The 72,089-nt window shown below is 37.2% G+C and overlaps 1 protein-coding gene and 2 long non-coding RNA genes across 4 annotated transcripts; 1 reads left to right on the top strand and 2 right to left on the bottom strand.

The window, feature by feature from the left end:
• Window positions 1-13,592: 13,592 nt before the first annotated feature.
• LOC113322787 lies at window positions 13,593-18,079 on the top strand. The gene is made up of 2 exons (XR_003347283.1): window positions 13,593-14,010; window positions 15,363-18,079. It is a non-coding gene; the product is annotated as an uncharacterized LOC113322787 (long non-coding RNA).
• A 24,613-nt stretch (window positions 18,080-42,692) lies between these two features.
• Window positions 42,693-45,221, bottom strand: LOC113321163. 2 transcript variants are annotated; one of them, XR_003346525.1, is made up of 4 exons: window positions 44,698-45,221; window positions 44,303-44,386; window positions 43,803-43,866; window positions 42,693-42,771 (listed from the first exon to the last, which is right to left on the bottom strand). It is a non-coding gene; the product is annotated as an uncharacterized LOC113321163 (long non-coding RNA). The 2 variants fall into 2 exon arrangements; XR_003346524.1 differs by having other exon boundaries at window positions 42,726-43,442; window positions 44,698-45,220.
• A 19,079-nt stretch (window positions 45,222-64,300) lies between these two features.
• Window positions 64,301-64,879, bottom strand: LOC113324405 (ribosomal L1 domain-containing protein CG13096-like). Its single transcript, XM_026572724.1, has 2 exons — window positions 64,791-64,879; window positions 64,301-64,703 (listed from the first exon to the last, which is right to left on the bottom strand). Exons 1-2 carry the CDS (start codon window positions 64,877-64,879, stop codon window positions 64,301-64,303), a joined length of 492 nt encoding a protein of 163 aa, XP_026428509.1.
• Window positions 64,880-72,089: the final 7,210 nt, after the last annotated feature.

Below are 72,089 nucleotides of genomic sequence, written 5' to 3'. Positions count from 1 at the left end.
TTACAAAATCAAAAAGGAAACAAACCATTCCATGATCCCAAATTAAGCAAACAAGCCAGGAAAGTGATAAATGTGTAATCTCTTTGGGCAGAGCAAGTTTCATAATTATTATAGACAGCCAAACAAGTTACTCTTTTACCGCTTTCATGATGATAACGAGACAGTACGTCACTGTCGATATCTTGTTTTTTCTTTACTGAGCTAGGACTGGCATGTAAAATTTCATTCTTATGCTGCTAATAATGGCTAACACTATCATGTAGGATGGACAAGGTTAGTTAGGTCTTTAAGAAAAATCATGGCCGGGATGTCTTCAACTGTGTTTAGAAAAAAGGAGAAAGTACCCAAAGGTCCAAACTTGGCAAAAAGAAAAATAAAGAGTCGAAGAGAGTGGAGGAGGGTCACTGAAAGCAGAAAGATGTGCATAGTGGTCATCTCTCTCTCTCTCTCTTACCAATCAACGCGTGAAACAAAAACAAAATATGATATTCTGCTTTAAAACAAACGACAGCCGTACGGATCCACGTTGCAAATCCCAAAGATGATACTAAAAGTATATCTATTTGATGCCTCAAGGGTGTATACAAAAGTATGATACTACCTTGCCAAAGTCTTACACGTGGTCATGTAATTTCCATTAGCTAGCATATCAAAATTTCCAGGCTCATTAGTCATTACTGATAAAGAGAAAAAATGTGATTAAGGTAAATATAATAAGAGCTGATTACTCATGGGCATAGAAAATATTATATAATTAACATTTATCTAGTCAGTTTTTAAATTTTTTCAAAAGGGTTAGCAGCGTCAGTTGGATCATGAGGGGCAGAATCCTAGTTGTCATTATCATATTTAGCAGATTCATAAACTTATAATTAAAATACTGGGATTTGATAATTTAGTTCATAGATCTCACTAGCAGGCCTTAATTTGGGTTTAAGTTATTGAGAATTTGCTGAAATACTAGTTGTCTATGTTTGTCCATATGTGTTTATCTCTTCCTCTGGAGTCTGGTCTCCTTATATCCTAAGCCAATCTTAATTAGCATACTATAAGGTACTTTCTAATTTGAAGCTCTAAACCATTGTAATTGCCGTTTTTTTTCTAGAAGTTACTAACAGAGCTTTCCAATTCAAACAACCACAAAAAAATAAAAAACACTTCCTAGTAACTCTTTTCAGGCCAGGTTTATACTTCTAGTCCAGCATTAAGGACGACTGGATGTTGAAAAATGAGGAGTAAAAGATAATGGGCAGTAGCTCATATTGCAACTGTTTACAAATCGAAACTTCCGAACTTTTTGCATATTAATGATATAATACTTGCCAAAGAAACTGCGTGGAAATCCTAAACTTCTTCTTGGATATGGCTTACAGAAGTAGCTCATGTAATGTGCATGTCTCAATCTCTTTAATAACATAGTAAACTAAACTTTTTTTATTTATTTTAATTATTTTTGATAGCGGATGTCAAACGGGGCAGACTAAGTTTTTCCTTCTACTCGTCTACATAATTGAAAAGGCGAAATAGCCAAAACCTTATACAGTCGTATACAAGGAAAATAAAAGATTTCTAATATACACGTAGGGCATGACAATAACTTTTACTAAGAAAATGTTCTTATCCCAATTTCAGCACAACTGGAACTGGGTGAGATAAGATTCATTCATTTTTTGTTCATGGCCGACTGGGCTAGCCTGGATGAATGAAACCCCTAGATGAAATTTGTCTTTGGTAAAAGATATAGATATAGCGTGGGTCCAATGAAGATATGTTTCATGTATCAGCATTTGATTTCCCTTGCACGTGGTGTACACGTAGTTGGGATTCATTTTCACACATGATCATCTGACCCTCGAGCACATCCACACTCAAAAATCAACCGCACTCAACTCTTGATTTTTTTGCCGGTACTTTTTAAAAACCCTAGGTTTTTCCTTTTTCCATGCACGAGAGTTGTGCCGGCTATATCGCCAGCTAATACACTGACGCTTTTCCTTCCTCGTCGCTCCACGTGTTGTATAATGATCTTCTGATATCAGGAGTTGGTCCCACTATATCATCCGTCTTCTTCGTCTTCTTAGCGGGAACCAACCAACTATCCACTCTCTTTCTCTTCTTTTCTTACATTTCTCTCTCTTGAGATTCTGTGGGCGTCTGTGTGACCTGTTCAGCTCATGCACAAAACACCCAGCATGTTCATGCCATGGCATGCCCCCGTGTTGAGAAGCACTCGTGAGGCGTACGGATTCCCCGCCCGTCAGTGTACCTTGCTAAGCACCTGGAGTGAACCAATACCAACAGACACGGTCTACATGAGTTGATAAAGATTCAGTTCGCGATGCACTATCAGAGGCACGATGGTGCTGCTAGGGCAACTGATGAAATTTTCCAGATTGATATTGAATTCAACTACAAGTAGTATTGGCTGCATCTTTTTTCTTAAGGTTGTTGGTAACTTGTCTTGGCATAAGTCAGTGAACTTAAAATTGAATATTTCTAGAAGGTAGGGCACATTTGGAATTTAAAACGAAACTGAAGTTTAATTTGGAGTCTCTATTGACAATTTAGTTTACAATCGTAAACTAAAGTAGATTTGGTGGTCAGGTAATATTAAAAATTCTAACGAGTCGAGATGATTCGGGTATCAAAAACGACTTGCATGGTCCTACCTGCAACATAATTAAAATTAAAAATACACTTATTGCGGAGAATAAATATAGTAGTAGGCTTCGTCATCTTTGATGCAGTAAAACATGATCAAACATTTTTATCATTCTTACGGTGTAACAATTTTAGGAGATGTTCTGTTCCAGTATTTATAATTTACCCAAATGTACGGATTCAAACTTTAAGTGCGGGTCTTTTATCCGCACAATACACAAGTGTTTTTTTTTTGTTTGTCAAACTTTTTTTTCCCATAAGAGAGGCAAGCCTGGTACATTCATTAAACACACCAATTCAAGGTCAGAATCATTACAGGAATCACTACAGTAAATATCATTATAAGAGCCATTACAATTCCTATCAATTAACAAAGCATCAGAGATCAAAGTACCAACATTATCACAAGAATTGCTCCACAAATACTGATCATAAGAATCAACCTTTACTACCAACTCTACCATTCCAAGAACCCAAGAGCAAAATAACATGTTAAATGACCTTATTTGTTTTGTCTGAAATAAAATTCAACTATACAAAGCTGCAAATCGTAGAAGCGTAGGGATCATCAAATGATCCAATAATTTCTCAAGGTTTTTAATCCAAATGTAAATAACTAAACTAATTAATCTAAAGTAACAGAGGCTTGCTGGATCGGCTGGAATCGGTGTGAAAAGGCTTGGATCGGTCTGAATCAGCATTTGTATCGGAGTCTTTGTGGCTGATGTTGGTGTTGATGTCTCGGTGTCTATTGTTGCTCTTAGTGTCTTGATGTATGTAGTTGTTTCTTCCATTGTTGTTAGGCTTTTAGTTACTGCCAGAGATGTTGATTTTGTAGTTAGTGTTGGTGATGTTATCATTGAAGATGAAGTTCTATTTTTATAGAGAATCAAAATCCAGCTCTTGAGATTCATCACCATGTTTCAAAACAACAAAAATCAGAGAGATGCCTCCAAAAAAATTAACCCAAAATAACAAAATGGATATAGAATCAGTTGAATCAAAGAAACTTAACCCTAAGAACCAAAATAAAAGGAAACCCAGACAAGATCTAGAAAGGGAAATCAATAAAACTAAATCTAGAAATTTCTCTAACAAAGGATAGGAAGTGTTGAGAGAGGATAAAATCTAAGGAAATCTGCTCCTATCCGTTCCCATGGGAACATATCGGAGCAGCGACGCTCTGGGGTTTAAGAGTTTCTGTTATGGTAGAGAAAGAGAGGAAAAGTTTGTCAAACTTTTCTAAAACAAATATAAAAGTCAATCCACAAAAATAAATAAAAGAAACTAGTTTTACTGATCGATTAAAAAAAAATTATTGATCGATTAAGGGGTACAAAAGCATGTAAATATTATTCAGGACATACCAAGCCTGTTGCATATTCTGTTATGTTGTGTCTGAATTAAGTGTGTTGTATTGTTTTTTCCCCCAAAAAACTTGGCACGACAAAACACGTGGTACAATATAGATTGAAATTTAATAGAACTATCAAGATGAGTTATTTTAGGGATCTATCAACATGAGTTATCCACATAAGATAAACTTTGGCTTGAGAGAGATTTCACAGAAGAGGAGGTTTGGGGAGTTATCAAGAAAATGGGGTGCAATAAGGCCCTGAGACTAATGGTTTTACTTCTGAATTCGTCAAAAGATGTTGGAAAATTCCAAAAAATGATCTTATGAACCTCTTTAAAGATTTCCACAGATATGAGTCCATTGATTGGAGACTCAATTGGTTTTTCCTTACTCTCATTCCTAAAAATGAGGATTCATGCATTCCTAAGGATTTTATACCCTTAAGTATGATTGGTAGTGTGCACAAGATTCTTTCTAAGTTGATTGATGATAGGTTGAAGAAGGTGATGCCAGACCTTATATCAGACTCTCAAGGTGCTTTCTTTCATGGAAAATAGATTCTTGATGGAGTTCTTATTTCCAATGAATGTGTGGACAACAGACTAACGGATAAGAAGCATCTAATTCTTTTTAAGATTGATATGGAGAAAGCCTTTGGCAATGTTAATTGAAAACCTCTTTTTACAATCATGCAAAAACGTGAGTTTGGTGCAAAATGGATTTCTTGGATCAGATGGTGTGTTTCTTCTTCTCACATGTTTGTTCTTGCGAATGGCAGCTTTACGGAGAAATTCAAACCTAGCAAGGGATCAAGGCAAGGTGATTCTTTGTCCCCTTATCTCTTCTTATTGGTGGTGGAAATTCTTTCTAAGTTGATCAATGTTGTTGTCTCAAGAGGGCAATTACATTGATTGGGTTTCAAGTGGATGAACATGGTACTATGATTTCTCACCTTCAGTTTGCATATGACATTCTTATTTGCATTAGTGAGAATGTTGAACAAGTTAGAAGGTTACTTGTTATTCTAGCTGTTTTTGAAACTCTAACAGGTTTGAAACTGAACCTGGAGAAAAGCACAATGATTAGTTTACAACCTAAGAGTTGCTTCAACTCAATTGAATATTTTAAACCAATCTGCCTCCCACAGATAAGCCTATATGTGATTTCCGTTCTGATCAAAAGATCAAGGTGAGATAGGAAATCGTTTGCAATATATAAAGCCTAGCAAACCTCAGAATCCGGTACTTACGACTCCCGAAAAGAAGCCTAGATTATCATTCACCTCACAAGGTAAACCTACTATGATTTCAATAAAAAATCGTTACAGAGGAATATACTTGTGGAACCACAAAGTCTGATATGAAGAAACTTTGCGATTTATATCTATCTTGTCTGATCGGAGTGAGACTCAACAATCAGTAGCAAGATCAGGATACACGAACTATCAAGATAAAAATAGTTGGACATGGATTCATGAATCCCTAAGCGAAGTATTTTTAGTCGCTAAGCCTAAAAAGGTTTAAAGGAGATGACGACTCTAGCTAGCAACTAGGACACACAAGAATAATGTCAGGGATTCAAAGATCCTAGTTGCTTGAGGTTCTCCTTATATATACTTTCAAGATTAAGGTTGCTTTAGGTTAAGCTAAGATAGATTTGGAATCAAGCAATCAGTATCCACCGTTAGATGAATAACTTGACTTGAGACTAACATAACAAAATATACACTTTGGTTCGGATGAACCGTAACCGAACCGTGTACAATGACTTGTTCATGAAAGGTTAGACGAAACTAGCCAGACGAACTGTAAGTTTAACCATTTTCATATAACACTTTAAGATTTTAATCTTGAATCACAACCATAAGTTATAATGCGATCAAATATGTCTAGATAGTGTTTTTAGAGAATTGTTCAAATGTCGATTATCTCATGGAACTAATTCTGATGCATCTGAAAATATTCGACATGGTAAGTATGTGTACTTGGTACGTGTACTGTACCTTTTTGTGAGCATTGTTATCATACTACGTGTACCGGGTTTGTATACCCTTAAGACAAAAATGGGTTTAGGAGTCAACATATCTTTTCCGGTTTGCATACCGGGTATGTGTACCATCCTGGTTCAGGAATCAACAGATCTTTTCTGGTTTGCATACTAAGTATGTGTACCATCCTGATTCACAAGTCAACGGACTTTTTAAGGTGTGCATACAGGGTATGCGTACCAAAAGTCGTTGCCGAACTATAAATACATTGGTACGTGTACTGGGTACATGTACTTCGGCTTCAGACCTATAGTATGTGAACTGGTATGCATCCTGTTCTATATCCATATTTACAGTAGTTCTATATCTCTCTAATAATCAATTTGAAACATTCCCGAATAACATCAATGACACATATCACTGTTCCAGGCTATTTTCAAATGATTAAATCTTGAATCATAATTTAGGACATAAACAATAAATTGTTCTTAACCAAATTCATCAAGTATGAACAAATATTTTTAAGCTTAGTCAACATATTTCGAGAATGATTAACAAGACAAACTTGACTCGAAATTTCTGTTATGCATGTAATGTCCTATTTAGTCATGCGATATTGTCTCATAGATAGGAAGGTGAAAACTTGAGTAATATGTAGTTCAGTTTTCACTTACCTTTTGTTGATGAAGTTCTCCAAAAGCTTCGGTTGATCTTCACCTTCAAACGGTAGAACGCAGTGATATTTGGTACTCAACTACATACTTCTATCCTAATCCGAGACTTGACTAAATGTATACTAGAAATCGAGATATAGTTTTGATCAACTAAGTTTGAAAACAATCTTGAGATAGCAACACTTGTGAGTTCGACCGAGCAATGCTCTAACAAAAACAAAATAACTCACCCCAGCTGGGAAAGTAGTGATGATAAAAACTCTCACTTCCACAATGGATACCTACCCCATGAGCAATTTTCCAAATATTCGAAACTATTTGTGAGGAACTGAATAAAATCCAAAGGGATTTTTATGGGGGGGGGGGGGATATTGAATCCTCACAAAAGTGTCTACCTTAGGACCTGGAGATTTGTGTCTCCTATGAACGAAGCCGGTCTGGGTTTTATGAAAACTGAGCAATTCAGTGAGGCCAATATAGCTAAAACGAGGTGGAGAAGGCTCCAAGAACCAAGTAATCCACAATCTGGAATCATGATAGCTACATATTTCGAGGAAAAATACATAATACATACACCTGTTAACCAAACTGATTTCTGGATGTGGAAAGGAATCTTAGCAGACATTCCCAATATCCAAAGAATATCCACTTGGATAGTAGGAGATTGGAATTCCATTAACATTTGATCGGATAACTGGATTCCGAGAATAAAACCACCAATCATCAAACCTATAGGTGTCCTGGTTGCATTGAAAAGGTTGTTGACCTTATCTCTTGCCATTATTAGAATTTACACCTATTTGATCCAGAAAATACATGAAAGATCAAACAACTTGAAATAAAACCAAATACTAATAACAAAGTCCCCTGGAATCTAACCAAAAAAAGAAATTTCTCAGTGAAATCTCCCTCAAAGTTAACTCTAGGGATGTCATAGAAAAATAGGGAATGCTATATGGAGATTGGATGTATCCCCTTCTATCTAAATATTTGTTTGGAAATCAATTTACACTATCTAACCAACCGTAAATAGAGCGTGAAAAACTTAAATTATATCGATGGAACATGTACAATTTGTAATTGTCAAAAGGAATCGCAGATACATCTATTTATGCACTTCCCTTTTGTTCTCCATGATTGGTTGACCGAATTATAACAGTGACTTGGCACATATTAAAGCATCACTGCTACTGGATATTTAACAAAGTGAAAGTCTCTGCAGTAATCACAAATAAGGAGATCATTAATTAGCTAAAAACATACTCCCTCCATCCTAGTTTACTTGCCAAAATTGAGTTTTTTTTAACAAAAGTGTACCAAAAATTTACTATATTTGCCATTAAAATTATCTAATTATCAGGAAAGAAATAAAACTAGGATACAAAAGCTTGTATATTAAACAAGTGATTTGAAAGATCGATGGTGTATGTGGAAGTAATTTGAATTTGTTTCAATTTTTTGTAAAATCCTATTTTGACAAATAAACTACGACAGAGGGAGTATGTTATCGTCGAAAAGTAAAGACAAACCAAATCTTTCCCATATAGGTTACAATGTAGATAAGGCCATAAGAAAACCAACTGAATTCATAATATATTGGAATCCTCCGATCTTCCTGACTCTCAAAATTAATACATCTATATTTCTTGACAACACTACTGGTAATATGGGATTGGGTCTGATCCTTTCTGATCACACGGACTGTTGCATAGGGGAAAAAGGAGTGGGAATCCTCCAACCGGAGCACATAATGAACGAAAGCATTGCTGCTCAGGAGGCTTACAGTGGGGCTTAAGAATGGAAGATAAAGACTCATCGAATATTCTACAATCTCTAGTCTCTATTCTTAGGCCAAGCACTATGGTGTCCCTTTTTCCTTCCTTATCCTTCATATGTAGGGAAAATCTGATTTTCCAACTACTATGGTCTCTCATATCCCTACTTGTGTGAGGATATCTCTTCCCCTACTATTCAAACTGGATCAAATCTGATCCGGGTAGTAGGGAAGAGAAATGACACGGAAACTTTGTTTCCTTGTAAAATCTTGCTTTACAAATACTAAGTTTCCGTTTTTTAGTGACTTTTTGCACGGAAACAAAGTATTGAGTTTTTGGTTTTACCCTAAAACTTTCTTTTTACTCTTTTTTGACCTATTGTATTCCTTTTTACCTGTTATATCTTCTTTTTTTACTCTAAATTATCTTTCTTTACCTATACAGATATATTCCAACGGAAAAAAATTTTGGGAAAAAAACGGAAACTCATTTTCTTTTTGACACTATTTACACGGAAATTGAGTTTCCGTGTCATGTAGGGAAGGGATAAAACAGACCATAGTGAAGTTTCCTTGTGACTCATATCCCTTCCCTACATATGAGGGATAGGGAAGGGCAGGGCCGTTCCTGAAAAAATTTGCCCCGAAGCAAAAATAAATTGTATTCCCCTCACCCTTTTTTTTATGCAACTCTAATAACAAAAGATAACTATTTTGTTATATTGATATTTAAGATTCAATTTTTTTTACTCTCAATTGATGATTTAAGATTCAAGGAGTACAACATATTCACCTTTTCTCCTTCAATTAGAGGGACCAAAAGAAAAAGACATAAAGAAAAAGAACATTTGTTTACTGAAAACTCCAAAAGAAATTCCGGAGTTTAATGAAGATTCATCATGTAGTCCCTAAGTATTTATACCATATAAATTTCTGCCCAAATAATTATGTAGTTTCTTTATTAAGTCCCCAAAAATACTTCATTTTTAGGATTACCCCCAAGTGAAACTAGGCTTTTGATTCCCCTGTGCCTTGCTGCTCCAAAGTGGGCCATTCCCTGATTTCCCTACGGGGCCAGGCCCTGGGGAAGGTATGCCCTTTATCATAGTACTTGGCCTTAGTACTATTACTAGAACTAAAAGCTATTAGCTTCAAATATAAATCTTGCTGTAATCTCCCTAGGGGATTTCAATCACTCTAGAAACTAATTTGAAGATCTACTACTAATACCAACCATTCCAATCCTACGGGTTTCCTCACCCAACCTTGACCCAATGTATAATGGGTCTATATCTCTTACTCTTTTATCAATAAAAAAGAAACTTACCAGTTATCAATTTGAATAGAGGATTCACCGAGTTTCACAAATTACATTCAAGGATTATCTGAGAATCTGAGGGCCTCTCTTACTCAAAAACTCGCTCTCTCTCTCTCTCTCCTCTCTCCAACAGTACTCTCAAACAGTAACTTTTTCCTATGAGCATCTCCAACAGAGGGTGAAAGTTTTATTTTCTTTTGACAAATAGGATTTTAGACTCTCATTTAGATTAAATCCATCTCCAATAGTAGGTCCTTTAAAGTAGGAAGGGTCTCAAAATAAATTGAAGGTCTTAGAGAAAGTCTTATTTAGATCTTGGGAATGACCTCCATGTCATCTTTTTGACTATATTTTTTAATTATTCTTTTTAAATTATTTTTTCTAAACCAATAGGAAAAAGCGAATCACTTTTATCTTTATCCAAAAAAAAACAAATCATGTAACTAACACCCCACACTAATGGAGACGATTCATGTGAAAAAAAATTATTCTTTGTGTTATATATATATAACCCAACAAATAAGGATCTAAATAAAAATTCCACATAGGATTTGTAGCACCCATTGTTGGAGATGCTATAATGGATTAATCTCCTCAACTGGGTTCCCTTGAATAAGTAGGAAGGGGTAAATAAAAATGTAAATCAATCATAAATAAGTGGGGGAAGGGATGGAATCAGGGAGGGATATAGATCTATGTCTAATAAATTTCTTCTCTTTTATTTTTTCTTTCCATTCTTAATTTTTAATTTTCTGCGACTGTGTTTTGTTGCTTGTTTCATCTCTAAGGAGGAAATGAATCAACAATCATCTCAAACCTTGGGACCCTGAAGTTTAATGGGTGGTAAGGTGATAGACGCATTTATGTGTCTATTTTGATCCCAATTGTATATATTGTTAGTGCTCGATTTTGTGCTTATTTGGTTATTTTATGTCTTTGTAGGTGTTTTTGGAGAAATAAGCTTTTGCGGCGAAATTGGCTCGAAAAGTTGCTCGAGGCACCCCGGAGGAAAATTGCTAAACGGACCCCAGAATTGGCTAAGGAGCACCCAAGGTTATGTGTAACCCAAATTTGTCCACAACACCCAGATTTGTCCTCAGCACCCGATTCCAATAAAAATATCTCTGGCAGTTTTGGAAATCGTGATTTGGAGGAGTTTGAGGTCGATTAAACCTCTGATTTTCATAGGATAAACTCCTTATGGGTCTAGGAATCTGATATGGGTGTTGAAATCGATTAGACTGGGCTCAATCGACGAATTTTTATCACAACAGAAATATATGGAAAGTCACGTGTGTGACCTGTTTTAGGGAATTTTAGAGAGATTAAAGTGCTATGAACCTTCCCAAAGATTTGTATCTATCTAAGGAAGAGTTTAGAATAAAAAGGAAAGCTCAGAAACGCGTAGAAATTCTAAAACAAGAAATTGCCGCAACTTTGCCGTGAAGAGAGGGGAAGAGATTTTGGAAGATTTGGGAGAGACTTAATCGGTATTTTTGATATAAATAGATTGTTTGGGTCATATATAAGGGGTGTCTGGAGTTTGGGGACCTGAGGAGGGCCAGAGAAGAAGAAATCAGAGTTTTATCAAACTATGTTTCTGTTGTTGCTGCTGCTGCACAGTTCAAGAACACGAAGAACATTGACGCACGAAAAACAGTCGCAGAACAGTATCGTTGTTCAACAGCAGAAGAGCAGTAACGTTTATATACAACAGTTAATCATTGTTCCTCTTTGTACCAGAGATCTGTAACACTTTTACGCTGTTGCAAATCAGCTGCTTTACACCTTTCACTCTTTTAATCAACTTTTGAGCAACAAACATGTATTTTGAGCAAGTGATTAATATGAGGAGCTGAACCCCAACACTGGGATGACGGAGAAAGCCATATTTCATGCGTGTGGTAATTATGTTTAATTATTTTTATGACTTTTTGCATTAATTTAATCGTTTTATGATTTTTCTTAATTAGTTGTGAAGTCGTATGATGATGTATGCTTGGTCTAAGTGCTTTTGATGCATCATGCTAGTGATTTACAGTTAATCTTTTTAAAATCTATCCTGGCAAAGAATTAAAGTCAATAAACAAGAGCTATAATTGTGTAAGAATTGATTTTTGAACTACATGATATGAGGTTTGGTGGAATCCTGAGTCTCAGTAATCTCTCGACATTGTGACAAACCTTGTATATATATTTTCTTTATTTTTATTGTTTTTTATTTTTAAAACTGAAATCAGTCTCAACACGTCCGAGAAACGAACACTTTACTTACCACTACAAAATTACATCATAAGGTGTTGAGCCTTTCCTTGATTTCGAGAAAGAACAAAACAATAGTGTTTTTTTTTCTTGTTGTGTTTATTGATAAAACTAACCCACACTGAAAATGAGGCAATCATCTTAACCTCTATGTTCTCTTGACTCTTCATTTATTTTATAGTATAGTGAAATTGAGATATTGTTTTGCTCTTCTCTAAGGTTGAAATCAATCGACTGTCAATACAGACCTTGAGAACCTGATGTTTAATGGGTGAAAAGGTGTCGATATTTCTTCGAGTTTGAGAAATAACATAGTAAGAAATTAACATGATATCCGGGAATATTACTTCATGTTATCGATTATTTGTATCCCTGGCTTCACATTGAAGGAAGGATAGGAGAGGTTTTCTTTAGATTAATTTAGATCGAGCTGATGTGTGGTGGTGTGGGGTTCGAATAATTAGAAAAGATCTAGTAATTGAGATTCATAGTTGAGGTGGTAAATTGGGATTAAATCAAGCATAGGATGTCCTAGTGTTCGTTTTGTTTTAGGAGTTTCTTGAGAATTCTAAATTTATTTTCTGTTAGTTTGTTCTAATTTGGGTGATTTCGCTGTTGGATGTTCCTCACTGAGTGGTTATTCCGGTTCAATTTAGGTCCTGGTTTAGTTCGGATATCTTTAGTTCGGATATCTCTCTTATTTAGGGAGTAATACTTGCTGGTGCTTGTTTTCAAAAATGAAAAGTGAATATTTCGGGTTGGTAAATCCTGTGTGCTTGGTCTTGGGGTCCGATTCATCCATATCTTTTGACGATGTTAGAGCATCCACGGTGGGCGAGTATAACCAAAAATTTGGGATGAGATCGTAACACAGTGGGACGGAGTAAAGATCAAATCTCAACCAAAGATCAAATTCCAGACCAAATATGGTCGCGACCAAATCCCAAATTCTAATATAGTCGGGCGTAAATTTAAAGTACGCTTGTTTCTGGGCGTATACCAAAGTTACGCTTATCATGGGGCGTACACCCAACCATCCGCCCGTTCACTTACTCAATGGGGCGTACACCCAACCATCCGCCCCATTCAAAATGAATCTCATCAGGCGTACACCCAACCATCAACCCGTTCACTTACTCAATGGGGCGTACACCAAACCATCCGCCCCATTCAAATTTCGGGCGTAAACCAATTTTACGCCCCATTCAAGCGTACACCAAATTTACGCCCGTTTTCGTGCGGTGATTAATTTTACGCTCGACCAAATTTAATCTTCTACCCCTAACGTCACAGTACAGAGTAAACTCAAATTTGATCATTTTTTTTGGTCTTTGATCTTTGGTTATACTCGCACCACTGCAGTTGCTCTTACATCATGATGGCGTTTAAAAAATTATCAAACCGAGTGTTGTGTGCGCTTTCAAAAAATAAATAAAGAAAGAAAAAATGGTTTTAGTAGGTCGTTGTCACGTGGTAGGACAAAACGTGGTAGGAACATGTGTTTCTCTTTAAGAAACATTTTAATATCTTTTGGTAAAATTTTAAGTACACCTCTTGAATTTCTATGATAAAATTCTTCTTCGTCTGATTAATTTTCCCTTTCTTTTTCCTCTTCACTTAAATTAGTAATTTATTTCAATAGGGTTCAGTGAATATCATTTGTACTGATCTGTTTCAATTGGTGTCTGTCTTATGCTGGGTTAGTTTTTAAATACGGTAATCTGGATCCTTCTAATGAGTTTTTCACATGAGCAGCAAAATTTTGTTCTTCGGTGTACTTAATAGTAGTGGAAATTCATAATTCTCTGATTAGGTGGTTGATTTATGAGTTTGGAAGATTTGATGAAATAGGTTAATTGATCTCTGCTAATTTTAGCATATTACATGGGGTCTGGTTCCATATCCTCCCCTCCAAAACTCAATTGGTCGATTTGCTTATTTATGATTGTTCCGACTGAAAAAATCAAAGAAATCCTGGTACGCAAATTCTGAAAATCTCTCATCCTTCTATGTGTTGTTTTTTATTTGATTGCCTAACTCATTTGTCTTCTTTGGTTGATTGCTTGCTTTCAATTATCCTATTTCATTTTAGACTACAATTTTCTTGGTTACATTTTAGAAAATTGCTCATGCTGAGGTTTCAATAGACTCAGGATTACAATCTAGACTGCAATCTTCTTGCTTTTTTAAAGAAATTTGCTCATAAGCTGAGGTTTCACTAGACTCAAAATCTAAGTGTTTTTTACTTTTTTTTTTCTTTTACTTCTCTTTTGGTGCATTATGAAAATTCTGACATGGAACACACAAGGGTGTGGCCAGAAGAAAACTCAATAACATCTTCACAATTTGTTAAATCTTGAAAAATCAGATGTTTTATTTTTATCTGAAACCAAGTCACAAAGGGACTTAATGAGAAACATCCTAAATTATTTTCCGAACACCCACATTGTAGACCCAGATGGAATAGATGGGGGGTGGGGGGGGGGTAGCAATTGTTTGGGTGGATGGGTTTCATTTTGAAGTAGTTCAATGGAACCTTAACATGATTAACATCATTGTTAAAAACAATTTCCAATTAAAGGAATGTTTATTAACTTGTTTCTATGGCTCTCAAAAACATGAATTGAAATTATAAATAATGTGTTACTTAGAGAATATTGCACAAAGAGTTAACATGAACTCAATGCGTTGGTTAGTACTAGGTGACTTAAACATTATTTTTAATAGTGAGGAAAAAGAAGGTAGTCTTCCTTTCGATAGGAAAAAAATTTGAGCCAGTTATGAATTTAATTCAAAGAACCGGATTAGAAAACCTAGGTTTTAAAGGCAACGTTTTCACTTGGAGTAACAAAAGAGAGGCTTTGGATAATATAAAGCAGAGGCTTGACAGAGCCTTAGCCAATGCACAGTGGAATCTAGAATTTGAGGAAGCATCCTTTGAAAATCTAGTGGTAGTTGGCTCAGACCACGAGCCAATTTTCCTATCTCTGAAATCTTCTTCTTCTTTTTTTTTCCTCCAACTTTAAAGTTTTACAACACCTGGCTTAAAGAACCTACTTGCATAGAGGTTATAAAAAAATTCCAGATTGTTAATGCAAGGAATCATGTCTTAGATCTTATTGAAAACATCTCTACTTTAGGCGACAATCTTAGTACCTGGAAAATAAATGTGTATGGAAAACCAAATAAAAAGATCAAGATAATCTTAAAGAACATATAGAGATTAATGATAGGTGTTGTAAAGCACCTAATTGTATATCTAGTATTTATGCTTTCTTTGCTATAATCTTTGTGAATTGCATTTCTTATGCTCAGCTTTGAGTTATTAGGTGCAATGAAGTCCTTGGGAGCAAAAGAAGGAGGAAACGTCCATTTAGAGCGCAAAGGAAAGAAAGGCCAATTCACAGGTCAGCGATGGAGCGGCTAAAATTGCACAAGAAAGAGGTGATGCCTAAAACAGACAATTAAGCAAGAAAGAATGAAATGTCAGTTGCATGGAACTGACAGGCCAAATGATAGTGGATAACCCTTATCCAACTTCTGGGCACATGTAGTAATTTTATCTATTACAACCCAGAAATATCTTCTCTTCTCATTATTGTGTCGGTCTGAAAGTTAGAAACGAGAGAAGCCATGGCGGCTGTTTTGAGAAGATGATGGTGAAGACTGATCTGAAATTGAGAGATTGCCAGAGAGAAAAGGTTGCTGCTGAGGGTGGAATTTATACTGCTATTAACAGAGACGAGTTGGTCCCAATTTGATAAGAATCAGAGATGGTTTTATGTGGCTGAGTCTCTGGTCGAGTTGTGAGAAGGGAATGGAGATAACAAGGTGATTATGGTGTTAACAGAAGGAATTGGATTTGGGTTTGTGCTGAAGCTGAAATTGCAGCAGATACGAACAGATATTGAGAGCTAAATGAGTTTGAAATCTAGAATTTTAGAAACTAGGGTCTGTTGATTGAGAACCTAATGAAGAAATTGATGGGTTCGACCTATTAGAGATGGAGATATTTTTGTTGTTGGTGGTGGTCAAGATTGAAGATGTACTGCAGTATGGTTTTGATTGTTACTGCTTGTGTTGAGAATGTTTGCAGTTCAGGTTAATATGTTGAAGTTGTGGCTGATGTTTGATGGATCTCCGCAAGAACAAGAATCAGTGGTGTTAATGAAATGAATGTCTTGAAGCAGTTCTGGATGTTGATATGGCAGGGAGTGCCTTGTGTTGCTTCTAAAAGGGTTTGGATGGTGTTACATATGAGCAGATCCTAATGAATGTTAAGACATTGAAGGTTGAGATGGAATCAACGCAGTCGAGGGCACTGGTGATGGAGCTAATGCTGCTGATAGTTGAACTGAATCTGTGTAGATGAATGTATAGGGTTCAGGTGGTGATGCTATGGGTTTGGTTCATCATGAAGTTGCAGGTGAACTGCAGTTGTCATGGGAAGAGAAGCTGGTGCTATTGATTTTGCCGCAGATGAAGGTGGAATGTAAGTTTGAATGGGATTGTGGTGTTGATTGGCTTGGAGCAAAGTTGCTGCTAATGGTAGTACAGCTGCAGGATTGAAATGTTGTCTAGATGAATGTTTAGGTTACAGGTGCAATGGCTAGGCAGAGATGAATTGGTTGTTTGCAGTGGACTGGAAATGATGATTGCATGCAGCTAGTCATGCTGTTTGTAGTTTGAATCTGCAGTTTAGGTTGTACTGGGTTTGTGGTATAGTTGGTGATGTCAGGGTGCCATTGGTGTTGATGTGATGCTGGTTGTACTGAGATTGGAGCTGTAATGCGGAGAAGGGTACAGTTGCAGGTGGGATGCTACTGCCGTTATTTACAGGGAAGTTGTGAATGAAATTGAGATTGTTGCTAGTTCATGTGGAAAGAAATTGCAAGGTTGCAGTCTTGAGTTTTATTGAGTTTAAAGCAAAGAATTGGATCTTGTGCCACGTTGTATACAATGGACTCATGGAAGATTGTGGAGCTTATTTCAGGTGGCTCTCAACAAGAATAAGAATGAAGTGCAGCTGAGACTTTAGCTGTTATTGGAGGACTTGAAACCCAAATGAGAATGTTTTTGGGTTCAACTCAAGTTGAATATTGCAGGCATGGAATGGGTATTACAGAGTGGTGGTTGCAGTGAGGCAGTGATTGTGCAATTGAGGTGAGAAGATACGAAGTCGCAACAATGAATTGCACTGGTTGTGTTACAGGTTGCCTGAGATGTCGCACTGCAGATTAGGAAGTAGAGCTGGTAGATTGTGTTGCGAATGTGGGAGTAACTGGACTGAAGTTGGTGGTTGAAATGATTGCATTCAAGCAGAGGTATTGTTGTTGCTCTGAGCTGAGGTGAAGGAATGAATGGTTTCGTTTAAGGTTATGTTGGTGATGTCTTTGTTTTGGTGGAGGTAATGTAGAGCCATCATGGCTGAAGCTGAAGCTGTGACAAGCAATGATTGTGCAACAGAATCTTAGACCTTTGCAGTGGCTTTGTCCTAGAACTAAGTCAGCTGAGTTAGCACTGACCCTGATCTGACTTAGCTGACATCATATTCTGAATCCAACTCACCTGACTCGTACCCTGACTCAGTAACTTTGACTGAGTGACTCAGTTGACCAGACCGAGTTCAATCGTTGACCGGTGACCGGGTGGACTTTGTCGGTCACCTGAGCTATGTTCCGATCACTTTTCCGTCCAAGTTCCGGCCACTTTACCAGTATTCCAGCGACATCTTTTGGGACATATTTTCTACATGGGTTTTTCTCACTCTTGTTGGACCACTTGGATTTTGGGCTTTGAAGACCTAGTTTTGGAAAGATGAAAAGCTACAAAAGGAGAAAGTTTCTACTTTGATTATTACATATTTTTCTACTTGGAGATTTGGAGAACGGAGACTAGGGTTTGGTTTCATATATTTTTCATTTTTTTATTTTATGAAAATGATTATGTTGAACTCCATCAATATGAGTAGCTAAATGCTATTATTGGTTATGGGATAAAGTGGATTTCACAAAAGATATTTGATTCAATGAATTAGTTTTGTCTCAACTTTATTGTTTATGAATCACAATTAATAGTGTTATATAGTTTGAATGCTTGTTTAGTTGAGTCCGTTTGCGATTGAGTTTTCCTTCATCCTTATTGCTAGATAAGGATTTATTATACGCAAAAGTGATAGATTTCTGATCATAAGTATCATAATTGTGTGTAGTGCTTGTAGTGATATATCCTACTAGTCACAAGTGAATCATAACCTTGGTTAAATCGAATTAGTGCTTTTACACGTTTGATTGCCTTGATTAGTCTTATTCCATAAAACTTAGTGCTTTTAGGGAGTTAATATTAATTGTGCTTTTACACTTTAGGTTGCTTTCTAGGTATAATTCATATATGCATCTTTTCATGTGGTTGTGATGAAATAAGGGAATTAGCGGGATATTCTTGCGATCAAGGTATCCCAGGACTTTTAATAAATGATAGATTAAAATATAAATTCTAGTCATTGATGAAAATACATGTTTGTGAATGATATTATCCTATGATCAATATCTCCTCCTTATTGATTATTCCAATTATTTCATTTGCTCTCAATTCATTTTTATTGCTTTGATAAAATCAAAACCCCCTTGGTTACTAAGAAACTGAAATTGTTTAACAACAAAAGCCTCTCTGTGGGACGAACTATTTCTTATCACATGCTATATTTACATCTATTTGAAGTGAGAAAGTGAAATTATTTTGGACGTATACGACAGCGATCAATTAACAGCAAAACCAACAAATGAAACTAATACAAATCTCATAAACAACAAGTTATTAGAACTAGAAGCACTGTATGATTCACAAGAGAAAATTGCAAAACAACAATCAAGAAACAACACTATAGCTTTGGGGGAAAGAAACACGACTTTCTTTCATGTTAAAACTTTGAAAAGAAGAAAAGAGATAACATAGATTGTATACAAGATAAAAACAATACTGTGGTTTCTACTAGAATTGAAATTGAAGAAGTTCTGACTTCTTACTTTTTTGAGTTGTTCACTGAGCCTTCCACTAACTCTGATGATCTAATCTTTTCTCATATTCTTGTATATCTTCTGATGAAAATAATTCCCTAACGGAAGTACCATCTTCTGATGAAATATGGAAGGTGGTTAAAAAACTTAAACCAAACAAAGCTCCGGGACCAAATGGTTTCCCAGGAGCTTTTTCAAACATAATTGGGGAATAGTAGGACCATAATTAGTGGTTGTAATATATGATTTTTTTCAAAACAAAAAACTAAATAGTGAGCTAAATAAAACTTTTCTTTTTTTAATTCCAAAGACAAAAAATCCAAAAAATCCTGCAGATTACATGCCAATTGGTCTGTGCAACACACCTTGTAAAATCATTGCTAAGCTTATGGCTGATAGATTCAAAAAATCCCCGGAAAACATAATTTTACCTTTACAGTCTACTTTTCTTTCATCTAGGAAAATTTCAGATAACATTATTGTTGCTCATGAAATGGTGCACTCTATGAAAAAAAAGTAAAAAGAAAACTGGTAACATTGGCCTCAAAATAGACATGTCAAAGGCATTCGACAGGGTAAACTGGAACTTTCTGATCAAAACTCTACAAGATTTTGGTTTCTCTGAACATTGGTGTACACTTATCTACCAATGTCTTTCTACTTTTTTAATTGCAGTTCTTCTTAATGGAAACCCTTGTAGTGAGTTCAAACCATCTAGGGGAATTAGGCAAGGAGATCCATTGTCTCCATACCTATTCATCCTGTGTATGGAAGTTTTTTCAAGACTGTTAAGTCACTTAGAAAGCACGAAAAAAGTTCAAGGAATTAAATTAACTCCTAAATCAACTCCAGTTTCCCACCTCTGCTTAGCAGAAGACTTCCTTCTGTTCACTAGAGCTGATCTGGGTAGTTGTAAACTACTAGAAGCCATTCACATGTTTAGTGCTTCATCAGGTCAGGTAATAAATTTTGCAAAATCTGGACTATTTTTTAGCAAAAAAGTTCACAATAAACACCAGGGCATAATTTGCAGATTAATGAAGATAAAAAAGATAAACATAAAAGACACACAACTGGGGGTACCTTTGTTCATACATAGATCAAAGCTTAAAGCCTTCGACAACATAATTGAAAAAATGGAACAAAGAATAAAAACTTGGCTGGGAAAGATTCTGTCACGACCAAGTAAAATAGTTTTGAATAAAGCATTTTTGTCTAGCATGCCAATCTTCAGCATGGGTTTTTTTGTATTACCTAAAAAAATCACAAAAAGAATCAATAACATACAAAGAGACTTTTGGTGGGGAAAACACTCAAATTCTAAAGGTATTTACATAAAATCTTTTGATTTTCTATGTAAACCAATAGAACAGGGAGGTATAGAATTTAAGGAGGCAAACAAGGTCCACCAAGCCATGATCAGCAGAATAGCTTGGAGGTTAATTAGCAACCCAGATGATCTATGGGCTCAAATTCTAAAAGGGTTAAGAAAACAGGAGCCTTACATACCAAGAAGAAATCGAAAGCTTCTTGGGTATGGAAGTGCATCTTGCAGGGCATAGAACACATTAAAAAATATAGTATATGGGAAAAAGTGGGTGATGGTAAGTCCATCAATATTTGGGATGATAAATGGATACCAACTAGAGAAGAGACTCTGGCAGTGTCTGATCACCAAGGAAACACAAACATAACACTTGTGTATGAGCGTATAGACTCAAACACGAAAAAGTGGAATTTGGAACTGCTACAATCTTTGTTTGACAATTCAATAGTACAAGAAATCAATAACATTAGACTATATACGACTACTGAAGGAAGTTTGAAAAGAGATAAATTAAGATCGATCTTAACTAAGAATGGAGAATTTTCTGTAAAATCTCTATATTCCAGACTTCTAAATCCTTCTAATTCAATCCCTAACAAAACTAAGAAATTTTGGAAAGGAGTATGGAGCATGGATACTTCTCAGAGAATCAAGCTGTTCATCTGGAAATGCTTGCAAGATGCACTGCCTACTAGACAAAAATTAAGATCAGTGGACAACAAATGTGTGTTTTGCAATGATGCCGTGGAATCTACAAATCACCTGTTCTTTGACTGCGATTATGCAAACGCTGTGTGGAATCTGTCGCCAGTGGCCTTACAGGGAGCACCTCATAACTCAAACTCTGTCAATATTTCTTTCTTGCACAGATACAATGAATGGATAACAGGAGATCTAAATTATATATCAATGACACTTGGAGCAACCAAGTGCTGGTTTATTTGGAAGGAAAGGTGTCTTAGAATTTTTGAAGATAAATCTAGAACACCTGATCAACTTACACTTGATATCATTAGACATTATGCTTACTGGCATCCAACTAAATTGAATAGTTTGAGTGAACCACAATGTAGAAACATAAAACCAATACCATATTGGCAATTCCCACTCATTAACACTTTCAAATTGAATTGTGATGCTTCTTGGTTATCTGAGAATACTAATGCAGGGTTTGGTTTTATCCTTCATAATTGGACAGGAACCTTCAAGGGAGCAGAATCAGGCATCTTCAGAACTTCCACAGCTGAAGAAGCAGAAGCTCTAACTATACTGCATACAACAAAATGGGCCAACTCAAATAACTTGCAAAATCTGGTGATTGAAGGAAATAATCAGGCAGTAATGAGGTACCTACAAGGAAAGGTTTCAACAATCCAATGGCAAAGTCTGGCCATTCTCGAAGAAGTTAAGAAGATAACAGACAATCTAGTTTCTTTTTTGGGTTTTTACTATGTAGACAAAAAAACTAACTGAGTAGTTGATCTTTTGGCAAAGAAGGGAAGGAAAAGCAACAACACAGCCTCCTGAACAGACCAAGCTCCTAGTTTTTTAATTCCAACAATAGCTTATGACACTGTCAAAGTTTATGAAGTATGTAATTTAGACAGCTTTCCTGTAACAGTTTCAGCGGAGGTTAATCTAACAGATTCAGTCATTGGAACAACTTCTTATTCCGGGTAGTAACATATGAGACCGAATCAATATGATTAACTTTCTCTTCTCTCTATCAATACATATCCATTTAAAAAAATAAAAAAATAGAGCATTCACTAAATTATATCCGAAGTAATTAAAGGTGGGTCTTTTGCATTACATTTAAGTGTGAAAGAATATTGTTTTTTGTGGGACGGAATGAGTACAATATAAAATCGAGTTTCATTTCCGTTTAGGTGCACTAAAACAAATTAGCAACAAAATATGAAGATTTAGTGTCATCATGAAACTTACCCATTTAATATATTGGAACTGCATATAGTTTTTGTTTATTAATTCTTTCTAGTTTGGTAAACGAAAGAGAGATTAATGACATGTTTTAGTGTTTGGGGTTCCTCAAAGCTATTTCCCACAAAAGTCATCCACGTTAGTATATAAGCAACTTGTGTAATATAAAGTTAATTAAGCTCTAACACAGTCTTTAAAATACAAAATTATCATACATTTGCAGTTTAAATACATTAGATTTGTTGTTAGGTATATACATCTTTCATGATGGCTGCCACAACCGTATAAATACAGGACAACGGACAAGTAGAATTTTAAGCACTTTTCTGTGGAATTTTGAAAAAATGATATCGAGAGATTTTGACCTTAATCAAATATGAACCTTTTAGATTCTGGAATATTTTTAATTTTAAATTGTAAGTCAGATTTTTGTTCAATTTGAAATAAAAGAACATTATCCACCATTGAAGTTGGGAGAAGATAAATGTATGTCCTGAAATTGTACAGATTCAACGATCTCCATTTGTCCAATAATATCTTTTTATAGTTAACTTAAAACATGAAATATTGTATGGTAATTGCCACTAGTAGAATATCAAACGTAAATTCAAAGTTTCTGCCAATTAGGTGGGAGTGTTGTATAAGTTTATATATAGGGAGTAATTGACATTATACCGACTAGTATAATTTTGGTGTTATCAGGTAAAGAAAAGCTATTGCCCTTTCACTGTTTCATGGTGTTACTGCTATAGTGGATCGAAATGGTGTGATCCCCTTCGTTCTTGAGTTGTAATTTTGTATGTGGAAAATCAAGAAATGGATAAGTTAACTCAAATCCTGGTGTCATCTGATTATTAATTAAAGTACTACTTTTTCTTAATTGATTGATAAAATGCAAATAATTTTTACGGTGTGCAGTTGAAAAGTTTCTTTTGATGACACATTTGGTAATATGTTGCTATCATTTGGTTTTGTAGCATTCTCATTAATTATTGAGGATCCAATAATTTCTTCATCTTTAACGGATTACTAACTGCGCTTTTTTGGGTAGTTCAAAAGATGTTTGAAGTCCATCACATTTCTATAGCATATTGTATGTAGAGATTGAAGAAGAAATTGTATTCAAAATCATATAAAATTTGGATTCTATTTTTTTTCATAGAGAAAAGAGAAACACAAACTAGCGAGTGAAAGCATATTCCTGTGTCCAGACAAGCAGATCATGGATAGGTCTTCCTCTCTTAGTCAAATAAGTGAGATCTACATGTTTTTTGGATTGCAAATCCTTACAAAAAATATTGCTGAAAGCATTAAACAGATTCAAAATAGAGTTCATAAGTCTATTATTTCTCCAGTTGGTTGTTCTCTTTCTTTGCTGCATAGATCTTCTGATGTTTGGATTGTTCACCAACAAGTTGAAGTTTCTGCATCCAAGTTGAGAAGCCCATTCCAGAGTTTGCAGCGCAGCTATGCAGTCTCCTTCTTCTTTCCTATGAGCTCTGAAAGTGTTGGTTCTCTTGCCAATGGTTCTTCCTGCGGTACATATATGATAGAGCCAATCTCTGTCAGTTCAGTGGTATTGTCGCAATGGGTATTAAAGGCAACAGTTTTCCAGTTTGAGTTTAAGGGAATTTTAGATGGGGCGTTTCTATTGGGGATAGGTTGAAATGGTAGGTGACAGTTCGTATGGACAATGTTAATATGGTGTAGAATTTTTTTACCTGTGTAGCTAGGATTAGGAGTGGTACCTTTGAATACCCAGTCGCATCTGGCTTTCCAGATAAACCAGGTAATAGTAGCACAAAGGGCAGGCCAATTTCCTAGAGGAGTGTTAGAGGGGGTAACAGAAAACCAGGAGGTGCACCAGTTGGGGCAAGTTTGGTTCGGTATCGTAGTGTTATCTAGGTTTTGGTTACAGCTGGCCCAAATAGCTCTAGTGAAAGGGAAATTTAGAAAGACGTGTTCAGATGTTTCAATGGCATTGTTACACAGAGTGCAGGTGGGGTCAATATGGTGTATGAACTTGCTTAAAAGGACACTAAAAGAGAGGATATTAGTGTACAGTTTCCATGTGAACATTTTGATTCTAGGGATAGCATCAAGTTTCCAGATTTTGGAAGCAGTTCATCAATCTGCTGGGCATTGTTATTGGCCAGCACATTGTAGAGAGATTTTATGGTGAAAACACCATCATCAGAGTGATTCCACCTTAGGGTATCCGGATAATTGATATTTGGCTTGATAGTGAGAATACTTTCGATTTCAGAGGGAGAGAAAAGGGAAGTAAGAAGGGGGACATTCCAACACTCACCATTCAGAAGGTGAGCCACTAAAGAAATACTCTGATTTTCAGAGTTATAAGAAGGGTCAATGGGTTCGGATTGGTTTGGTAACCAGATGTCTTTTCTAAAGTTGATGCTAAGGCCGTCCCCTACTTCTCAGCAACAATGATCTTTTAGGATCATGAGACCCTTGTGGACACCTTTCCAGGCTCAAGACGAGTTAGAGTTGCAGGTAGAGTGGAAGGGGTTGGAGAATGGAAAATACATAGTCTTCATATTTTTGGCCCATAAGGAATTTGGTTGAGAAAACAGTCTCCAGTTGTTTTTGGCGATTAGGGACAGGTTCATATTCTCCATGTCTTTGATGCCATTACCACCTTTATCCTTGTCTTTACATAGACCCTTCCAAGCTTTAGGATAGAAGCCTCTTTTCCTAGAATCTTTACCCCACCAGAAGTCGCGAACAATTCTTTCGGGTTTTTTTATAACGGTTTTAGGGAGGAGGAAGGAGGACATGGAATAGACAGGGATGAACTCAAGAGTGGTTTTAGATAACACATTCCTTCCCGCCGGAGAAACATTTTTACCTACCCATCCATAAAGTCTAGCATCCATTTTTTCAACCACAGTAGAAAAACAAGTAATCTTGGATTTGTTAGTGAATAAACGGGTTCCTAGATATTTGTCGTCTAAGGAGATTTTATTCACTTTTAAAATATTGATGATTTTTTTTCCCAAAAGCATTGTTCACTTTAGGAGAAAATAAAATCCCGGATTTAAAGAAATTGATCATTTGGCCAGAAGTTTTGGCATAGGAATCAAGGGTTTTTAGTAAACCTTTACCATGCTTGATGGTAGCCTTTCCAAAGATTAAACTGTCATCAGCGAAAAACAAATGACTAATAGGAGTGCTTTTAGGAGAGATTTTGAAACCAGAGATAGTTCCAGCAGATTCAACATTCGAAAGGGTATGAGAGAAAGATTCCATGCAAAGAATAAAAAGATAAGGGGAGAGAGGGTCCCCTTGCATTAAACCTCTAGTAGGTTTGAAAGAGTTCCCAGGGATACCATTGATAAGGATTCTCGAAGTGCTGGTGCTGATTCATTGGAAGATCAGATTGCACCAAGCATCAGCAAACCCCATACGTTTCAGAATGGCCATAAGAAAGGGCCATTCGACCCTGTCAAAGGCCTTAGCCATATCGATCTTTAGACCCATAAAGCCTTTTTTCCCTCACTTCTTTCTCATGGCATGAATAATTTCATGAGCCACAAGGACATTGTCAGAGATTTGTCTTTGTTGGACAAAGGCGCTTTGGTAAGGCGAGATTAAACTGTCTAGGTGAGGTTTCAGGCGATTAGCTAAGGCTTTAGAGATAATTTTATAGATGATGTTTCAAAGACTAATAGGCCTATAGTCGCTGGGGATATTTGGGTGTTTTACTTTTGGAATCAAGGAAATGAAGGTTTGGTTAAGTTGTTTTAGCATATAACCGCTAGCGAAAAATGCCTGAACAGTTTTGATAATATCATACTTAACAAGGTTCCAATTTTTTTGGAAGAAACAAACGGGAAAGCCATCCAGTCCAGGACTGGCATTGGGAGGCATACCAAAAAGAGCGTAATGATTTCAACTTCAGAAGGGGGGCCATAAGAAGTTTATTGTCTTCAACAGATATGACAGTAGGAACCAAATTGACTATGTCATAGTTTATAACAGGGGAAGAAGTACTAAGGAGTTCTTGGAAGTGAGTGTTTAGACAAAGACTAATTTGAGTTCTTCCTTCCATCCAGATTTTGTTAGAGGATTAGAGACCATCGATGTTGTTTCTCCTACTCCTAATGACCATGTTTTGATGGAAAAATTTATTGTTTTTGTCTCCCAAGGCTATGAATTTTTCCTTACTTTTGATTTTAAGCATTTCTTCCTCGTAATCATAAAATTTCTTAAGGTTAGCTCTTATATTGATTAGGAGAGGATCATCTAGTCTATTGAGAGGATTAACAAGAAAATCTTTTAGAGAGATGTTGAGAGTTCTGATATTGGTTTGAATGTCCCCCAATTGGAGTCTATTCCATTTCTGGACTTCAGACTTCACAATGGCGAGATTGGAAACAAGACGGAATGCATGAGAACCTGGAATATCAGATTTCCAGCTCTCATTAATAACATTTCTGCAGCTCTCTTCTTTTAAGAAGAGACCGAAAATTTTGAAAGGTTTGAAACCAGGATGAGGTTGAACATTAGTGTTAAGGAGAATGGGAGAATGATCTGAACCTATGTGTGGGAGATGGTATATTTTAGCATTTTGGAAACAAGTAGACCAATCTCCATTGGCCATACCTCTATCAATCCTTTCTTCTATGTGTTGGTTACCAGATTGTTGGTTAGACCAGGTGAAAGAGAATCCAACATAACCTATATCACTCATTCCTAGAGAGTTGAACATGGACTGGAATGTAGAAATGGTGGTTTGGTTTGGGGTATTACCACCTCTTTTTTCATAGGGAGAGAGGATCATGTTTAAGTCTCCTAAAATCATCCAGGGAGAATTGACAAAGGGGGACATTTTCTGGACAAGAGACCAACATAGCTCTTTTTTTTCCGGGTGTGGAGAGCCGTACATGCAAGTGAGGAGCCATTCAGACTTAGTGCTTTCAATCCAGATTAGACAATCAATTTGATTGTCATCTTGATGAATGATATATACCATAGTAGAGTTATCCCAACAAACTGCTAGACCACCTTTCTTACCAATAGGAGGTTGAGTGCAAATATTGTAGAAACCATTTTTGTTGAGGGTTTTAGTAACAAAATCATTATGTTGCTTTGTTTCAGAAAGGAATATAATGTTAGGGTTGGAATCCAAGATAAGTTTGCCTAATTGTTGTCTAGTGTCTTTTGAGCCAAGTCCTTGACAGTTCCAAGAGACAATACTAATAAACTGCCAGAAATATGAGATGATGGGGTATGAGAAGGTAATAAGAGGGTTTAGGAAGTAAATTTACAGGTGCAAGTTAACATTGTTTTTCCTAGAGGAATAACATTCACATCTATCAGTATAAAATTCAGGAGAGTAAATATGTTGCAAGGAAAGTAGAGAAGAAAAGGGAATATACTAGAAATAGAACATAGAGAAGTTTCAGATTTTCTGACCTGTATAGGAAGGAGGGAAAATGCATCAGCAGGTAAACCATTCTTCCCAAGAGCATAGTCATAGTCTCTAGCCCTTCCCGCCGCTTCATTGATTTTGATTCCCAAATTTGCACTCTTTTTCTTCAATTTGGATCTTCATTTAGTTGTTTTTTGGTTTATTGTAGTTGTTCCTTCAGCGAATTGTTGATTTGTGGCATCTAGGGTTTTGGAGCACCAGGATAAGGTAATGGAAGATTGGGTAATAGGGATTTGAGTTTCTTGAGGGTAGTGGTTTCTTCATCTAAGGTTTTCCTTTTAGAAAGAAGGGGTTCAGAGATGGAACTAGATGAAGGAATTTGGGAGTAAAAGGTTTTTCCTCTGTTGATTCGAGACCAAGAAGAGATTTTTGTTAAAGTCTCATTTGGTTGTGTGGATAAGGCGAGAGAGAGGGCGGTATAGGGTTTGGGTTCGAAACCCGGTGGGTATGTAAGATCCACCTGTTGAGATTCGGGTTGAGGAGATGTAATTCGCTGAATAGGACTGTTGTGAGCTTTCCTATTCATGAAAGGGTTAAAGGAGGAATAATTTATATCATGGGCCCTAAAGATGACTGGCTGAGTTGGCCCATCATGAGGAAAGAAGATCGGGGAGGATTGGGAAGGTTGCATGGCCGGCATGTTTAGGGGGTAGGAGACATGACAGTAATAGGGTTTGGGAGAAATGAAGGGTTTTTTGTCCAGGGATTAGGGATATGGGTTTGAGGAGGTTTAGTTTTGAAAAAGTGTTCACCAACAGAGGAAGAGCTTGACTGACTAGGGATCTTACCAGAGCTACCATCTATATTGAGATGTTTGGAAGGATTTCTTTCTGAGATGTTTTGTTTCTCCCCCATAGTTGACATCTTGTGTTAAAGAGCTTCTCTTCTTCTAGGATTGCAGTTGTCTTTGGTGTGACCAAGCGTTTGACAATGTTGGCAGAGTCTAAAAAGATGGAGAGCATAGGCAAACTCGATCCGTGTTTTCTTTCCTTCAACTTACATTCAGTTCTAAAAGGTAAACTGTGAGTAACCTTTATTTCGACCAATACTTCCACATTTTTTTCAAAATAATCTCTCCCATAAGGATCCTTGAAGTAGAGCATAGTACCAGCAGGGCTAGAGATACCAAAAAGAGCTCGAAAAGTAATGTAGTTTTCTGGTACTCTCTTGAGGTAAATGTTGATTAGAGCTTTATCAAATTCTTCAGGTTCAATAGCCTCTGCACCATCAAAGGGAATTTGAACCATTACCAACAATGAACCATGTATGATCCAAGGCCTTGGTAGAGCTATAACAGAGTAATCTTCAATATGATTGAATCTGAGATGATAAAAGTTCTTTTTTTCGTTGAAAGGAGTTACCTGTGCTTCTTATTTAAGATTCCAGTATTTCCTGGTATAGGCTTGAGCTTCAGAGTAATGAAAATTAGAGGGAGAATGAAGTTTTCCAATAGCACACATGACATTTGATTCCACAGGAGATGGATTTAGCATTGATTTTTCAAGGGTAACCACGGGACGAAGTCTATCTGGGATTTTGAGTTTATTTTGAATTGTTATTGTGATTTCCTCAACAAAAGAACAACTAGAATTAGTAATTGACATCCAAACTAGTTGAATAATAACTCTCCGCCGTAAGAATGACTTCTGGTAGGTATGGTTTGTAAACTGATTGATGTTACAGACAAGGGTTGAAAAATATCTTATGATAATGTGTAGGAAGTAATTAATCCTCGCGTTTTTAGGGGCCACTCAAAAGGATTTAGGGGCCAACAATAAAACAAAAAAGGTCACCCAAAGGGAAAATGTAGCCAACCCTTATCTCGCGTAATACGTAATGGCGAAATTACCCTTATATATTCAGAGGATATGATATCATTGTTATCCTACGATTGTAATCGGAAGCCAAAATATTACCCAGACTTCCGATTGTAGTCGGTGCAGTATTAGAATGATTTCTGTTTCATTTTTTCCATTTCTTTTTCATTTTTGAGTTGTTAGAGTTATAGAGAAGAATGTGAAGGAAAAAAGGGAAAACCCATTTTATCACTACAAAAATGGATGGATATGAAGAAGAAGGTGAGAATCATGGCGAAGAACAAAATGTTGAGGGTTCACGACCGTTTAGAGAAGACGATTTGGGGTATATGTTGAATGATCCAAACTTTTGTGGAGAGGAAAACCTAGACGACCCTTTCATGGAAGAAAATGGAGAATCGCCTGATATTGAAGCTAACGATGCATGTAAAACACAAGTATTGTGTTAAGAAACTCAAATACTCGATTTGCATGCGTTTGTGTGCTTTTGTAAACAAGAAAAACCGATTATTGCATGCATTGAATGCTATGAACTACCCAGATTCGGTAGATAATTTCTCGAATAAACTTACGAATATAACACACTAAGTACCAAATATGTATATTCGGTAGTTCCAAGATAGTAGTTTACTGCCGAATATGAGAAAAAACCCCAAAATGGTTTTCCAAAAAAATCTACATTCGGTAGTTATGTAGAGTTATTTACCTCCGAATGGCCCCAAAAACGAATTCCTCAAAAAATTTCAAAACTCAGTATTCTTATCCTTTACAATCGATAATAGTTTAACATTATTTGACTGCCGAATATAACAGTGGCCTCAAAATAAAATTTCCGAAAACTTTAAAATCGGATGTTTATCGATTAAAGTTATCTCCCGGTTATTTATATTCGGCTGTTGTACTATATATTTTAGATTCCGATTATATCATTTTTTGCACTCAGTAAACTGTGTACATTCATTTGCATAAATCGGGTGTTTTGGGTAACCGATAGGATTCCGAATATAGTATATTCGGGAGAATAACCTCTGATTATTGTATAATAATTTGTTGCTTTCATATGCAGGCCGTTGAAGAGTTTGTTGATGATTTCTATTTGAGGCCCGACACTTCCCTATACTATGCAAACGATTTGGTATACTCATTACTACTTTTCTTTTTTTTTCAAAATTTATATGTTAAATGGTTATGCTTATTAGATTTGTTTTGTTTTATGCACGTTTAGACATTTGGAAGTAAGAATGAGGCAAAGGAATGGCTTATGAACAAGGCAAAAGATAACATGTGCGTGGTAGTTCAAAATAATCATGTTATTGACACTCGATTTGAAATGATTTGTGAGCAAGGTGGGACGCGAAAGAGTCACGAGGGAAAGAATAGTAAGTACGTACGGAAGACGAATAGGAAATACCGAAGCAATACCAAGAAGATAGGATGCCCATTTAAGATTGTCTTCTATAAGCCCGATGGTATTAAAGGTAAAGAGTATAAAATGTATAAAGTTGATAACGGTTGTCACAACCATGATGATCCGTTGGATTTAATTGGACATGTAATGGTTGCCAAGTTAAAACCACATCAAATGCAGACGGTGAGGTCTATGCGGATCCAAAAAGCGAGTGCGATCTTAAGTAAAATAAAGGCGGACGACCCCGACAACTTGTCTTCTTTGTCTACAATTAAGTCGGCCCTAGCTACGATCAAAAGAACTGAATGGGATGGTAGAACGGTCATGCAACAATCGGAGTGGTTAGCGGAGTTACACGGCTACACCTTGAGAAGGGAAGAAAAGGATGGTATAGTGGTTCGTATTTTCTTGGCACATCCCGAAATGATCCAATTGGCTCAATGCTTTCATCAAATTTTGTTGATAGATGCTACTTATAAGACAAACAAGTATAACATGCCGTTGTTGAACATTGGTTGCCATACTTCGGACAAAAACACGTTTACGATTGCATGGGGTTTAATGGATCATGAGAACAATGTGAGTTTCATTTGGATGTTGGAGACGTTGAGGTCCATTTATAACGGTGATAATTTTCCAAGGGTTATTGTAACGGACAACGATCAAGCCTTAATGCATGCAATAGCGGTAGTATTTCCGGAATCCCAAAACTTGCAATGTACGTGGAACATTCAATGCAATCTCAAAACCAATTGCCATCATCATTTCCAAGCTAAAAGACCAAGGAAGGGTACCAAGAGGTCAAAGGAAGAGGATGAGCGCATTAGTAAATTAACCGTGGAAGAACGTAAGGAAGAGGATAGGCTATTTGAAGAAAAGTGGAAGGAGGATGGAATTATTTGGAAAATGTTCATGAAAGCATGGGACAAAATCGTTTGGTCGATGACCGAGGAAATTTACGAATGTAACTTGAAGAAATTTGAGGATGAATACGGCACAGACTACCCAAAACCGGTTGAGTATTGTAAAAAACAATGGTTAACGATTAAGGAGAGGTTTGTGTTTGCATGGACATATGAATATCTTAACTTCAAGAACGAGGCGACAAGCATTGCGGAGGGGTCTCATGGTCGACTAAAGAAAACTAATTGGTAGTCAAAATGGAGTTGTGTCGATCCAAGAAGCAATCCATGAATTCACCAATCGTGATCTCGTAAAGATTAGGAAATGTATGCAATTTAGTGTACACCAATTCCCGATGGAACATATTAAGGAAAAATTGCTTCTAAGGGGAGTTGTTCATAAAGTTTCAAGATGGGCAATAAATCGCATGATGAAACAATTGAAGTTATATAAAACTTATGATGACGAGAATACGGTTTGTGTTTGCAAGGATATGATAGGTATTGGACTCCCGTGTCGTCATAAGTTGGGTAGGTATGTTGAAGTGATTGACATCAATGATATTCACCACATTTTGGAAGCAATTAAATTTCACTCCGAACACCCCGGTAGTTGATGGTCCGTCTTTCTTGGAGTCGGAATTGTGTGCACGAATAGCCGAGCGTTACGCTACATCAAACGGCACCAAAAAGCAAATATTGATGCATAATTTGGAGGAAGCCCTTCACCCTTGTTTAAGGGAGGTTGATGAACCTATTAAGCAAAAGAACACCGGTAGGCCGAACACCGAAGTGTCGAGGACCATCCAAAGAAAAGAGTTGAAGGAGTATTTGTCTAATAAAAGAATATTGTCTAGGCACGAGCGTTCGGAAGCCGAATTTGAAGATGAGCCGGAACCTAAGAAAAGAGGTCGTCCAAGAAATGATCAAAGTGGACCAACCACCCGACAAGTAAGGCCAAAGATCTCTACAGAGCCTTCTCAAGTAAGTCAACCCAATGTTGTCGAAGAAGTTGTTGAGCAAATGAACGCCTCGCAACAAACCCAACCAATGGAAATTCTTACTATAAAAGAGGACAAAGGTACTCTTCGTTGCCCTAGAGATCTTAATGGAAGACCAAATCGATCCACATATACAATATACAAAGAGTATTTGGAACAACTCCCTCCACTTATCATTCCATTTGTTTTTCGACCGACGAGGTTGATGGGGATGGAAATTGTGGGTTTCACGTTGCTACGGAACAAATGGGTTACTTTAGAGAGGCGGATATCGAAGATGTCACCCAATGCCAATATTTAAGAAATAAGATGGCGGTACAACTAGTGAAGGACAAGGGTTTTTATATGGAGATGATGAGGCGAGGAGATAGATACGACAAAGAACAAGAGTTCAAAGACTTAGTTGCGCGTGTGAAGTGCCGAAAGGGATTGAAGACAATCAGATCCAAGTATTGGATGACAATGCCTAAATTTGGATATCTCCTAGCGGACGTTTTGAATTGCGTGGTACATTTCTTTGTTCCTCCTACGTATGGACTTAGCATGACGTTTGCACCCAAAAGAACGGCTTGCGACAAGTCGGTTAAAGATAGAAGAATCGTAATGGCATTTGTGAATGAAATGCATTTTATCGGTTTAAGAGTAAAGAAAGATTGTCCGTTACCTCCGTTGAGTAAGTGGCACGATTACTTCCCGATGAACCGTTGCAAGGATTTGGTGAAACAATATGAGTACAACATGGTTAATTGGGATCGCGTTATGGACCACAACTTTCCCGCTGAGTTACTCGAATTGATCCCCTCGGATGATGACGATGTTTGATCGTTTTTTTTCGAACATGTAATTTGTACAAGTTTTTTGGAAACTTTTTTGTGAAGATATATGATTTAATCGGTCGCAAAAAATACAATGTTGTCTCCCGAATGTAGGAATCGGGCTCTTTGATACACGTTTTGATTACGAATATTATAATCGGTTGGTAATGATACACGTTTTGATTATGAATATTATAATCGGTAGAACTCTTAAATATCTATCTACCGATTTGGTGGATATTTCGAGGCACGGCTATAATTTTTTTTGAAACTATGTAATCGGAACAACAGTATTATAACACTTCAATCCGATTAATCATATTCGGGAATTCCATATTTTATCAAACCGCCGATTAATATTAAAAATTTGAATTTACAGCACTCAAACATCACATGTTATTCTTTTTTCCCAGTCCGAGATGCAACAATCAACGCGGCTTCGAAATGTAGAAACGACTCTCCTCTCCACTTGGAATAAGCATCTTGTGCCGCAAACCTGTCGTCTCTGTGCCTAGCAAGAATACGGTTGTACTCGGTGCACAATTTTATAACATGGTGCACCCTTGAAGAAACATGCGATGGTTCATAATTGTGGCGTGGCTTCTTGTACTTACCAACAAAAGGACCCAATGAAACGTTAATCCAAAATATACGATCGTCCTGCTGTTCTTTGGGTAGATCTTTCACAATGTAATAATTTTTTATCCATTCGGTCTCTTCCTCAACTTGTTTTAATCTTTCTCTATGATGGAATTGTTCTTGACCTCGCTTCTTAGCCTTGATTTCCTCTTCCTCCTCCTCCGTTGCCACTAACGATGATTTAATTTTTTTGGGTTGTTTGTTCCTTTTTTGTATTTCTTCTTCCATTGTTGCAATTGATGTAGTTGTTCGCTTGCATCTTCGAAGTATGTTGTCGATTGATTATGGACTTTCCATTGAAAAGGTTTTTCATTCCGATTTTTTACTCAATAATAACTGAGAGGGGTTACCCTCCTTATATAGATTAGAGTTCCAACGGATCTAATTTTTGAAAATATGGCCGTTGAGGTTTCTGAAAATATGGCCGTTGAGGTTTCGTATCATTGGTGCACTACAATCGGTTGTGAACGATACACGTATTACCCCCGAATAAGACATTCGGTGGAAAACTTAAATTCTTATCTACCGATTAAGTTGGAAGTTACCAAAACTTAATCGAAAGTTAAATTAGTTACCAAAACTTCCGAATATGGGCTGTCTAACCTTCAATATTGGCCCTTGGAACCACCTGGAGCCATGGCGTGGTTTGTTTTGAACTTGTAATATTCAGAGGATAATTTTTTTGTAAAGTTCCAAATGTACGATGGCCCAAAAATCAGAATTTGAGAAAAACTTATACTTTTCAAATTTTGTCTTTGAATTAATCGGAAGTTAAATTAGTTACCAAAACTTCCGAATATGGGCTGTCTAACCTTCAATATTGGCCCTTGGAACCACCTGGAGCCATGGCGTGGTTTGTTTTGAACTTGTAATATTCGGAGGATAGGTTTTTTGTAAAGTTCCGAATGTACGTGGTTTGTTCTTCACCTCGCTTCTTAGCCTTGATTTCCTCTTCCTCCTCCTTTGTTTTCACTAACGATGGTTTAATTTTTTTGGGTTGTTTGTTCCTTTTTTGTATTTCTTCTTCTATTGCTGCAATTGATGTAGTTGTTCGCTTGCATCTTCGAAGTATGTTGTCGATTGATGATGGACTTGCCATTGAAAAGGTTTTTCATTCTGATTTTTTACTCAATAATAACTGAGAGGGGTTACCCTCCTTATATAGATTAGAGTTCCAACGGCTCTAATTTTTGAAAATATGGCCGTCGAGGTTTCTGAAAATATGGCCGTTGAGGTTTCGAATCAATGATGCACTACAATCGGTTGCTAACGATACACGTATTCCCTCCGAATAAGACATTCAGTAGCGAACTTAAATTTTTTTCTACCGAGTAGGTTGGTATTTCTAAACACGACTATATTATTCGGAGGATAATTTTTTTTGTAAAGTCCCGAATGTACGATGGCGCAAAAATCAGAATTTGGGAAAAACTGATACTTTTCAAATTTTGAACTTGAAATAATCGGAAGTCAACTCAGTTACTAAAACTTCCGAATATGGGCTGTCTAACCTTCTATATTGGCCCTTGGAACCACCTAGAGCCATGGCATGGTTTGTTTTGAACTTGTAATATTCAAAGGATAATTTTTTTTGTAAAGTCCCGAATGTACGATGGCCCAAAAATCAGAATTTGGGAAAAACTGATACTTTTCAAATTTTTAACTTGAAATAATCGGAAGTCAACTCAGTTACCAAAACTTCCGAATATGGGTTGTCTAACCTTCTATATTGGCCCTTGGAACCACCTAGAGCCATGGCATGGTTTGTTTTGAACTTGTAATATTCGGAGGATAATTTTTTTTGTAAAGTCCCGAGTGTACGATGACCCAAAAATCAGAATTTGGGAAAAACTGATACTTTTGAAATTTTGAACTTGAAATAATCGGAAGTTAACTTAGTTACCAAAATTTTCGAATGTACCACACAAATCATTGTCATTTGAACTTGTCTAACTTAGTTACCCAAACTTCCGAATGTACAACACAAATCATTGTTATTTATCTGCTCTTCTTTACTTTACGACCGTGACTACCTCCCAGTCCTGCACGACCACGGGTTTGAGCACCTTCAGTTGGAGCAGCTTCAGTTGGAGCAGCTTCAGCGCTCGATGAAGCTCGAGTTCTTTTACCCGTCTTTGATACTGCCACCTTGGGTTGATGCCTCTTCGTGACTTTCTCCCCAAACTGGGCAGCATAATCTTCGTTATCCATATTATCAACTAGATCTCTAGCCTCTTTGATCTTCTCATCTGGCATGGGATCTCCGCTCTTCAGGCATGCCGTTAACATTTTGGAAACACGCTTGAACCTATTCACCTGTTTTTTATACGTAATGACATAACATCAAACGGTAATTACCTAAGATTTATAGGAATAATATAAAATGAACAAAAATATAAGAACACGCACCAGTCTATCATAACCAGCTGGTTTGTCTTTGATGATACAATTATAACTTGAACCCGCCGCAGTAGTGTTGGATTTGATTTCACGGATAAACAAAGGATGTGATACCTTGTTATACCAACTCATATAGTCTGGAGAATTTTCATCACCTCGGGTGGTTCGTCTACCAGTGTCGATAATGAATTCATTCCTCTTATCCCAGTTATCAAGAACAGTAGGTGGGCCTGTGTGAACAATCGTGAGATTATCGCCACTAGAAGAGCACAACTCCAATTCCCATTTGTAGTAATCCCCCATTTTCTCCTCAGGTTGATGTTGTATATAACCGTGTTGTCGCATCACCCTAGAGGGGTTATACATCACATATCCTGTGGGGTGCCACAATGGTCCAAAATAAAGGGACAAGTCCGACCGACCATTTATATGCCCACTGGCTCGATCTTCCTTGTATGGATCAAAGCATACGTCCGAGGCCTTCAATTGGTCCAAAATCTCTCTCATGCGAATCAACTGCTGCTCTTTTGTCCTAGAACGGTTGTCTTCAAATGTATACTTTGTTCCTCTAGGAGTACCTTTGCACCACCCCGGGTTCTCTCCGGCCAACTTCAGGATAGGGAAATGGTCATAGATCCATGCCTATATACATAAGAAACCAAGTTTTAGTAAATAGATTGTGTATATTCGGTAGTAATTTCCAAACATTAGTTCCGATTATATATAATCGGAAATAAAACTGAGTACCTATCCACCGAATAACCAACATTCGGAAAAAGAGATGGATCATTTCCTACCGAATATGCGTCATTTGGAGTTCAGTAACCTATAGTTTTCCTGGCCTGTATATTCGGTTCTAATATCAAATGCATATTTCCGATTATATATAATCGGAAACAAAAATAAGTACCTAGCCACCGAATAACCAACATTCGGAAAAAGAGATGGATCATTTCCTACCGAATATGCGTCATTTGGAGTTATGAATATGCATCATATGTATTGTCTACCGAATAACTATAGAGTGAGTTATAGATTTAAAGAAAAAACCTGCAATAGAGCCACGTTCCCGGTAACTTGGCAGGTTCCTAGCCTCGAAGCCTTTCTCAACTCCTCCATCAAGAATGCTAGGCATGCCGTGCCCCAAGAATAGTCACCGACTTCATGGAGAGGATCCAAAAGTTGTATAAGGTTGGCGTCGATCCGGTTGCCAGAAGTATTGGGGAATATGACACATCCCAATACACAAAGGAGATATGCAGTGGCAGCGTGGTTCACTTGCTCATCAGTTAACGTTCCATTATTTTCCTTCTCCAAGGTGCCTCGGAACATATTCATCAAAGCTGTAATGTTGATCTGTCTTGTTCTGTAACTTGCATGCCTCCTAAACTCTGCTGTTGTTGTCTCTTCATCCCAACCTAAGCACTTTTTAGTTAGAGCATAAAGTTGTGCCCAACTTAACTGCTTTGTGTAGTTAAACTTCACAGCTGTTCCTTGGTCAGGAAGGTTAAGAATCTGCACAACATCATCCGGGGTAATCGTCATCTCCCCAAACGGCATATGGAAAGTATCGGTCTCAGGATACATTCTCTCCACGAACGCCAATATGGCCACACGATCATGTTCCAACAATGAATTCTCGGCGGCATTAGCTAACCCCGAGTTGGCAACAATTGACTTAAACCTTTCATTCACCGGATAAAGTCCACGCAAGCATTTTTGTTGGTGCGGCGGTAGGTTTGAGTAGACGGACCGCATCTTGATGATCATATTAAAGTACATAAAAAAATCCTTAATACAAATATTACGATATAACACATAGACAATACATTAATAAAAAATAGTAATTTTATTACCTCGGTTTCGTATATTTCTTTGGCCCATGAGTCTTTGTATCCAAATAGCAATTTTCCTCCATCCGCTGGTAGCCCAAGGATTGTGCCTGCTGGAATACCCTTCTTCTTCAAGTGCTGAGGGACAAGATGTGATGCTTTCTTAGCAATATCCTTCTTTACACCATTTTTTCCTTTTTTGGCTTTTTGGGTACCACTTGGTTGTCCTTCTTCTTCTACTCTTGGCACTGGATCAACTGGTTCAATTTCATGGTGGGGTGTAACTTGTGGAGCAGTTGGTTCTGCACTTTGTTGAGCGGCTTGTTCAACACTTGGTTGCACCCCTTGTTCACTGCCTTGTTGTTCTACACTTTGTTCAGCACTTGGTTGCACTCCTTGTTGACTGCTTTGTTCTTCTAAGCTTTGTTGAGCACTTGAATTATCTTTGGCACTCCTTTCCCTCCTAGCACTAGCTGTCACTTTCTTCCTCCTTTCTCGACTTTGTCTAAACAACAAAGAAAGGAACAATATTTACAAACTATACAATCGGAAGACAAAGTATGGAAATATAACCCGAATGTACACATTCGGAAGTAAGAAGACACATACTGTTACCGAATACAAAACAATCGAAAGCTAACTAAACATATTTACAACTGAATATGCATCAATTGGAGTTCAGAAGCTCTAAATTTTTCATCCTACACAATCGGAAGACAAAGTACACAACTATAACCCGAATAAACAAATTCAGAATTAAGAAGACACATATTTTTCCAGAATGAAAAACAGTCGGAATATAACTAAACATGTTTACAACCGAATATTCATCAACTGGAGTTCAGAAACTCTAAAATTTTATCATACACAATCGGAGGTATAAAACATTATATTGTACTCCGAATAAATACTGGCCCCAAAATGAGATTTTTCCTATATCAGAAATTTTGAGATTTTTTCAATATACATATATTCGGTAGTGAGTGTACTTCCGAATACTGTGTGTCTACTTAAATATATTCGGGAGCAAAAAAATTCATTAAACTACCGATTATTACCAGTTTGTATCCAGGAAGATATGGCCAACAATATTCGGCAGATAACCAACAAATATTTCTCCCGAATACTGTCGATGTTCTTGAGAAATGAAGAACACGACTACATTCAGAAGTAAATAAGCATGAATATCGCCCGAATCTGGATAAATAACCGAAAACCCTAGAAATTTTTTTTCTCGATTCGTCGAATTAAAGCGAAATAAACCCCAAAAATGATAGATTCTTACCTAATTGGGGCCATTTGAAGTTGACGAAGTGTTTGACTATCGGAATCGCCACCACCGACTACATTGCCGGGTACTTCTTCTTCGCGTTCTTCTTCATTTGCAGCAAGAATTTCTTTATTTCTTGCTAAAATCCCAATCTTTGGATCGATACCCCGAGCAACATTTTTGGTTCTAGGTCCGTGGGTTTCATTTCCCTTATCCATTGTTTTATAAACGAATCGACGATGTTTTGATTTTACGATTCGTGGCGACGTTTCGGTTGAACGAGGGAAAGTTTTTTTTCTTCCACAATCGGAAGATAATATGAAACTGGAAGAAGAAGAGTTGAAATGAGTAGATTTTTTTTTGATTTGGTTTTTATACAGTTTTACCAGAAGGGAATTTATGTAACTTCAATATCATATAGGGTACCCCTTAACTAGAGTCTTTGGATGGGTATAAATTGATGGCCCCTAAATCCTTTTGAGTGGCCCCTAAAAACGCGAGGTAATTAATGGGAGAGATTGGATAATATTGTGATTTTTGGGGAAGAGGTTGTGTCATAAGAAGAGACAGTCTCCCAAAGACCAAGCAAGGAGTGAGAGCACGCGACCCACTTTCAGAATCAGAACACATTAGTGGCGTCCATTGGATAGATAACCTCGGATTGGTTGGTTTGAAAATTTTCACATTTTTAAAGCTGTTCTTTTTTGGAGTTTCTGTTGTTTTGTTTGTATCCCAGCCAGATTGGTGTTTAATGATACTCAATAGGTGGTTGGGGGATATATCAAGACAAAGTAGCAAAGTACTAGTTTGGAGTTTAATAGGCATAGAGTGAGCCAGTGACTGATCATAACTAGTGGGGGTGTCACATGATAAGTTTGTCTGATTGGACCATCCAGAACAAGGTGGGAGGGTTTTTTGAATTTGTGTATCTTGAAGAGTTTGCACGCCCTTTGTTTGACCGTAAAATAACATTCTTTCCTGACGACGTGATAACGGATAATCAATGTTGTAGGTAGACGGTTGGAGTTGCAGGAGAAAGATTATGAACTTCGGAAGCGGTTTAACTGCAAAAACAAAGACAATAACAGAATGATAATAAAGAATCAGATGAGAACGAGGAGTTCGAATTGATGGGGTAGAGGAAACGATTAGGGTTTTCTGTGTAAGGGGTATTAAATTGTTCGAGTAGTTGGGTGGAGAGTTTTGATTTTTGGGGAAGGTGGAAAGATTTTGGATGTTATAAAGGAGGGTTATGAGGGAGAGATTTATGAGGTAAACCGAGAAGAGAAAATCAGGGAGTAAGGTTAGGCAGAAAAGAGAGAAGGAAGTATGGGAGATAACAGAGAGAGAGCCATGGAAATTGGATGGATACCAGCAGAAGGGACTCAGATTGTTGCTAATCCAAATGGAGTACTGATACCCATTCAGTATCCCTGTTTCAATGTGGAGATTGGGAAGGCTCCAGAAGTGGTGGAGATAAGCAGTGATGAGGAGACTGTGGCAGAGAGAAGCGCCAGGAATGGAAGGCCTGCAAATATGTAAGCTAATGAGAAACTCAAGAGTACTCAGAAGAAAATAAGAATTTCTAGGAGCAGCAGCAAGGGAGGGAAAGATTAGACTTGAAGAGGTGGAAGAAGATTTAAGCAACACCGAGAAAGGAGTAGTTTTATGGGTTTTTTATTTTTGTATTTTTTTTCTTTTTAGGCTTTATGAGAGTTTTAAGATTGATGTTTGGTAGGGATGGAATATTGTATGAGTGATTTGGAATGAAAAAGCTGTTTGTTTGGGAATTAGACTTGGTTTGAGAAATGATTTTGAGATTCTTATTATGAGAAAATTGCATTGAGGAGATTCTAGTATCAGAAGATAGGATTGAGATTTGAATGTCAGGATTCCATTTGTGGTTGATTATGTTTCTGCTATTATTGGATCTAAGTTTATGAGATTGAAAACGTGATTGAGGATCGAATTTGATTTGTTTTTTCAAAGTATTGATTGGTTTTTCATGTTTGGTTTCTAAGTTTTTCATGATTCTTTTGGATACGAAAATTAAGAATATGTTGTTTGCTAAATTATTTGCATTTTATCAAGTGATTTATTGGATCATTGTGGGTTGCTTATGTTGTATTGGTATTTTTTTTATGTTGTATCTATCATTATATTTGTTTCATGCTTATGTTGTATTTATATTTTCTTAAAAACCATCATGTAAACGTTTCTTATTTGGAATGAAATACTAATGAAAAAAAAAAACTATAACATAAATTAAAAAATCGTATAATCTAATGAAAAAAAGAGAGTAAAAAATACTTTCTAAAATAAATAAATAAATATTTATCGAAAAATAAATAGCCTTGTAAGGAAATATTTGTTTCTAGTTGAGTTTATATTTAACTTATTAACACAAGAAGACTCTTGCTCTCAAAAATAAATAAGGATAAATTTATTAAAACACCCTTAGTTTTGACACCCAACAAATATACCCTTATACAACAATAAATATACCCCTATCATTTAAAAACCTTATCCATATATATACCCTTATACAACAATAAATATACCTCTATCATTTAAAAACCTTATCCATTAAAAATTAGATTACCTTAATACCCTCACTCATATAATATTTCTTTATTTCAAAATACAAAAAAAATTTGTATCTACCATTTCACCGCCACCCCCACCAAATATCCCACCACCACCACCAACATTCAACTATCATTCCACCACCACCAACCAACCGCCCCACCGCCCATCACAACCACCACCCGCCACCGCCACCAGTCCACCACCTCCCGTCCCAACCACCAGTCCACCACTGCCCGCCCGCCACCACCACCAGTCCACCGCCCGCCACCACCACCCGTCCACCACCGCCCGCCACCACCACCGCGTCCGCCAGTGGCGTCAACGATCTAAGTTGATCCCCAAAAACGAAATAAGAAAATAAGAAATAAAAAAATTTATATAATGTCAACAACCAAAGTTGATCCCAGAATCTGGTGTTAACAACTGAAGTTGATCCCTAAAACAAAAATTAAAAAAAATCATGAAAAGGTAATATGGCGTCAACAACCGAAGTTTATCCCAAAATCCGGTGTCAACAACCGTAGTTGATCTCCAGAACAAAAACCAAAAAAATCATAAAAAGGTAAAAATAACATGGCGTCAACAACCGAAGTTGATCCCAAAATCTGGTATCAACAACCGAAGTTGATCCCCAAAAACAAAAATCAAAAGCTCGTAACAAAACAATATGGCATCAACAACCGAAGTTGATCCAAAATCTGGTGTCAAAGACCAAAATTGATCCCAAAAGATGGTGTCAACAACCAAAGTTGATCCATTTCCTTTGTTGACACAATAAGTGAAAAAAATACTTCAACTTGTTTGGGTCAACAATGGATGTTGATCCCATTCACTGCGATCAACAATGGAAGTTGATCCCAGTAAACTGGTCAACAACCAAAGTTGATCCCAAATCTGGCGTCAACAACCAAATTTGATCCATAAAATTGATGTACTAAAATTAGTGAACCCGACGTGATTCGAACACGCATCTTCTGACGTGTAATACACCTCAACCCTGCCAAAAACCACTTTACATAAATCACACAGAGAAATTTGAAATATAACATTACTGAAATCAGAAAGCAACTAGATAATATAGCATACCATATGAACAAACATTTCTTGTCTCGGAAGGAAACTTCATCTTATTAAAAAACAACCCCAAATCTAAACCTAATAGCACATTACATAATCCAGAGAAGAAAAAAAGGAACAAAATAAAATGCTGAAAAACAATTAAGATACAATAAAAGTGGTCCCAATCAATAGAGAAGAAAAGACCGTCAAGTTCAAATGTTCACCCTTTGAATGTAACCTTAATATAAGGTGGAAACTTATTAGTGCTACCCACTAAAAAGAACGATAAGAACTATACCTTGCTAGTTTGTCTTGAGAGGACTGGAACACATATATTGCAAGGATAAATGACATCCCAACCCCTGTTTCATATACAAAGAAGAAAAATTAGCATCTGTGTTTAGGAAGAAAAAAAAAAGATTCTCTAGAATTAACAGTAAATGTGTTAATCATGCCATACACCATGAGATCTTGGCTAATGTACAAGATTCTGAACTTGACTACGCTGGATTATGTTGAACTAGGGAACCATAGTAACCTACTTCAACTGGTATTATCAGAATTATCATTTGAAATCAAGAGATACTCTGTGAGATTACCGAGTTGACAGCATCCTGGAGGAGCACTGATAGATCTAAAGCTTGAAGGAATACTACAAGTATCTAATAGTGCCAAGCCGGCAGTGCAATAAATTAACAGCATTCAATAGGAAACATCAAATGCACCACAGATGCATCTCTGATTCAAGTACATATGTAATGATTATGACTAAACAAGATTGAACCAGACAAGACTTACAATTAGAAACACAGTATTTTCCATTCACAAATCAAGCCAGTAAGGTTGATCTCTACCTCCTCCCTGTTCACATGCCTTTCCAACCTGAAACAAATATAAATTGACAAATTATAGCTCCAATTTCTTTCATATACAGTTCTTTCTAAATGGTGGTGATGCAGTTTGTTTTGAATGTGGTGCAGGTGTTATAAAACACTAACGTCTTACACTAATCTCATCACCTGCAACACCACGGCTCCAACACCGACATACAACTACTAAATCCAACATACAAGTAGAGACCAAGTTTAAAAAAAATGGTTTTATTCAAATAAAAAAAATCCAAATTGATTTATAACTATAAAACCAAATCCCATATTGATCATATTTAAACAAAGTCGAATCTTCAAACTCACAATGAGAAGTAAAGAAATTAATACTTGTACAGTTGTACCACTAAGTTTCTCGAGTCTACTGTTGATGGTGACTATTGTTGAGATTATCTGATGGTGATTAATTTTTATTGGTTTGGGAAAAGTGAATTTTCAGATCCAATAAAAGATAACGATTTTCATCTTCTCTTCTTAAATCGATGCGGGCAAATCTTGAATAACTAACTGTTATCATCGATTTTGCGTTCTTCAAGACAAATCCAATTGAAAACGAAATGGATCTGAGCTTTAAATTTGGTTGGAGAATTTAGTTTCTCGTAGATTCGTTGATCTAAATTGATTGTCCAGGACGTGGTGGTGGTGGACTTGGTGGAAATACATGAGATTGTGCTAGAACTGGTGGTGAGACTAGTGGAGGTGTTTCTGAGTCTATTTGCAGCGGCGGAGGTGGTAATGGTGGTGGCTGTCGTTGGATTGGGAGAAGGAGAAAATTTCAATTTCAAAAGAAAAGAATAAAAACGATTCATTTAATCTGCTGGGAGGGTAAATAGGGAAAGCGAAAAAAAAACAATAACGGACCAGAGGGGGCTTGTAGAAGGAGAGGAGTATATTTATTGGATGTTAAGGGTATTTTTGAAGTCCATAAAAACAAGAGGCATTTATATAAATCCCACAATAAATAAAAGAAGGATGACCTTTTCCTGCCCGTAAGTGAGTGTGCTCGGAAGCTTACTATAGATTCTTTTTTTTTTCTTTTCTTTTTTGTAAGTAAAACATTTTAGTAAAAGAGACAAGACCCAAAGCGAGTCAGCATTATAGCAGAAGTAGAGCCATTTAATCTGGAGTCTTGAGACAACTTCGCAAGATTAGATTTATCTACTGATAGTTGATTCATGATACATGTAGGAGGTATATTCTCTCAATCTAAAACCAAGTTTAGAGGTCTTACAAAATTGACTAAAATGTCAGCAAACACATTTCCTAGTCTAGGAACAAAATTAAAATCCAAAAATTGAGAACATTGATTATTTATCCTGATTACTTCATTTAGACAGACTTTAGCCAAAAGATATTTGCATTATCCCCATGAAAGAAGTTGAAAATGCTTTCACAATCGCCTTCAATACTAAAATTTTGAATCTGCTTCTCCTTAATCCAAATCGTGATGAAGCACACTTATATTTTTTGCTTCTTGATGGTCTGAGCATGCTGACTGTTCTGCTCGTCCTCCTTCAAAAATTCCTGCATCATTCCTCATGATTAAAGCACAAATAGATGATAATATTTGGTGCTCTTAAAATTGGATATGTTTTCCTTTTTTGCATCTGCTTGGTTTATCTAGTTTTACCACTTCTTGTAGACCAAAACGAGATGTATTCCAGAACTTCTAAAGCAAGGCTAGAAGCAGATTTAACTTTATTTTCGAAATCTCTATTACATATTTCTTTTCATATAAGCCACATCTTAGTAAGAAGTAATTCAACACTGATTTGTTTTCTGGGGTTATTAAACCAATCTTTACATAGATCTAACATTTTAGTTGAATTATCTTAAGTCATAGAAATAAGATTAGGTGCTGAGTTCCACACTTCCTTAGCATAGGGACAGTAGAATATGAGATTTTCAGTTGTTTCTACTTCACACATAGTACAATAGGAAACTACATCTTTAACTTTTCCGAAGAGCTTGGAGTTTGTAGGTAATGCATTTTATAAACACTTCCATAAAAAAAATAAAAAAATAAACTTTATTCTTTCAGAGATATTAAGTTTCCACAAAGTTCTTCAAAAAGATTCGGGCGAGGATAGACTAACTATGTCAAGACCAAATTCATTTAGTTTATCGTACATAAATTTAAATGTATATTCTCCTGATCTAGTTAGTGTCCATCTAATTTGATCTTTATCCTTAAAAAAGTAAATTTTGCTAATTTTATGAGTTATATCAAATGAGAAGATGGAATTGATAAGAGTAAGATCCAAGAATAGTTATCAGAATTAATCAAGTCTGAGACCCATACTAAATGATCATTGTTAGAATTACTTAGATTAATTATAGTATTATCTAATCCCGGTATCCATTTGGTACTACGCTGCTATCACTTTGTTTTGTAGCGTTCTCATTAATTATTGAGGATCCGATAATTTCATCATCTTTAACGGATTACTAACTGCGTTATTTTTGTGATAGTTTAAAAAATATTTGAGGTCCATCACATTTCTATAGCATAAATTAAAAATCGTATAATCTAGTGAGGAAAAAAAAAGAAAAAAATGCTTTCTAAATAAAAAAATAAGTAGCCTTCTTAAGGAAATATTTTTTTCTAGTTGAGTTTATATTTAACTTGTTAACACGAGAATATTTTTGCTCTCAAGAATAAATAAAAGAAGGATGATATTTTCTTGGCCGTAAGTGAGTGTGCTCGGAATCTCACTATAGATTTTTTAGATTTTTTTTTAGATTTTTTTTGTAAATAAAGCATTTTATTAAAAGAGCTAAGACTCAAAGTGAGTCATCATTATAGCAAAAGTAGAGCCATTTAATCTGGAGTCTTGAGACAACTTCTCAAGATTAGATTTATCTACTGATAGTTGATTCATGATACATGTTGGAGGTATATTCTCTCAATCTAAAACCGAGTTTAGAGGTCTTACAAAATTGGCTAAAATGTCAGCAGCCATATTTCCTAGTATAGGAACAAAAGTAAAATCCAAAAAGTGAGAAAATTGATTAGTTATCCCGATTACCTCATTGAGACAGACTATAGCACGCCAAGAGATATTTACATTCTTCCCATGAAAGAAGTTGAAAATGCTTTCACAGTCGCCTCCAATGCTAAAATTTTGAATATGCTTCTCCTTAGTTCAAATTGCGTTGAAGCACACTTATAGCTTCTGCTTCTTGATGGTCTGAGCATGTTGACTGTCTTGCTCGTCCTCCTTCAAAAATTCCTACATCATTCCTCATGATTAAAGCATAACTAGATGGTAATATATCAGAAATTCATGATGCATCAACACTGATTTTTAGTGAGTCTTTAATTGGTGGTCTCCAAATTATTGATGTTTTCCTCTTTTGTATCTGCTTGGTTTTCCTAGTTTTACCACTTCTTGTAGACCAAAAAGAGATATATTCCTGAATTTCTAAATCAAGGCTAGAAACATATTTAACTTTATTTTCAAAAGCTCTATTACATCTTTCTTTCCATATAAGCCACATCTTAGTAAGAAGTAATTCAATAGTGTTTTGTTTTTTGGGGTTATTAAACCATTCTTTACATAGATATAACATTTTACTTGAATTATCTAAAGTCATGGAAATAATATTAGGTGCTGAGTTCCACAATTCCTTAGCATAGGGATAAAGGAATATGTTCAGTTGTTTCTACTTCTACTTCACATATAGTACAATGGAAAACTACATCTTTAACTTTTCCGAATAGCTTGGAGTTTGTAGGTAATGCGTTTTGTAAACATTTCCATGGAAATAACATTATTTTTTCAAAGATATTAAGTTTCCATAAAGTTCTTCAAAAAGATTCAGGCAAGGATTGACTAACTATGTCAAGACCAAATTTATTTAGTTTGTCATACATAATTTAACTGTATATTCTCCTGATCTAGTTAGTGTCCTTCTAATTTGATCTTTATCCTTGAAAATATAAATTTCGTTAATTTTATGAGTTATATCAATTGAGAAGATAGAATTGATAAGAGTAAGATTCCAAGAACAGTTATAGGAATTAATCAAGTCTAAGACCCACATTAAATGATTATTGTTAGAAGTACTTAGATTAGTTATAGCATTATCTAATTCAGGTATCCATTTATCATTCCAAATACTAATGTTCTATCCATTTCCTACTTCGCAAATACTATATTTTTGAATAAGTTCAAGCCCCTGAATACAATTCCAAGTCCAAGAGCCATTAGTTGTATGCTTAGTTCTAATTGGAGATTTATTCCTAAAACACTTTGTTCCCATAAGGCACCTGGTTCTTTTACTAATCTCCAAGCAATCTAGTCTGTCATAGCAAGATTAAATTTACGGGAATCTCTAAAACCTAGTCCTCCTTTTAGACTTGGTTTGCAGAGATTTAGCCATGATTTAAGGTAAAAACCTTTTCCTCTAGCGTTTTCCCCCACCAGAAATCTCTTTGAATTACACTGATTTTATTAGTTATCTGTTTAGGAAAAACAAAGCACCCCATTTGATAACATGGAATACTGGACATGACGGTTGTATTTAAAACAGATCTACTTGGTTGCGAAAGTGCTAAGCCCTTCTAACCTTTAGATTTTGATTCCATTCTTTCAATAATTGAGCAGAGGTTTTTTTATCTTTGACCTATCCATGAAAAGGGGAGCGGGTCTCTAAGATTGATTTGTTTTATTTTCAACAGTTAAGACATCATTCTTTGATGTTTTGGTTCCACCTTTTTATTAAAGAACACTCCTGACTTTTTTTTTGAATCATGTAAATAATATAAATGCGATTAAACTGTTATTACACGAGGGAATGTGGTTCTCGTGACTTTTTAAAGTTAATAAGTTGAACAGATGCCTTATTAAATATTTCTATTATGTCTGATAAATTCCTACATTCTACTAGATCATCTTTAACAAAGAGCAGAAAATCGTCTGCAAAGGAAAGATGAGAAATTGGTTAATTTTTAGGTGTTATCTTGACTCAATCTAAAACTTTTTATTTTTCTAAGAAAGAAGGAGTCTTGAAAAAATTCCATAAAAATTATAAATAAGTAGGGGAGAGGGGGTCTCCTTGACGTAAACCTTTTGAATGTTTAAAAGATTTTCCAGGAGTTCCATTTAGTAAAACAAAAATATAGGTTATAGAGATACATTGTTCTATAAACAAACATATATATATATATATATCTATTAAACCAAAGGTTTTTAGAGCAGAGATGAGGAAGTTCCAATTTACTCTATCAAAGGCTTTAGACATATGAATTTTTATTCCTAGTCTTCCAATTCTAGCTTTTTTCTTTTTTAAAAAATGAATAATTTCATGAGCCACAATTATATTATCAGAAATCTTCCTAGAGGATAGAAATGCAAATTGGAAAGGTGCGATTATCTTTTCTAAGAAAGGTTTAATTATGAACGCGCAATTGGAGGATACTTTTATTAATTTGGGGATATGGGAAAAAGAAAAAAATGGGATTTAAATAGTAAATCAAGGTCACCCCCTATCCAGATAATTTATATAATTTCTAATCTATCCCTTATTAATAATGTTTATTGGTTAAATATAATTAGTTAAGTTAATAGATTAGTTTGATAATCATTATAATTGAATTTGTTGATGCAACAATATCAAATCAATATATTTATGATCATGATGGTTTAGGTGAAGAACCAACCCAGGAAAGTAAATAAGTTGAACATATAAGTGCTCCAATTAATCACATATAGGTATTACTATTGAAAATTGAATTCGCCATTGTTGCGCCTGAAAAACTCAGTGCGGGCATGATAAAAGTATGAATATCATGCTGGCAGTGACCAAATCGGTATGGTATTCATAATTTCACCATGCCGATATACAATATCCCCCAATTTTGAAATTGTAAGTACACTGTCGGTACAGAAAGTTCATTATCGAACATGCCGGTAGTAGTGCCGGCATGGTCGACTCCCAAGTGTACCGTGCCGGTTTTAGGAAAAAAACATACAGAATTTTTTTTTGAAATAGCAAGTATCAACATGGTATTCATCCTTAAAAACCATGCTGGCACTAGTATCGGCATGGTATTCATCCCTAAAAACCATGTTGGCACTAGTATCGCATGGTATTTGAAAAACGGGAGTCTAACAACCACACCCAATATTTCGTTTAGCAATCTGTATGGACAACTCCAATATAATTCCAAGAGAATCAATTAGACAATCAGACTCAATCAATGGAAATATATCCAAGAGTTTATATCTCGATTTCTCAATTCAGTCCCCAATCAAACACATAGGAATTTGCGAGCCCGATTGAATAAGAGAAATAATTTGGACGGTATCACAAACCAATATCCAAGTGTCAATCAATTAAATTAACAACCCAAAGGTCGGATTCAATAACTGATTGAACTTAACGCACAACCTGTGATATTTCTATTATATAACAAAATATAATGCGGAAAAGAAATAACACAAACACCAGAAATTTTGGTAACGAGGAAACCGCAAATACAGAAAACCCCGGGACCTAGTCCAGATTTGAACACCACACTGTATTAAGACGCAGCAGACAATAGCCTACTCCAAGTTAACTTCGGACTGGAATGTAGTTGAGCCCAAATCAATCTCACATTGATTAAGGTACAGTCGCTTTCCTTACGCCTCTAGAACTACGCTGGATTCTGCACACTTTATTCCCTTAGATGATCTCACCCACAACTAAGAGTTGCTACGACCCAAAGTCGAAGACTTGATAAACCAATTTGTCTCACATAGAAAAGTCTATAGAATAGATAAATATGTCTCCCACAGATAAACCTATGCGTTGTTTTCCGTCTTTTGATAAATCAAGGTGAACAGGAACCAATTGATATACCGGACTTATATTCCCGAAGAACATCCTAGAAATATCAATCACCTCACAATAATCGTAATCACATGATAGCGAAACAAGATATTGTGGAATCACAAACGATGAGACAAAGATGTTTGTGACTACTTTATATCTTTCCTATCTAAGAATCATTCTCGAACAAATCTTAGAGAAGATAATACTCAATAGATAGAACATGGCAAGATCAGAACACGCAACTACAAAGAAAATAGCTGGGTCTGGCTTCACAATCCCAATGAAGTCTTCAAGTCGTTAACCTATAGGGTTTCCTGAAAAATCTAAGGTTAAAGGAGAATCGACTCTAGTCGCAACTAGTATCACACATGAGGTGTGGGGATTGGGTTTCCCAGTTGCTAGAGTTCTCCTTTATATAGTCTTCAAAATCAGGGTTTGCAATCAATGATACCTTGGTAACAAAGAATTCAATATTCACCGTCCGATGAAAACCTGATTAGACTCAAGCTAATATCTTTCAACCATTAGATCGAACTTAGCTTGTTACACACAAATGAAAATTTATCATTTAGATATGATTAACCGTACCTAAACGTGTGCACCTTGTTGGCTCAACAATAGTTAACCGAAGTTAGCCATATGAACACTTTCATATCAACCTTATTCATCTTAACCACAACTAGTTCAAATGACTCAAATGAAACTAGTTATAGAGTTGTTCAATTGTTTATATTCTCATAGAAGTATACAAGACACAATTGAAGCAAAATCAATTTTGATTCACTCGAATCAAGTCATGAACTTTATAGCCACGGTTTGCAAAAGATTTCATTCCTTATTATATAAATGTATTAGTTCATGAACAAACCGATTCTAGAACTTAACCCACTCCAGTATGCAAACGGGTGCGCATACTTAAGTAGCCGGACTTGGACCGTGTCCGACAGTATGCGAACGGGTACGCATACTATCACAAATCCAAAATAACAGTTGAATTAGTACGCGTACCAAGGCTACCAGACTTTACCTGACCTTCCCAGTACGCATACGAGTATGCATACTATACCGCTCTTGGATCAACATATATGCAAGTACGCATACTATGTCTATAATCCAGTTACGGTTAAGTTTTCTAAACTCTATTTCAATCATTGAAACTTTCTTAGAGGATGACAATAGTTGTTTTCACTAACTATTTGCATCTAAAAGATTTTCAAGTTATTGAAATAATCAATACGAAACATTCCGAGTCTACATCAAATCACTATATCACGCAAATCATGTAAGATGTTACCATGCGATTTTCATAGGATCATCTTTTGACTTTCGTCAAGAATATAAGATGAACTTGGTTAAAGCGAAAGATTACCAACACATATTTCGAGATATATGCAAGCGAGTTAACTCAGCTTGAAATATCAAATGTGTATAATCGAATACTATATAGTAGTACGAATTTTGTCTCAAGAAGGGAGATAGAGTAGAAATAGAATTTATGAGTGATAGATGAGTTTCAGTCTCCACATACCTTTTGTTGATGAAGTTCCACAAGCTTTCCTTAGTAGTTCTTCGTCTTCAATCGATGAACCCCGTGAAGTCTAGATCTCAACTACACAATTTATCCTAGTCTGAGACATTACTATAAATAGACTAAAATCAAGACTTATAGTTTTGATCACTAAACTTGACAAACAAGCTTGAGATATCAACGCTTGCGAGTTCGACCGAGCAATGCTCTAACAATCTCCCCTTTTGTCAATTTTAGTGACAAAACTATCAATACATATAGATTACAAAATAAATAGACTTTGTAGCTTCTCATCCAAATGATTGATCTCCTTGGTTCTTCAACATTACTCAAAATCTTCATCACTTCCAAGTACTCCATGATTCTAAAGGTGCTCAACTCAGTATCATAGTTGTTGAATATCCGTAGCTATAACAATGAGAAAACAGTTGCTCTCAATCATTGTTATACAGTGTCATAGTATTACTACACAACATCAAAGTCCAATTGTATCACAACTTTGACAACAACACTATGGTGATATGTATCACTCCCCTTTAGTCAATACTTCATCTCCCATGAAAACCACTCCCCCTTACATAATGATGTAAACCATATGTATTTGTAGTGTGAACTACACAAAAATTCTCCCCTTTTTTGTCAATAAAATTGGCAAAGGTACGAAAACTAGTGGGATTCTAATGAAATTTCCATAGAGATACTTCATGACCAAAAGAGAACAACATATCAACTTTGTTTAGATGCAATCATATAGACGAAACTAAATGCATTCATCAAGGAGTTTATAAAGATACAAGATAACTTCTACGATATTCCACAACCGCACTCCCCACAAAGATTTGGAAATTAAGCACAAGTTCAGTTAAGAACTCTCCCTCATAAAATATCATTCCCGAAAGAACAACAAGAGCGACCTTACTTTCACAAGAAAAGAAGGATTTCTTTGGACATTAACAAATTACATGAAACACGAATTTGTATCCAAAATATTCAATTAAATTAACCACAAGAAAACCCATGATTAATTTAATCGCAAATGCTCACATAAGAAGACTTACGGAGCCGCACAATATTTACACAAAGATGTGGACCATGGAAAGACCAGTACTGCGGAATAGACAAAGATTCATTCCATCTTTCATCACTATTTGGATAGAGACATATAATATACTTAATCTGTAAACAAAAGTTCATCCTATCTTCCATCAATATTTGCGTAATGATATAATAGACTTAACTTTTGTTTGTCAAAAGTTCATTCAATCTTATATCAATATTGACATATGAAAGACTTAACTTTTGACATGTATGGGACAATCATAGTTCACGGACGCAAACACACATATCCCATAACAAGTTGCAATATATGAAACCATAAAGATTAATAGTGCAAAATCATCTTCCAAATAAACTTTAGAATTTAAATAAATAAATCTAAAAAAATTGCAAGATGAAAATCGTTGGAAATAGCTATGTGTACTCACAATAATGGCTATTCCAAACCCTAGTTATCCTTCTTAAAACACAAGTGTAGATGGTGGATTTTCAACAAAGGAAAAAACCGTAAAATCATGATACATGTTTCTGACACGGCTTTCAGGCATGTGACGATTCATATTTAACGAAGCCATGATGAATATGCATTTCGGAAGGCCTCCACACTAGCTGAGCATTCGATACCTCGCATTTCATCATGCCCTCTATGTAGAATAACATAATTGGGCGGTTCTCCGTAAGATTGAGAGCAATAACGCCTTCAGTACGTCGGTGATACTCACTATTCCATGACTACATGAGAGAGACCCCCCTCTACATAGAAGAACGATTGGGCGGTTCTCCATAAGATTGAGAGCAATAACGCCTTCAGGACGTCGATGACACTCACTGTTCCCTGACTATGTAGAGAGACGTGTATAGACCTAGGCGGTTCTCCGTAAGATTGAGAGCAATAACGTCTTCAGGACATCGGAAACACTCGCTGATTCACTAACTATACATAAGAGATTAAATTCTACCGTGACATTCACCATTGAATTCCTAGAAGATAATCTATATTATCTCATTACTCCTATTTCATGATCGAAATGGTAATAGATAAGTGTATTACTCCGATTTCATGATCGAATCCACGTCTGATCTCATGAAATGGTAATAGATATTACTCCTATTTCATGGTCGAAACCACGGCTGATCTCATGAAATGGTAATATCACCACCAATCTTATTACTCTGATTATGTGGTCGAATCCACGATCCCATGGAAAGGTAATACCTATTTTATTATTATTTCGAATTCATAGTCGAATCCACAACTGATCCTATGAATTGATAACAATAAACTACTCATTTTTATTGCTCAATTTCATGAATCATTCTCCACTGAATTTCATAAATTAGTAATAAATACTCAGCAATCGGGCATCTGGACTACCACTGAGTAAGCCCCATAAAATAGTGCAAGTGTACTCGACAATGATGCACGAACAAGCACCCAAATGCGCGAACGCACATCCAAAATATGGAAAAATGAGGAATCCCGCACAAAACAGGAGAGAGAAAATAACAATATTAAAATAATAGAGAAGCGCCCATGGGCTGGGCCCACCGTCCGGACGGTCGTGCCCTAGCCGTGGCCGGTCCCATGCTTCCTCCATTATTTTTCCTTATTTTTGTTGTTTTCATAAACTCATGAAGACTCCTCCATCTCAGCAACTTTCTTTGTTTGAGCAAAACTCATGGTTTCTCCATATTTTGTGGTTTTCCCAATTTTGTGTAGTTTAACAAAAAATAATAATAAAAAATAGGGAAATGTGTTGCGGGACCGGGAAACTTATCCGTTCGGCCATGCCCTAGCCGGTCCCACACCTTGCAATCCCTAATTTTTCATAAATTGTTATTTTTCTCATCTTGTGAAACTCTCCTGTTCATGGTTTCTCGATATTTTCTCAAATATTGCGCAAACCATGAAAAAGCAAAAAGTCAACATGGTCACACGACCGACTAGGCTACTCACAAAAAATATATTAAAATATTATTATTTTAATATTCACAAAATATTGATCAAACGAGCATACTTGCTCATTCGAGCAAAATCGAGGATTTCAGTCAAAGATCGAACTCTCCTGAAAACCTGAAATCTTGCTCAAACGTACATCAGAAAATGCTGAAACTCTCATAACTGAGACACGGGCATTATGGAGACATGGGCATGCTCCCTTGACCGACCAAGGGCGGCCCCAAGGCTTGTAATAAGCCGGTCCCACACATTTTTACACTTTTGACCTAATTTGCGCAATCGCTCATATTGGGTCCAAACTCTTCACAATTAACTCAGTGTTTGTGCAAACACCGATCAGCGGTCCCAAGACCACCAAGGGCCGGTCTCATGCCACCTTGGTCGGTCCCTCACTTTTCTATAATTAGGTCTTATCACCTAATGCTCAATCGAGCACTATTTCAGTAAATGATGAAACCACATTTAATCGTCATTCCTTCACCAACCGGTCGACTCAGAACCCAGGTATACGCTCACTCGAGCAATTGGGCATCACATGGACGTCCATAGTCTCATGTGGTTGGTCCCTCCTTCGCCCATGACCCATTTTCAACAATTCGCCAATTAATGAGCAATCAATCAAAAATTAGGGTTTTGAACAAACTCTCAACAAATCATCATTCTGGGAAGTTCAAACACTAAATAAATTCATATTGATCCGGCAAACAACACGCGAATTAATTATATAATATTAGGTAATCTACCAATATTTTGATTGGGTCACGACACCAATAAATAATCCGTCGAATTGAGCAATCAATCAATTGCTCGAATATTGACCCAACTATCAATATTCAGTAATTCGTCGAATTGATCAATACTTTCTCAATTGCCCAACTATCAATATTCAGTGATTTATCAGTAATCCATCGAATTGAGCAATCGCTCAATTGCTCGAATGTTGATCCAACTAACAATATTCAGTAATTCGTCGAATTGAGCAATACTTTCTCAATTTCCCAGCCATGAATATTCAGTAATTCGCAATACTTGCTCAATTGCTCAAATATTTATCCAACCATCAACACCCAGTAATTCGTCGAGAAATACTTGCTAAGTTACTCGAATGTTACACTGAACAATTCGTCATTCATGCTCAATTCAACAAAACCTAGACTCATTGTCTAAATCAGTCAACACGACTAATTAAATGCACGCCTGTCATGCATATTCCACGATTTGTGAGACATCAATCACGTCACAAATGGGGATATCACTTAGGGTTTTGGTCTGGCGGACTACAACACGTGGATTCATCCACAACGAGAAATGTAAGTAAGTCGTGTCAACGGTTGAAGGAGTTAGCAAAGTAGTGGGTGAGTGATCAACCAAGTCTCTGCACGACCTGGAACTAGTTTCACCACGATCTCCCACTTTCCCACTCTTTCACTCAAGAAACCGTCACGCTTACAGGGATCAGGGTGTTCATCATTCTTGCAATATAAATAAGTCCAAAATCGAGGAAAACAAAAAAGGATGATCATCATCGATATTTGTCTACAAAATATCGATTAGAAACTTATTCACAGAACTCAACTTCAGCAGTTCACCAAAAATTGCAGAAACCTTCAACACATCCACAATCCTTGATCATCACTGATCCACACAATTCTCAGCTTCCCTCCTACAGATCAACCAATCTCCCTCTTTGCGACCGAACTGACTCTGGAACGACCATTAACTTGGTTTAGGCCAGAGTCCTACAGATTGATCTCTCGAATCTAAGAACTCCCTTTGCAGTGCATCTGTGTGAGGTTGAGCAGTTTGGACGGTTCGAGGAATCCCCATCGCATGGCGATTCCATCATTCCCTAAAAAACCAGCGAACCATTTTCCCCATCCACAGATTGGCGACCACACTGGGAGATTAATCTCTCGGTTGCAATCTCTCATTTTACAAAATGGTTGGTCTTAGGTCTAACTCAACTACTTCGAATTCCAGTCAGAATCTTTCGAATGGAAATGTTCCTCCTTCCAACACTCCTTCCAATGGAACAGCGGATGGGGAAATCCCGACCTTGATCGAACTGGGACGAGTACAGGAGATTCATACAAGGAACATGAACCCGATGAAAGAGACGCTGAACAACATATTGAATTTCCTCGTCAGACTGACATCAGACTTGAGTGGCGCCCCTTCTCAAGAAACTCCGACGCTGATGGATAATCCATCGACCGATGATCATCCTCGAGCCAACAGATTCACCACATATGAAAATCCGGTGGAACAAGAGGTCACACATTTGATCGAGAACCTATGTGAACTCCTTCATTTCTCCAGAGATCAACGCATGGACACGTTTTCCGCACTCAACAAAATATCATCTGACGCGCGAATAGTTCCATCATCTCCGGTAGTTGAACAAGTGTCCATGGTATCTGAACTTTCGATCAACAGCATCACCTTCACTGAGGAAGACCGAATGGCGGAGGAAGGGCATAACCGAGCCCTGTTCGTAACTACTTCCATCAAGGACTCCAAATTCAAGAGAGTTCTCATCGACACACGTGCTTCCACGAATCTTATCACTATGAAGACTCTCAAGGATGCCAAAGTTCCAGAAAGCAAAATCGTTCATCATCCCATATTGATGACGGGATTTGAAGGAAGCCAGAGTCACACATACGGGTATGTCTATGTGGATCTGAAAGTGGGTCCAATTCGATCTACTGTCAAGTTTCATGTGATCGAGAAAGACCCTGACTATCACATGATACTCGGAAGACCATGGCTTCATGATAATAAGGTTGTTCCTTCAACGTACCACCAGTGTATGAAGGCTTTGTTAAACAACAAAATTGTTCGCATCCCAGCTTCGATGTATCCTTATGCTCCAGTTTATGATGTTGAGTTCCTGGAACATCCAAAGAATATCCCCGAACCTCCAAGCAAGATCTGCAATACTTCACTCCCAAGTTGAAAGTCTATTGAGAAAGCTGACAAACCATCATCAACAAATGCTAAATCCGTCAAGTCGCCTACCACACCACTCAAGCTTCGTCAGGATCAAGGTACGACTCATAAAAAGTCCAACTTTATTACTGAATATGATGCAGAAAGAGAGTCATTTATCTCCGTCGTAAGGATTAGCAATTAACAGGGGAGGTCGATAAAAAGTCTCCCCGCCCTGAAGAATCATGCTAGAGTGAGCAATCACCCGATGAAGAAATTCGAGATGCACCACGACAGCTGCAAGATGGCACAGATTCCATAACTGACGATCTTGAGACTATCAGCATTGGAACAGACGAGAACCCAAGGCCAATTTTAATCAGTTATGCTCTCTCACCTGAGGAACGAGAAGGATTGATAGGTCTATTGAAAGAGTACCAAGATATCTTCGCCTGGACGTACGAAGAGATGCCTGGCCTGGACGATAAATTAGTCACTCATTATCTGAACACCACTCTCGGTTCCAAACCTGTTAAACAACCAACCAGGCAATTCAAACACGAGGTTGAGGAGCAAATCAAGGTAGAAATCCAGAAACTATTAACAACAGGATTCATAAAACCCATTCAACATCCAACGTGGCTGGCGAACATTGTCCCAGTCAAGAAGAAAAATGACCAGATCCGATGCTGTCTGGATTTCAGGAACTTGAAAAAGTGTTTCCCGAAGGATGAGTTTCCATTACCAAACAGTGATATGCTCGTCGATGCAAACAGCGGTCATGACGTGTTCTCGTTCATGGACGGTTACAGTGGATACAACCAAATAAAGATGTACGAGCATGACGCTAACAAGACTGCATTTCGGACTCCCATTGGAAACTTCCACTACACAGTGATGCCTTTCGGCCTGAAGAACACAGGAGCCACTTATCAACGAGCCATGAACGCAATATTCCATGACATGATACACAAGTAAGTAGAGGACTATGTTGACGAGGTGGTGGTGAAATCGAAGACTTGGGCATCCCACCTAGACATCCTAAGACAAGTCTTCGAAAGATGCAGGGAATACAAACTAAAGACGAATCCTCTAAAATGTTCTTTTGGTGTATCTTCTGGAAAGTTTCTTGGATTTCTGGTTACTGCAGAAGGAATCAAGGTTGATCCAGACAAGACAAAAGCCATTACTACCATGCCTCCTCCACGAACTGTGAAGGAGCTCTAGAGTTTCATGGTCAAAGTCAATTATATCCGGCATTTCATTCCTGGACTCGCTCAACTCATTGCTTCATTCACTCCTCTGTTGAAGAAAGGAGAAAATTTTGAATGGACAACCGTTCAACAAGAAGCATTTCAGAAAATAAAGCAAATATTACTATCACCCGCTGCCATAAAATATCCATTGCAAGGACGACCGCTGATACTTTACACAACCTCTAGTGATGTCGCCATTGGAGCACTCCTCGCTCAAGAGGATGAAGAAGGTATCGAACGTCCAATCTATTACTTCATTCGCACAATTAGGGATGCCCAACTCCGATACCCAAAGGCTGAATGGGCGTGTCTAGCATCGGTTCACGCAATTCAGAGATTCATACATTATCTACTATCAAACAGAGTCGTGCTGGTGGCCAAAGCTGATCCCATAAAATTCTTACTGTCGAAACCTGCATTGATTCGGGAGACCAGCAAAATGGCTACTTCAAATGTCAGAATTTGACACAACGTGTGTCCCTCCAAAAGCAATCAAAGAACAAGCAGTCGCAGACTTACTTGTTGCTTTTCCCAGAGAAGACATCACAATGTTGCATGAAGAAGTGCCCGGTGAGTTTCCAGAAATTACACTCATTCAAGAAGAAACATGGCTACTGTATTTTGATGGATCTGCCACTCCGAGCAATGATACTGGTGGAGTGGTCATTGTGCTAGTATCTTCATCCGGTGAAGTCTTCTCACATTCATTCAAGCTGGATTTTCACTGCACCAACAATTCAGCAGAATATGAAGCTTTTCTCCTAGGGTTATCTTTAACCAAGAAAGCCGGAGAAAAGCACTTAGAAATCATAGGAGACTCAAAGTTGCTGGTCAATCAAATGAATGATGTATACTCTCTCAAAGAAGTAACACTTGCTCCGTTTAGGACCGAGGCACAACGACTCTTAACTCATTTTTATGATGCAACAATTGTCCATACCGGTCGTACCAACAATAGACATGCTGATTGTCTAGCAACTCTAGAATCAAAAATGCAGTTTGAAGAATCCGAGAAATCCATCATTGTACAAAGGTGCTTCGTATCATCTACCTGGCTTACTCAAGTCGAAGATGCTCAATCGAACGACTGGCGGGCGCCCATCATTCATGAATTGAGCAATTCTCTTACGGGGGGGAAAATTAGTCTCAAGGAGTTGAAAAAAAATTTCCTGCTGCACGGAGCGTTATATTATCGCAATCCTGATGGATCCCTGTCACGATGCCTCAGATATGAAGAGGCCAATGAACATCTCAAACGCATACATGAGGAAATATGTGGGCAAACCCTAGTGGTCACACTCTACAGAAGGCTTCAAAGTCTTGGTTACTATTGGCCCTCTATGGAAGCTCAGTCGAGGATGCTGCAAGGATCCTGTCCCAATTGTCAGACACCTCCTCATCATTTGGAAATTCTAACAATCTATCACACTGGGGACTGGAGAGAACCTTACATAAAGTATCTTCGCGACAACGATCGTCCATCAGAGAAGAAGAGAGAAATCAAACTCATTCAGAGAGCCAAACGTTTTGTCTACCTGGAAGGGATTTTGTATCGCAAAAGCTTTGGTAGGAACCTCCTGAGATTCTTGGATGAACATGAAATTCCTAAAATCTTGAAAGAGATGCACAAAGGTGAACACCAAGGAAAGAAGAAATTATTTCTCCAAATTCATGAGAAATATTATTGGTCAACCATGGAAGATGATGCAACCGCCTATGTTCGGAGATGTCATCATTGCCAAGTTCACGGTAACCTCATTCACACTCCTTGTCTCCCATTAAATTTTGTGAGCATTTCATGGCCCTTCTACAGCTGGGGACTGGATATCATCGGAAAAATCAATCCAGCATCCTCGAAGAAACATGAATACATCATTACATCAACTGAGTATTTCACCAAGTGGGTTGAAGCTATTCCCCTTCGAAGCACCACTGGAGTCACAATTGCATCTTTCATCAAAGAATATATCATATGCAGATTCGACATTCCTAAACACATTATCACAGATAATGGAACTCCCTTCGCCAACAAACATGTTGCAGAATTGCTCGAGGAATATGGAATCAAATAGATTTTCTCTACACTGTACTATCCCCAAGGGAACAGACAAGCGGAGAGTACCAACAAAACCTTGATCCGGATTCTCAGTCGAACAGTTCATGAAAATCCATGAACATGGCATGAGGAATTACCCATGGCTTTATGGGCTTACCGTACCACACCAAGGAGTTCAATTGGGACTTCATCGTATTCTCTTGTTTATGGCACTGATGCTATCCTCCCAGCCGAGATCAAGATTCCCTCTGCAAGAATCCCGGCGGCCAGTGGAGTGCAATGGGATGAAGCCGAAGTATCTAACTCAAGGATTGCTGAGTTAGACATGCTTTAATCGAGAAGGACCAAGGTAGAAGTATATGTGGAAACCTACAAACAGAGAATTTCCAAGGCATACAACAAAATGGTAAGACCTCGAACATTTCAAGTAGGAGATTTGGTTTTGAAAACAACAAAACATATCCAGCAAGACATGTCCGCCCCCAAGTTCTCTCCTAAATGGGAAGGGCCTTATGTAGTTATCAAAGCCATATCTAGCGGATATTACAAAATCTTAGCTGTTAATGGAGGAGTCGAAGGAAACGTCATCAATGGCAAGTGGCTCAAGGCGTATTATGCTTGAACAATCCTCAAAGTATTAAATTTCTAAATGTAATTTCCGTTCTCTCCAAAAGAGTATGCAATATGCTCATTCATTCAAAATTCCAAGTATTTTATGAATCTCACAAGAAACTTTCAATCATTTACTTTATTCAAAACAAAATCTCAAGCCTACATAAAAAAAAAAAAAACTTTCAAATGCTCACTCAGAGCAAACCATCCAACAGAGGATAATCTCTATAGAAAACCCTGTCAAGATTCTTCTGGAATTTTTTGGTTTTCATTTTCAAGTCCTGAACCGCCTTATCAACTCTTGTTGACTCCAAGGCAAGTATCTCTCCTCCTCCAATATGGCAGTGGTCGCAGAAATCGCATCAGCAGCAGCCGCCGCCTTGTGAATTTTGATCATCTCGAGCCTATGACGAAGCCAGCCTATGTTGAACTGCAGGGTTTCACAGTTTGAAATCATCTCGTCCCATTTGTGCAGTTCATGATTCTTGACATCTCGCAGATGCATCCGGTTCATCTCCTCAATGATCGGTAACAACCCTGCAAATGTAGTCAGAAGGGTTGGTAGAAAGCCTTTCCATACTTCGGTCGTAGCAATATGCCCGTACCTTCTCCAAATTTTGGTATACATGGGCGTGTGTCACTTGGGAATGACGAATCCACCAACCACTTCATTATTCGGGCAATTGTTGATCATGGGAGCCTCAAATGGGAGTCCAGATGTTGGGTATTCGTGAGCATGAACTTTATTCCCAGCCTCCACAGAATCAGTAGAATCTTCATAGACACGGTTGCTGCTATCGTCAACCACGACCACGGATTTCCCATTCTTCCTCTTTCTAGAATCGACAACAACACGAACATCAACCTGCGATGAAGCGAAGGAATATTTAATTTTATCGAACATCGATCATGGTAAAACTCCTGTTGAGAAGTTATGAATTCACTTAAGAATTCTCCAGCTTCAGCATGAGCCGACCTGTATCGGGCAGGAGCTTTAACAGTCCGTTTGGGTCTCAAACTACAAGAAGAATACTGATTCTTATGATTATCCTGCGATAAATTATTTTCTTTTGATCAATCACCCTGATTGAACGAAGATAAGAGAAAATGTGTAACTCACCGAAATGGATACTGCCGCAACACGTTCTGCGCGAGATTCACTTCTTGAAGAAACACTGCTTCTAGACATGGTGATGAGAGGTATGATCCTGATCAAAATTTCTTCTGATAGTATAAAAAGGCAAGAAATGATGGACTGTTTATATAAGAAACCCCAGGAATCACAAGTCCAAACGTGGATACTTATCCCATAACGGTTAAACAAGTTTGTTGCGGTTTCTACTGAAACCCTAAATCCCGAATCAGAGTCATGAAGAATGGGAGAAGCGTAACAATACTGGGGACTGACCGTTCAGGTGTAGTCAACATTATGACTATGAATTGATTGTCTGGCAGACCGCGTATTTCTCTAGACAGTTCATATAGTTGCACTTCGTAGATGATTACTGTCTACGTGGACATTGGTCCATCAGCCAGAGATATAAAGAAGATTTGAGAAACGACACGACAAGGGATTATGGTTCAAAAAATAATCTCTAAAGAAACGTCACTACAACAAAACTGCTCAAGTAACCAGAAAATATCTACTTCGACAAAAAAAATAATCTCAGAGAGGTTCATGAGTAAGACTAATCATCAGATTCATCAGAGTCATCAGATTTGTCAGAATTATCAGATTCATCATCATCGTCTTTCGTGTAATCTTCTTCGAGTTCTTCGTCAGAATCACTATCACGGCCGTTGACGAAGTCTGGATGAATATCAGGATCGTTGTATAATGAGTCCTGGTATTCTTTTTCTTTACGCTCAGCTTCAAGGTCAGCTTTGACCAGCCTCTCGATCTCCTTGGTACGCCGGTCTGGCTTAATCTTGTGATCCTGCGGCACCCACACGGGTTCATTTCCCGAAGCATCAGAATCAGAGGGTACACCATCGGCTGGAGTTCGAAGGACCTCCTCAGCTGCTAGCACTTTGTGTCGGACTCGGTCCCTTCTTCGTATATGATCGTCCAACTTGTCATCCTCGGTTTTTCTATTCATGAGCTCATCATAAGTGACTCTCCGGTTATTAAGAGGCGTGCTAGGCTTCGTTCTCTCATCATGGTTCGTCTTAGCTCACGATTTGACTGCGGAAGCTTTGGAATCCTCTTCAGAAGAGCTGGAAGAGTAATAATAATCATAATCACTGCTACTGCTGGAAGTCACCATCGTCTGGAACCAAATCAGAAGCACGGGATTACAGCTATCCTAATATTGATTTCATAACGAAAATGGTAATCCTCAACTCTTACCTATTTACCATTTCACGAACTTAGTGATAATAACGTAAAACTTTGAAAACTTGCTCATTTCTTCAAACCTGCAAGGACGAGCAAAATTTAAAGTCAAACACCTGACTTTACATGAAACCATGAATGATCCATATAACCTTCCATATGAACATTCGCTGATTTTTATGTGTACACACACTATAAAATCACCAAACTCATGCGTACACTACGAGCTAACGAACTCACCAAATACTGTTTGCTTTCAGCAATTTTCCATAAATCAAAGTTTGATTTTTCTTTTTAAACAAAACATGAACATGTCACGTAATTTAAAAAAATCTTGAGTTAATAACTCACGTAACTTATATAAAAAAAAAAACTTTTGCTCAAACGAGCATTCGTCTATAAAACGAGGGTCTTTACTATTTTTGTAAAAGTCTACATGTTCCAAACAAAGTTTTGAAAGTTCACACATAAATTTATCATGGACTACAAGTGTTTTCAAAATTCCTTTAACTCTAAAGATTGTTATTTACTGCTTCTACTACGAACGAACCTACGTCCCTAAAAGTATTTGTGAAAGTTCATGCTTTCAAGATAAATTTGGGTTTTCATGAACCCTCATAAACAAAATTTTCTCTACTGCAACTAGACAATGTCTATTCAATAATATATGTGTTTCTTTCATATTAGGGATTTTTGCTCGTTTCTTAAACTATCGAACGAACGTGCATACATATTTTCAAAAGCAACAAAATTTCATAAAACCTAGCATACATGCACCCATGGAATTTTGTTTTCAATAACTCATGGAAAACTCATGAAAACACCAAACAAAAAAAAAATCCAGACTTACCTGCTCGGAACCGGTCGGAATTTGGAAGACGGTGGCTGGTGACGGTCGGCAGCGACTGAAATCCGACGAAAATCTTCCTTCCCTGCTGCTACTCGAGTGAGAATGGTGAAGGGAGGGAAGTGGTTAGGAGATCAAAAATAAAAGAATTTTAGGGTTTCTTCCCTTTTATATCAATTTTATTTCCAAAACCTAATAAAACGTGGGTTTCCTTTTTTGGGCTCGGGTCCATAAATCCTAAATTGACCAAAACTGGACCTTTGCCGACCAAATCAGCGATGCTTCACCTCTCCGTACTCACGTAATTGCACTCAATCAACTATTAGAGTCCTCACTCGCACGTTTGCTCGTACATGACACCATTGGAGTAAATTGAGGATTCTGAAACTACCTTTGTAGACTGAGTTCAACCGCTGATCTCTCGTCGACTGAAAATCACCATTTAATGCTTACTGCGGAACATGACTGTCCCTCACTGAGCAGGGGACTTAATGTAGATGGTGTATTTTCAACAAAGGAAAAAAACGTAAAATCATGATACATGTTTCTGACACGGCTTTCAGGCATGTGACGATTCATATTTTACGAAGCCATGATAAATATGCATTTCAGAAGGCCTCCACTAGATGAGCGTTCGATACCTCGCATTTCATCATGCCCTCTATGTAGAATAACATAATTGGGTGGTTCTCCGTAAGATTGAGAGCAATAACTCCTTCAGGACGTCAGTGATACTCACTGTTCCCCGACTACATGAGAGAGACCCCCCTCTACATAGAAGAACGATTGGGCGGTTCTCCGTAAGATTGAGAGAAATAACGCCTTCAGGACTTCGGTGACACTCACTGGACCCTAACTATGTAGAGAGACGTGTATAGACCCAGGCGGTTCTCCGTAAGATTGAGAGCAATAACGTCTTCAGGACATCGGCAACACTCACTGATTCACTGACTATACACAAGAGATTAAATTCTACCGTGACATTCACCACTAAATTCCTAGAAGATAATCTATCGTATCTCATTACTCATATTTCATGATCGAAATGGTAATAGATAAATGTATTACTCCGATTTCATGATCGAATCCACGGCTGATCTCATGAAATGGTAATAGATATTACTCTTATTTCATGGTCGAACCCATGGCTGATCTCATGAAATGGTAATATCACCACCAATCTTATTACCCTGATTCTGTGGTCGATCCACGATCCCATGGAATGGTAATACCTATTTTATTGTTATTCCGAATTCATAGTCGAATCCACAACTGATCCTATGAATTGATAATAATAAACTACTCATTTTTATTGCTCAATTTCATGAATCATTCTCCACTGAATTTCATAAATTAGTAATAAATACTCAGCAATCGGGCATCTGGACTACCACTGAGTAAGCCCCATAAAATAGTGCAAGTGTACTCGACAATGATGCACGAACGAGTACCCAAATGCGCGAACGCACATCCAAAATATGGACAAATGAGGAATCCCGCACAAAACACGAGAGAGAAGATAACAATATTAAAATAATGGAGAAGCGCTCATGGGCCGGGCCCACCGGCCGGCCAGTTGTGCCCTAGCCGTGGCCAGTACCATGCTTCTTCCATTATTTTTCCTTATTTTTGTTGTTTTCATAAACTCATGAAGACTCCTCCATCTCAGCAACTTTCTTTGTTTGAGCAAAACTCATGGTTTCTCCATATTTTGTGGTTTTCCCAATTTTGTGTAGTTTCACAAAAAATAATAATAAAAAATAGGGAAAGGTGTTGCGGGACCGGGCAACTTAGCCGGTCGGCCATGCCCTAGCCGGTCCCACACCTTGCAATCCCTAATTTTTCATAAATTGTTATTTTTCTCATCTTGTGAAACTCCCCTGTTTGCAAAATTCATGGTTTCTCCATATTTTCTCAAATATTGCGCAAACCATGAAAACGCCAAAAGTCAACATGGTCACACGACCGACTAGGCTACTCACGAAAAATATATTAAAATATTATTATTTTAATATTCACGAAATATTGATCAAACGAGCATACTTGCTCATTCGAGCAAAATCGAGGATTTCAGTGAAAGATCGAACTCTTCTGAAAACCTGAAATCTTGTTCAAACGCACATCAGAAAATGCTGAAACTCTCATAACTGAGACACAGGTATTATGGAGACACGGGCATGCTCCCTTGACCGACAAGGGCGGCCCCAAGGCTTGCACTAAGCCGGTCCCACACATTTTCACACTTTTGACCTAATTTGCGCAATCGCTCATATTGGGCCCAAACTCTTCACAATTATCTCAGTGTTTGTGCAAACACCGATCAGCGGTCCCACGACCACCAAGGGACGTTCTCATGCCACCTTGGTCGGTCCCTCACTTTTCTATAATTAGGTCTTATCACCTAATGCTCAATCGAGCACTATTTCAGTAAATGATGAAAACACATTTAATCGGCATTCCTTCACCAACCGGTCGACTCAGAACCCAGGTGTACGCTCACTCGAGAAATTGGGCATCACATGGACGTGCATAGTCTCATGTGGTCGGTCCCTCCTTCGCCCATGACCCATTTTCAGCAATTTGCCAATTAATGAGAAATCGATCAAAAATTAGGGTTTTGAACAAACGCTCAACAAATCATCATTCTGGGCAGTTCAAACACTAAATAAATTCATATTGATCCGGCAAACAACACACGAATTAATTATATAATATTAGGTAATCTACCAATATTTTGATTGGGTCACGACACCAATAAATAATCCGTCGAATTGAGCAATCAATCAATTGCTCGAATATTGACCCAACTATCAATATTCAGTAATTCGTCGAATTGAGCAATACTTTCTCAATTGCCCAACTATCAATATTCAGTGATTTATCAGTAATCCGTCGAATTGAGCAATCGCTCAATTGCTCGAATGTTGATCCAACTAACAATATTCAGTAATTTGTCGAATTGAGCAATACTTGCTCAATTACCCAGCCATCAATATTCAGTAATTGCAATACTTGCTCAATTGCTCAAATATTGATCCAACCATCAACACCCAGTAATTCGCCGAGCAATACTTGCTAAGTTACTCGAATGTTCCACTGACCAATTCGTCATTCATGCTCAATTCAACAAAACCTAGACTCATTGTCTAAATCAGTCAACGCGACTAATTAAATGCACGTCCGTCATGCAAACTCCACGATTTGTGAGATATCAATCACGTCACAAATGGGGGATATCACTTAGGGTTTTGGTCTGGCGGCCTACAACACGTGGATTCATCCACAACGAGAAATGTGAGTAAGTCGTGTCAACGGTTGAAGGAGTTAGAAAAGTAGTGGGTGAGTGATCAACCAAGTATCCACACGACATGGAACTGGTTTCACCACGATCTCCCACTTTCCCACTCTTTCACTCAAGAAACCGTCACACTTACAGGGATCAGGGTGTTCATCATTCTTGCAATATAAATAAGTCCAAAATCGAGGACAACAAAAAAGGATGATCGTCATCGATATTTGTCTACAAAAACTCGATTAGAAACTTATTCACAGAACTCAACTTCAGGAGTTCACCAAAAATTGCATAAACCTTCAACACATCCATAATCCTTGATCATCATTGCTCCACACAATTCCAGCTTCCCTCCTACAGATCAACCCATCTCCCTTTTTGCGACCGAATTGACTCTGGAACGACCATTGACTTGGTTTAGGCCGAAGTCCTACAGATTGATCTCTCGAATCTAAGCACTCCCTTTGCAGTGCATCTGTGTGAGGTTGAGCAGTTTGGCCGGTTCGAGGAATCCCCATCGCACGGTGATTCCCTCATTTCCTAAAAAACCAGCGAACCGTTTTTCCCCATCCACAACAAGAATAAATTCTATAAGAAGTTTCCTAGACAAAAAGAAAAATAATAAGAAAAAATCAAAAGACTCTTAAACCAACAAAATACGATCATGGACAGAAATCAAAGACACCACTTTCGGAAACACCATGAGTCTTGAGCCCTTTGAGCTTGTGAACGACAACATCCACTGCTTTTTCAGAGAAGACATCCTCATTGAGAAGATCTTTAACACGTGTCTTCATGGGAACAAGGTCTGAATTAACCTTTTTCAACTCAGTTCTTAACACATCAAGACCCTTCGTTGCATTTTTGCTTCCTCAAAGTATTTAAGAAAGTAATGAACCACTTCAGCAGAAACCATATCCTCATTCTCAACATCATGATGAGTATAGGCATAGCAGCACGAGACTTTAGGATTTTGATCATCATATTCTACTAGGGTTCTTTTCTTCCTCCCTTTGAACTCGAAACCAATACCTTTATCAAGAAAACCTCTTGCAAAACCTCCGGAGTGGGAAAATGAAGACATTCTTGACAAAAAGACAATAACCTAGAGTACGCATACGTGACTCAATAGGTTTGGTATTTAAATGGTTTCATAGGGAATGTAACTTTTAGGGTTTCCAAAGTTGATTTGTGACATGTAATACGGGTACCCGTACGAACAAAACATGACCCATGGGTGGAAAACTCAAATAAAAATGCAAACCAAGAAAACTGTTTGGAAAGCAATGTTTTGCAAAGTGAATATTTTCACCAAACCCGGTTCAATAGTTTTTATATTCTCACAAGACAAAATCTAGAGCATGAGAGTAGCATTTTAGTCACGTTAAAAACTTCAAGAAGAAGAATAGTGATAAAATCAAATACAAATACTTGTGTAAAAATGTCTGTGAATGATGACCCATCTAAAAACGATAATAGAATATGTTAGAGCATAGCTCGGTTGAACTCACCAAGCGTTGGTATGTCAAGTTTGGTTGTCATATTTTAGTGAATCAAAACTCATTTGAAGAGTCGTTTGATTATATACTAGAGTAAAATTCGTATAGGTTAGCTTGAAAGTGTTAGGATATGAGACTTACAAGTATTACATGAAGACTTGAAGAATGAGAAGAAGTATGGAGATACAACGACAACATCATCCTTCCTCTTGAGGTTAGTAATATTTGACTTGAACTGTTTCTTTCCCTAATGTATCTTTCAAGTCGTGCATATTGAAAACATAACTGCGAAGCTGTGTATGAAACTCTAGTTAGACATAGTATTAAGGAATACAATACGAGGTTTATTGCTTAACCATTAAACTTTGTATGTAAGACATCGATGATTATGTATGGGTGTGAGTGAAGATTTCATCCTAGGAAATAGTGTTTTACATTCGTTTAAAGGAAGTAAGTTCATAAACTCGTTTTGTGAATCGAAAAGGAAATCACTAGGCTTATTGGTATTGTTATTCATTGCAAATCTATTTTGAATTACCAATATGTGTGTTTAGTATAACCGCTCATAAACTTGTTTATGTATCTTAATAAAATTATTCACAAGGCCTGACTTATATATTGGTATGACTTTTATTAGTGAAACCGATCCTAAGTAATCACTCAAGATGGTATCATCGATGCCTTGTAAATAGAAACTTTTATCTAGTCATTGGGGAACCGATCCTATAAGAGGTGCAAAAAAATTGCAAGAGGGAATCGATCCTTTTAAGATGTGCAACACGTTTTTAGTAGATGGGGGAACCGATCCTATGAACATGTGCAACAAGTTTGTAGCTTTCGGGGAACGGATCCTATGGACATGTGTAACCGAATACAAGTAGTTACCATAAGTTGTGGGGAACCGATCCTAGTACCTAGTCAACCGAATTTTGGTAATTAGCGTGACTATGCACAATACTCACATGGAGGTAGAACCTAACTTTTTTTGGTAGAACCGTGAAACCCATTATTGGTGATTTGATAGGATAGTTCTTGTAATTCAGACGAAACAATTCTAAACTTGTTTGGAAGTGTGGAAAATCGTTTCCAAGATTGTAAGTATGAAAAAGGACTTGCAAAATAAAGATGTCGACATAGTTTGAACATGTGCAGTAACTCTTATCATTAATTATTCAAATATATTCCTTAATAGCTAAAGGAGAATCCCAGGATCGAAATAAATTGAGAATATTTTAATTAAGGTTTCTTAGCGTTAGAGTACTGCTCGGTCGAACTCGCATGTGTTGCTATCTCAAGCATGTTTGTCAATATTAGTGATCAAAACTATAAGTCTTGATTTCAAGCCTATTTATAGATGTCTCGGACTAGGACATAGATAGTGTAGTTGAGCTTAGATTTCACATAGTTCATCATTTGAAGACGAAGAACTACTAAGGGGAGCTTGTGGAACTTCTTCGACAAAAGGTATGTGGAGACTTGAAACTCATCTATCACTTGGAAAGTC

Source organism: Papaver somniferum, chromosome 11 (assembly GCF_003573695.1).
Source record: "Papaver somniferum cultivar HN1 chromosome 11, ASM357369v1, whole genome shotgun sequence".
NCBI classification, from domain to species: Eukaryota; Viridiplantae; Streptophyta; class Magnoliopsida; order Ranunculales; family Papaveraceae; genus Papaver; species Papaver somniferum.
The sequence above is the reverse complement of the archived record's forward strand: the minus strand, read 5'-3'. Positions and strand labels throughout refer to the sequence as shown.

Bases quoted from the DNA above. Each gene is read 5' to 3' on its own strand.
- LOC113324405 (XM_026572724.1), bottom strand. From the start codon at position 64,879: ATGGTGACTTCCAGCAGTAGCAGTGATTATGATTATTATTACTCTTCC. The intron at 64,704-64,790 runs GTGAGCTAAGAC...GCTCATGAATAG, and splicing joins AAAGCTTCCGCAGTCAAATC to AAAAACCGAGGATGACAAGT.